At 41.8% G+C, this 72,089-nt stretch overlaps 3 protein-coding genes across 5 annotated transcripts in view; 1 reads left to right on the top strand and 2 right to left on the bottom strand.

Moving 5' to 3' along the window:
* Positions 1-8,687: 8,687 nt before the first annotated feature.
* Positions 8,688-37,231, top strand: LOC139746939 (roundabout homolog 1-like). 2 transcript variants are annotated; one of them, XM_071658627.1, is made up of 8 exons: positions 8,688-8,787; positions 19,861-19,905; positions 23,134-23,321; positions 31,857-31,933; positions 34,467-34,603; positions 35,620-35,791; positions 36,373-36,509; positions 36,973-37,231. In XM_071658627.1, exons 2-8 carry the CDS (start codon positions 19,866-19,868, stop codon positions 37,086-37,088), a joined length of 867 nt encoding a protein of 288 aa, XP_071514728.1. In that variant the 5' UTR covers positions 8,688-8,787; positions 19,861-19,865; the 3' UTR covers positions 37,089-37,231. The 2 variants fall into 2 exon arrangements, with proteins under 2 accessions (XP_071514728.1, XP_071514727.1); XM_071658626.1 differs by lacking the exon at positions 8,688-8,787 and adding an exon at positions 12,932-13,547.
* Positions 37,232-71,588: 34,357 nt separating this feature from the next.
* Positions 71,589-72,089, bottom strand: part of LOC139746820 (glycogen debranching enzyme) — a 73,296-nt gene continuing 72,795 nt past the window's right edge. For both annotated transcript variants that reach the window (XM_071658398.1, XM_071658397.1), the window contains one exon: positions 71,589-72,089. This exon is cut by the window's right edge and continues 1,627 nt beyond it. The gene's annotated coding sequence lies outside the window, so the exon portion shown is untranslated.
* Positions 71,589-72,089, bottom strand: part of LOC139746821 (uncharacterized) — a 2,122-nt gene continuing 1,621 nt past the window's right edge. Inside the window, exon 1 of the mRNA XM_071658399.1 lies at positions 71,589-72,089. This exon is cut by the window's right edge and continues 1,621 nt beyond it. The gene's annotated coding sequence lies outside the window, so the exon portion shown is untranslated.

Consider the following 72,089-nt stretch of genomic DNA (forward strand, 5'->3'; position numbering starts at 1 on the left):
GAGGCTAGGGCTGAGAATGGCCACCCAGCAAAACCCTAAGGCAATATTTTGACCGATCGTGTGATGGAGCAACTTTGTCTTGAAGTCTGATGTTCATCTTCTTGCAGTTATTCCATGTCTCATTTTCTTGAAATTACCCTGAATCCCATTTTCTTCTTCTTCTTCGTCTTCTGGCAGCCTTAACCTCTGACCTCCACTGGAGATCGTATGATTAACCCACCAAGTGTGTATATAGACCTAAGCCATTTTTCCATAAATTCTGATGCCGTGTATAACACACACACACACACACACACACACACACACACACACACACACTGCTACAGTCGTAACCCCTACAGCTCACGGTATTATTGCAGGATAATGTATTTGTAAATCTCTCGTGTTTGAATGAATGTGTAGGGCATTATAGCATTGACAAAAGCTCAGGTATCATGTTGTATAGGAACATAGTGATATGATTTTCTTCCAGTCAATAATCATTGTAAATTTTGTCAACATGTCTGTAAACATAATCTCGTTTACAACCATAAAATGTTGACATTCCAATATCCGCGAGGAGGAGGCATAATGCATGACCAACCAGAAGGGCGATGTTACACGTCTAAGGTCATGGGCTGACGTACTTAGGGTTAGAATTGGCTTGTGCTTGTCTGTCCTAGGTAAGTGATCTCTGACCACCAGCTGGGAGAGTTGGGAGAGGGAGTTTGGGGAGGGAGAGAGTGGGACGGTGGGGAAGGGAGAAGCAGGGAGGAATGTTCAAGAAGGAAGAATATGGAAGGACGGGAGTAGGAGCGAATGTGGAGAGGAGGAATAGACGAAGATAAGGGAGAAGGGTGTAGGGAGGGAAATGAGGTGAGAGGTGGGACGTGGGGAGAGCAGAATGAGAGCAGGTGGGAGGAAGTAGGGAGAGGGAAGAGGTCGTTGTGATATAGTGGTTTGGTCTATCATAATCCCGGGGTCAGGGGTCAATCCTCGCATGAAAAACATATTAATAATACATCATACATTGAATGATTTAGTTATATACAAACTCTTTGTCCGCCAGCCTTCCTGGTCCCTGTGGCATGATGTGGTTCGAGTGGGTGTCCCATCCAGCACTCCCTCAGTATCACGTCAAGAATGAGGTTCCCAACCTGCCCCTCCACCAGTGCCACAGTCGAGGTGTGTTGATTCCAGATGCTCAGTCATCGAGTCGTCTCCTCCTCGGCCGATAACACTTGGAATATCAAGGATCAGATACAGTGCAGCGTGTGCTCATGTGGGATGATAACTACATGGCAGCTTCTGTGTACATCCAGAACTGTTCATCAAGACGGGATGTTTGAACAAGTAGTTCTGCTTGAGAGTGTTTAAGATTGCTTCGCTTGAGATTATCGCCCAAGCACCAACTTGAGGAGGTCAGGTCATAACCCCAAGCCCCAGTTTGAGTCAGTCAGGTCCTAACCCAAGCACAAGTCTGAGTCAGACTCACCTCAGAATACCGTGTAAATATACTCAAGCATCTTATACCAACACTTCCTTACGAAAGACCACGAGTAATGGAGGCATAAACTTGCTGATGTAGCAACCACAGCGGAGAATAATTCAGGACGCGAAATCTCTTTTTGTCCTCTCTCTCTCTCTCTCTCTCTCTCTCTCTCTCTCTCTCTCTCTCTCTCTCTCTCTCTCTCTCTCTCTCTCTCTCTCTCTCTCTCTCGACGTCGAGGTACATCATCCACGCCTCATATATATATGTGTGATCTGACGCCGTGGCTGCTGGAACGGGTCTCGCCTCCCGATCGATTGTCTTTGCGACGGTGTCTTCTTTAGTTTTTCGTCCGTCGTCTATGTAATGCTGCACCTGAGGGTACTGTAACCTCGTCATGTATTCAGCAGATTCCATGAAAGCTCGCCTATAAGATGACAAATACATAACCATTTTTTTTTATATTTTCTTTGGTGTTATGATTATTGACAATGAGACGAGAAATTCTAGATGATTCAAAACACATCTTGTCCGTTTTTGAATCTTAAAGAGTCAGAGTAAACATATACACACACACGCACACACACACACACACACACACATATATATATATATATATATATATATATATATATATATATATATATATATATATATATATTCCTTTCACGTTTGCTGTAGGTATACAAAGCCGCGAATCTTGTTAAGGACGATTGAAAGCCTGGCGTCCATACCTGAGGCCTCATCCACTTTAAGTGAGGAGTGTTTACAGTGTTGGAGTTCCCTGCTGCTGCCCTGCAGGCTTGGAGGGAGGCAGATGTGTCAGCAGACTTCCTGTCGTGTTCACCGTGCTGAACCCCCATGCAGTCCCCTTCCAGTCATAGTGAACAAGATCTAGTAATGGTGGTTGTGATGATCTCGTGGATAATGAAACGACTTCGAACGCCGTCCCCCTGTGGTCCCCCTGTGGCCCCACTGTGGTTCCCCTGTGGTCCCCTTGTGGTCCCCCTGTGGTCCCCTTGTGGTCCCCTTAGAGGCTCTCACGGTGAACACCAACAAGACAAAGTAAACACAGGTTTGATGAAGCTGTTGTAGAATGGTGCCCAAGTGGCAGCTTCCACACACCTGGCATTTAGCTCAGTTATCTAGAACCGGCAGTGACTTTTGCGTTTCTCTTTGATGAAAAAAAAGAACCATAGACTGGATGAACACAATGAGAGAGAGAGAGAGAGAGAGAGAGAGAGAGAGAGAGAGAGAGAGAGAGAGAGAAGGTAGAGAGAGAACGAGAGATGTATATAAATCCAATACAGGGTTCATCCAGCCAGCGCATCCTGAATTACACCATCGCCTGTTGTAACGCCTGTAGTCACTGCCTCACTGTACCTTGCCTGCCTTACGTCACACGCGCCACCTCCTGACTGTAAGTTCCCCAGGTGGTTCATCACGGCACCCGAGGAACCACCTGGCTCTTCCTTCCTTTCTTGTCCTCACTCACAAGATGGATCACCACTCACGCCTTCCTTTACCCACAAAATACAATTTTCTCTAAATTTTTAGATAATGATGTAAACTAATTATAGTCTACAGGTAAGGAAGAGGACGTTGGTTTACCTTGAGAAGGTGTAGGTGGATGGAGGCGGCCAGACGAGCTGCCGTGGACTACACTCAGCCTGGCGGAGCGGTGAGGTCGGCCAGTATTACCACGGTTTACTTGCTCATAAAGACCTTGTGAAATACGAGGTCAGCCTTTTGGAGCAAGGTACAGCCGGGATTATCCAGATCCGGGGAGGGTCGGCACAAACAGCCACGAAGACGTGGCAGGGTGAGCCCGTCTCCAAGATAACCAAGAGGCGTAGCTGGGGTTCCTACGTGAGCTTTTATGGTTTAATGATAAAGTATGAAGCTGGAGGCTTCGGTCGGGCCGTGCTGGTGTGTTAGTTGTGAGGCAGCCAGGTAACTGCTGGTACAGTTATCATCTAAGGTTCGTTATGACATAACATCTGAGGAGTTGATTCTTCAACGATGCCTTCTCATGAGACGATGCTCGACGGAACGTGGACTTGAGGTCTCTATCATCGTGAGAGATTCGTTGAAGGCTCGTGACGTTGTAGTTCAAGGTGTGGCTCCCTGGTTGTTCTAGGCAGGTGTCGTGAGGGTTCATGAAGCAGAGCGAAGCAGGAACATGCCGACCGTGTGTAACTGTCGTTATCATGCCTTCACATTAACGAAAACGTGCGAGGGAAGATTATTGTTCTTATTGAAGAGCAATCCTTTAGACGAGGCTGAAGCTAACTGTTGACTGTTACACTCTGTCATGACTGTCACTCATGGTGCCAGGCGAGGTAAGTTGGGCACACAGTCATCACTTGGTACCATCATCCCCCCACCCACATACACCTTCTCCTCCTCTAACAACCTTCAGACATTTCGTCTTTAAGACTCTATCGTCACTCGAATCTGGAACTTAAAGTCTAACTCTTTACAGACGCAGCTTTTGACGCCTGTTCGAGGAGCTGAAAGGACTTAGGAAAAGCAGTTCTTCCGTTATGAATAATAAATGATTTACAACACTGACGCCTTTGTTCGCCATCATGTGCCGAGTCTATGACATATTCAGCAACACAACTACACAACACGAACAGTGTTGCTGTAGCTATGAAAGTATAACGTTGTCTTCAGTATTGTTTAATGTTTATCTTCGATGTTTGACGTTCACTGTTTGTACATATACTCATCCTTTTTTTCTCTTATCTAATATCTACTGTCATATAGATTTTTTTTTCATATCTGCAGACGACTGAGACTTCGAGATAAAATCCTTACTTGGCTCCTTCTTCTGATGCAACTTTTTGAAAGTGCTAATACAAGAGGAGAGGTTTATCAGCTCCCACCTCCAGCCCCCTGTGAGTCGTTCTCACAGAAATCACGTGGGTTGTCATCTTTCTCTCCACCTGACAGACATGTATTATTCATGAACCAAAATCGACTTTGGTCATGTCAGATTAGATAAGTCATCTACACATTTATGTATGAAACTCTGTAGTTTCATCTTGTGCGTATGTGTCTGTGTGTTTATGTCTGTGTGATGGTTAGAGAGGACGTGTCTCAGTGTTTGTAAGTGTGTATGTCTGTACACAAGCCTGGTCATGTATGTGTTTATGTTCTAATTTTTTTGTCTACATGTCTGCGTGTATTTGTTTGTGAGTTTATGAGTGTATCATTGTGTGTATATGTGTGTATGTTTTGTTATGTGTTCCTGCGTGTATATGTGAATCTGTACCTGTGTATCTGTATTTCCGACTGTCTCTGTTCCTGTCTGTCTGTCTGTCTGTCTGGTTCTCCTCGTGCAGACAGAGGCATGTGGTGATCTCACATGATCGCGTGAGGATATAAACATGACACTCGGAGTTACGTTGTCTGGCGGTAATCCTCTCGGTTCCCTTCCTTCATCACACGCCACACAGGAGCTACTATCGCCACAAACAATCGCTGTTGCTCCTCACTGGCTCGGCCTCGAGGCCACCACCGCTCATGTAAATGCTCATATGAAACCCTGCAGCGCTGGTGTGTGATTCCCTGTCTAGGAATAGCGGCTCAGAAGCTATCGCAAACTGCATGAATTTGGCTTTGCTTAAAAGCAATTTATTTCAAGGTCTCGAGGCTAACTACCGTAGCTTGCTGGCTCGAAGGTCTTGCTATTCGAAGGTCTTGCCATCAAAGGAATGTTTGGGTTATGGAGAGAGAGAGAGAGAGAGAGAGAGAGAGAGAGAGAGAGAGAGAGAGAGAGAGAGAGAGAGAGAGAGAGAGAGAGAGAGAGAGAGAATAGTAGTAGTAGTAGTAGTAGTAGTAGCAAGAAGGACAATGCCCATACGAAGCCAAAGGCATTTTTTCATCATCTTCATAACAAACTACAATCGAATCGTTCATAATAGACAAACTACATCACACACAACAAACGATAGACTGTAGCTTGGTCTTCACACAACATCCTAACTACTACATACCAAACAACATTGACATTACATGTGTAACTCATACTCCCACTATACAGAGACAGTCACGTATATACTCTGTATGCAAATCAAGTATACCATGAATAATGAGAATACTCATCTAATGCCTAATACAGAAGCATATCCTCTGCCCGGATCATACAGGGATCTACAGAGAGCCGGCAAGGCTGGGGTTAGTTCAACTGAGGATTGGAAGAGATAAGTCGCAACCTGTCCGTGAAGATGGTGTGGAGATGACGAGATAAGTAGAGAGACAAGAGGAGACATGAGGTGGTAATGTATGAGAGATGATTATCAGAGTGAGGCCAGGAATAATCAACTTCGTCTAGTGATTCGTAACGTTTCTGTTGATTGATTATCCAACCAATATTCTCCTCGACCTTAAGTAAGATAGAAATGTTTAGAATTATCTTTACGAATAAGATAATAGGAATATTTCTGGCGTGTGTTTTAAAGTAAGTCGGACCGGTCTTTTGCATGGTTCTTCAAGACAGAGTTACCATTTAACATGTTCAAATGTCACTTAGAGAACAGTCGTTCATCCTTCTGAACTTCGGTATTCCATAGTGAGTTTCGAACCCAGATACTCTTGTTATCTGTATACAATCAGTCTTGCTACAGACCTGGTGTATCTCTATCTGTTTCCCTCATTTTTTCCATTGTCCTTCATGGTAGATGTTCCCCAAAAAAGGTAAGCTGAAAACGCCTTTACGGTTTATACTATTTGTACACGGAAATGTGTCAAAATAATCACAAGTGAGACGTGAGCTTTAAAGAAGATGAAGAGCAAGAACAAGAAGAACAATCCAGCCCAGATGAACAATAAACAAAATTCACCTCACGAATCCAGACTCGTAAATAAGTCTTAAATGCTTACTCTGCTTGGCTGTGATCAGCTTGTATGACGCCAAACTTACCTTTAAATATTCACCCAAGAGAAAGTTTATTCTCCACTTCCTAACTCTGTTTTTCTAGTAACAGTTACAGAAGTTTGGGCCAAGTTACTTAGAGTTCGAGGGCAACAAGGTAACTTGTCTGTGTGAAAAGTTACTTTGTAAGACGTGTTTCTGTCTTCACTTGTTTATTAAACTGCCTTAACTCCAGCAGTCTCTTAAACTGCCTTAACGCCAGTAATCTGTCAAACCGACTTAGCCCTAGCAGAGCACTATACTGTCTTGGCTCCAGTGATATACTGAAGTGCTTCTGCCCCACCCATCCACCCAGGTACAGTATGAAAGCTCCCAACACCTTCCCCTACTCCTCTCATTACCCCTATTTCTTTACCCCACAACATTACCAACCCAAGAATATAAACACACGTCCACACATATGTATAAAGTAGAGTACTTTTTGGTCTTTACAGGATTATTATCGTATCTTCTGAAACCCCTTGGTAAACTCTCTGATTGATCCACACTATACGCTCCAAAAATCTCACCGCTGTGCTCCCACAAACCTACCACTGTACCTTTCAACACACACCGCTGTATCCCCGCAAATATCGAGGAATATAAGCTCAAAAATCCACCACTATATCCTCTAAGAATCCACGACTATACCCTGAAAAAATGATCATCATACGCACACAAAAAAACTCCATCATGCACATTAAGGCCCACTACTATCCCCTAAAAGACCCACCACTGTACCCAGCCCTCCCTCCAGAACCCACCACTGTACCTGGCCCTCCCGTCCTATCAGATGAGCCGTTGTGCCTGGGTAAAGAGCCAACACACTCAGTACAAGCAATAATGTAAATCAAGACAGAATTTGCCTGTTCCCGCGGGGCACAGTGGCCCTTCCCTAACAAGCTTATTGTCTCGATCCTGTAGCTAATATTTCCTGAAGAGTTCTTTACGCAATGGTAGAGCAACTCGACCAATACGACACCCCGAATAATCTCCATTTGATAAGTCTTCCATCGGTCGCCAATAAACCAATAATGTCTGAGGTATGGAAGAGAATTCTCATGTTTGTCTTTCCTATCTCAACTCCCTTCCTTTCTTCCCTTTCCCTTACCCTCTCCCTTCCTGGTAGTCTTACCCTCCCTTCCACATGATATGACTCACTTCTAGGGGAATCCCACACAGTAAAGGTCTTAAGCCTACACCATAGCGTCGAACCACGTCTCCATCTACTGATTAAATTGTACTGATCAACTACGTTGACACAGATGGTAGAGTATTCTACTTGTGTTGGTGTATTTCATATGCATATGTAGAGTAACAGACAAACATATACAAGAACACAGCGTGTGAGTGGAGTCCTACGAGTGTAAAACTCCTGTCGTATGAGGTACAAATAGGAACACACACACACACACACACACACACACACACGTACAAAGAAACAAATGATCGTACACATACTCTCATGCATGTGAAAATAAACATTCATATACCAAAATATCACTCAATTCCCAGGAATGGTTCAAGAAATGCGAAAACTTCATAACGAACTCACGAAGCAGACCAGCGAGGCAGACAATTGAACCCAAAACAAACCAGCGACTTTTCCCAATACGATTGCTGCAAAAATAAACAAACAAATAACTAAATCTTTCAATCAATGAACGGCAAGAATTGTGTGGAAAGTTTTCATAAGGAAATTATACCACGAATCTCTGAAGTAGTTTCTGTAATTATCACTAACAATTGCTTTCTTAATGTACACAAACTTCGAATTGCAGATGTGGTTCACTGGTTCGAGTTCCTGATTCCGCTCGGCTCATTCACATTCTCAACACTGCTTCTGAGTCTCCTCGTACCGTACTAATCCTGGAGATTCTATTCTCTTTCACTATCACAAACACCCTCTTTAGAACCCAGTGGTGCTCCGCTTCTTGAATTAATTTGTATTTTGTATTCATCTGATGAACGAATGATGAAAACCATCGAAAGAGTGAAGAAGAAAGATTCAGTCGCTCATTTCTGATGCTTCAAGGACTACAAAGTCACATTTATCGCTGACTATTGAACGTCAGTAAAGTGTTCTTACTGTCAGCTTCATGTCACTTCAGGAAACTTATATATATTTTTTCGTCCTGTAAAAAATATATTCGAAGTCGATTCAGCGAAATTGCTCTAACCTTTAGCGGTCGTACGAGACAAAACCCTCGCAGTTTTCTAGAATATACGACTGATGAGACTAGTTCGCTCAGAGATTCGAACGTGAGGATTGAAATGCTATGTCCACATATTGGATGACACAGTCTGGGTGTGTGTGTGTGTGTGTGTGTGTGTCCTGACGTATTATTTTGAAGTCTCGTCTTGCTGCAAGTCAGCGCCAGTGTTACCACTAGCTATGGTGAGTACTTGAACACTACCTGCTTTAAAATTGGTCGACGGGATCAGCACTCCTGCCATCTTTTCGAGTAATTCTATGCTGACTCACAGTTTCCACACCTCCATTCCTCTCTCTCTCTCTAACCCACTCCCTCTCTACCGTCTACCACCTAAAAAAAAAGAAATGTTTCATTGGAAGATTTCACAATTCTGCCGTAAGTTTCTGTTGCCATTAAGATAAAAGACTCGGTCCCTGGAGGACCCTCCGTCACCCTGGGCCCCCACTCGACACCCCCCCCCACCTCCACCTCCACCTCCAGCCCTCCGAATCATTTAGCGATATTGCTTTTGGGGCGTCGAAGTAAGTGTGCTTTATTGCACTAACATTGTGAAGCTAACGTTCCTTAAAGGTCCTGCAGCCACGAGTTAAGTGTTCTGTACTGCTGTTGGATTTTAGGATAGCTTCTGTACCGCTGGTGAGTTGCTGAAGTGACTTCCTTCAGATCTGCTTGAAACACTGAAGTTATAAGGAAGACCTAATGTCAGTTCATTCTTCTTATCTTGATGTTATCTTTCCACAGTTTATCTTTGCCACTTTTGTAGTCAGGAGGAGGATTAGTGAGTCATGCATATATGTGTTCAGGGTCATGCAGTATGTCGTGCATATATGTGTTCAGGGTCATGCAGTATGTCATGCATATATGTGTTCAGGGTCATGAAGTATGTCATGCATATATGTGTTCAGGGTCATGCAGTATGTCATACATATATGTGTTCAGGGTCATGCAGTATGTCATGCATATATGTGTTCAGGGTCATGCAGTATGTCGTGCATATGTGTTCAGGGTCATGCAGTATGTCGTGCATATATGTGTTCAGGGTCATGCAGTATGTCATGCATATATGTGTTCAGGGTCATGCAGTATGTCATACATATATGTGTTCAGGGTCATGCAGTATGTCATGCATATATGTGTTCAGGGTCATGCAGTATGTCATACATATATGTGTTCAGGGTCATGCAGTATGTCAAGCATATATGTGTTCAGGGTCATGCAGTATGTCATACATATATGTGTTCAGGGTCATGCAGTATGTCGTGCATATATGTGTTCAGGGTCATGCAGTATGTCATGCATATATGTGTTCAGGGTCATGCAGTATGTCGTACATATATGTGTTCAGGGTCATGCAGTATGTCGTGCATATATGTGTTCAGGGTCATGCAGTATGTCGTACATATTATCTCTTGGTTGACGAATTCAACACGTTGTTTACATTGTGGTTCAGACGACCTGCGCGTCGACGCTTCGTTCACTCCTGTGAATCGATGATTCGTTCACTCACTATTGTGGGTCGACCCTTCGTTCACTCACTCTTGTAGGTCAACGCTTCGTTCTCTCACTATTGTGGGTTGAAGCTCCGTTCGCTCACTCGTGAGGGTCGACGCTTCGTTCACTCACCCTCTGCCACACCTCTCGACGTTTCCAATTTTCTCCTCAAGTGTTATCCTCAAATTTTCTTCAGTAAGTTTCCTATACGACGACGTTTCTCAAGATAACAAAATTCTACATTGTGGGGGAATAATAAACTCCGATAAGGAGACCTGGTCACGCGAGACTTGCTAGCTTCGAACGGCCGAACTCGGCTCTTTCTTCACCCAAGCTCGATATCCCGTCAATAAGGGTAATTACACCTTTAATATCTTCACCGAAAGTGCCTAACAGTATGATTCTTCTCTTTTCAGTAATCATAACAGGATAATCCTTCTATACTTTTTTTTTTCACATTTCGCCACTGATATATGGCCTCCTCCTAACCTAGATTCTAAATGCTGTCTTAAACTTAGTCGCAGAATTATCTTTTAAAAGAATTGCGTCTTTAACGACTGAATATCCAGTTATGAACATCTGCAGGACGCAAGGGATATAAGATTAGATCTTTCGTAAACAAGCGGCAAGTTTACTTCCCTGTCACCACTACATTTTGGTATGAGTTGAGTCCATTAAAAACACGACCATGGGGAGGCTTGCTTTACCGTCCTCTCTGATGATATATATTGGTTAAGTCTTATCGTCTCGTGTTCAGAAACGTGTTTCCCATCCCGTCCATATATTATTCAAGCAAGTGCATAAAAGGTTGTGAAAATGATGGTACAATAAGATATACAACTTTAGGAAAATATTATATTAATGTTCAAGACTTCATCTTGTTCATAGACGTCAGATGCTGGAATATAAGCAGCAAAATTCAAACGGTTGTGGTTATAGCATCTTATGTATCCATCTATCAAAGTTAATGACTCTAATTTCTGTTGTATCCGTTCATCCACAAACATGACAATCTATCATTTCTTTACGTATTTCGTGATTGTCTTGAAGTTTTGGAAAGATACTTCGAAAAAGATTAGCTGTCTCCTGAACTACACATGACCACGTACGTACACATGACTACGTACGTACACATGACCACGTACTTACACATGACCACGTCATTACACATGACCACGTACATGTAGTTCACGTGATTCAATGTTGTTTGGAAAGAGTCGTACCGCACGACATCCGTCGACGTACGTCAGGGAACATCGTAGCTGGGATGTGCGTCAGGAAACACCCACACGACTTAACACCAAACTGTTGATTGATACCATTGCCAAGTTCTGTCATACCACATCCGATGACCATCATTTATATTAGGAAAAAAGTAATCATTTTGTGTTATATTCCCTGACGTGGCCAGCTTGCTGAGCGCTGCTGGAGAAGGAACTCCTAACACAGGAAGTAAGTAGAAAAGTAATAATTTGAGTCATATTTTCTGAGGGAAAGGAGTTGTCGAACAACAACTTAGATTAGACGGTATTTTCAAAGCGGAACGAGCTCTATGCAACCAAATCATGCCTTCATATTAGCCACACATCAAACACCCATCCTTAACCTAGCCTACTATTATCATAATCCAATTTTGTCGTCATTTAAGCATAATTAATCTTTAGTTCCATTTTACGTATGTCGCCCACAAGTTACCTTTATTGAAAAACTTTTCTCATCGGGCAAGACAGAAGCCAATGGCTTTCCCATTCCTTAGCTTCTTGATTATCTGAGTCTGACGGGAAAGTCTAAAGACTGATCATACATCTTTACTTCATGGTGGTTGAGGCTACGATGGGAATACACAAGAAATACAGAGGAATACAAATGAATACAAAGGAACTCCACTATCAACAGAAAGGACATTAAATGGCTTTGCTCTCGTATTTAATGTAATAAGATGCAAATACTTGGGTCATGTCAGTATGTCCCTGTGTGTGTGTGTGTGTGTGTGTGTGTGTGTGTGTGTGTGTGTGTGTGTACTGAAATACAAGGCAGCTTTTCTCTTTATGACGGCAACTTTAATGAGTTTCTGAAACTCTCAGGCCTCCACCTCCCAGGAATATCATAGCAAATGTGTTTCTTGTGCTTACATTAATTCATGAAGTTGAATGAGTAGCTTTAATTAGTATATCGTGAAGCAGAGGAAAAGAAAACGAAACGAAATTTAGTTGAATGATACACAGAACGAATATGACTTATGTTGTGTAGGTATTCGACACAAGCATAGTATGAAGGACCATAACTTCCCACTAGTATTTACACCCCTCAGGATACATCATCCCCTCCTCCACCATACCCAAGCAAACACCTGGGGGTGTAGCAAGTGTAGAAGTAACCCCTGTGGCACTGCACAAACACTTGGGGGTGTAGCAAGTGTAGAAGTAACCCCTGTGGCACTGCACAAACACTTGGGGGTATAGCAAGTGTAGAAGTAACCCCTGTGGCACTGCACAAACACTTGGGGGTATAGCAAGTGTAGAAGTAACCCCTGTGGCACTGCACAAACACTTGGGGGTATAGCAAGTGTAGAAGTAACCCCTGTGGCACTGCACAAACACTTGGGGGTGTAGCAGGTGTAGAAGTAACCCCTGTGGCACTGCACAAACACTTGGGGGTGTAGCAGGTGTAGGACCTTCCGTCTGTGGCGTTCCAGAAGCGTCTGGATGGTGTGCAAAGTACAGGAGAACAGGTGTAGTCATGATGGCTCGTGGTGACGGTGGTGCATTTTGCTCCAGACGAGAGGACGGGGGTGGGAGGGAGGGAGTGAGGGAGCAAGGGTGTGGGTAGAATAGTCCCTCGCCCGGCAGTGGGTCGCTGGCTCCGGTGCCGAGAACAGTTTTCCCCGCGCTCACACACACTTCCCCCTCTCCCTCCACTCACCTCCCACCCAGAGCCGAGACTCGGCCACGCGCTCACAGAACTCCTCACAGACAACAGAACCACGCACTGACAACTTCCTCAGTTGACTTTGATTGATTTGCTTGCCCTCTGGTTACGTACGAAGCTAACCTCAAGAATATTCTTTGTCAAGTGCTTGAAATAAAGGAAATCAGATATTATCGACTTTGAAAAGTGTCAAGCTGTCACTCCATTAATGCGTTGGAGGCATTTGTGGCTAAGCAAGGAATTGATCATACGAAGCGGAACAGCAGCCAGAAAGCACATAAAGAACAGTGTTGTTGAAATACCTTCAGTCCTGAGAGACAAACGAGCGAGTGAAGTGAACTGTGAATCTCTCTCTCTCTCTCTCCACCACCACCAGCGCCTTCTTCAGGAACACCTGAGGACGTTCCTGGACGTCGTGATGAGCATCTAGGTGACCCTGTATCACCATAACACAAGCAAACCACACCCACACCAGCGCGACACAGAAGACATTAGGTTAGCAACATCCAGCCTACCTTGGCTTGTAAGTACACTTCTGTTTATCTTTATCTTTTTATCTACGTATCTAACTATCTATCTGTCTATCTGGCTATGCATCTATCTATCTATCTATCTATCTTATCTATCTATCTATCTAACTACATATATATATATATATATATATATATATATATATATATATATATATATATATATATATATGTGTGTGTGTGTGTGTGTGTGTGTGTGTGTGTGTGTGTGTGTGTGTCTGTGTCTGTGTGTCTGTGTGTGTGTGTGTGCCTGTGTATCAGTGCTTCATCAAACAAAAGTTCCCACAAATCATGCAATGTATTCCGACACACTCCAGCAGACCTGTCAAGTTCCAGCCATGGCAGACGGGAAAAAATTGGTAAACGAATGTAAACACTGAACATGATTATGTTGGTCGAATCCCCCCGTAATTAGTGCTTGGCTTGTGGGATTATGTGTGTGTTCATTACAGACATGATTGGTAACACGTGGATACAGTTACTGTAACTGTAATGCCAAGTTGATGAATATGAATGCATGCTTATGTACGTTAATATTCATTAAGGGATAAAGCTTAGATAATGGGTTAGACGATTTTAACGGACATTGATTTATGATGCTTGAGTGTTTGTGAACCCGACTCGTGAAGGTGGAAAGGTTATAAGTGAAATGAAAAAAGAAAATGCCACATGCGTGCCGACCGAGGGATCATAACGACCAAGCCTTGTGTAGCTGATCCCCACACAGTAACTATGGGAAGAAGCAGCCACTCGTGAGCCGCGGGTCCGGGCGTTTTAAAGGCCTGCGACACAGGCAGACAGCTTAGAAAAACTGCTCGAGAGAATGTGGCATTTCGGCGAAGGGATGTGGGATGAGGAGAGGCGGTGGCAGGGAAGCTAACATTACTGACAGTGGCAACAATGGTAGTAACATTGTTACGAACACTACTCGAATAAGACTATAACTAATTAGTCTACTGAAGAGAAATGATTAGGAAAAGATTATGCTACAAAGGGATGGTTCAGCTGGTACTGACGTGCTTCACAGGTGATCTAATATGTGTTTAATTATCTATTTGTATAAAAAGAGGAGGAATTTCTACGCTCGTGGGGCCCTGTCTAGTGTGTGTGAGTATGTGTGTGTGTGTGTGTGTGTGTGTGTGTGTGTAGGCACACGTGACGGCAGGAAATTAATGACCGAGCGTACGTACCAGTGACTTGTGGTGTATAATAAGGTAGGATAAAGAACAGGCCTCCTGGGAGAGTGGGTCGTGTTCCCCGAAAGGGTGGACTAGCGCTTGGTCGAAGGTTCTGAGTATACAGTTGAGATACGAGTTCATTAAGTGTTCCACTTTCCTTCCCTGGTTTACCAGCCGTGTTGTGCATGTGTCTCTACGGCGTCACACTAGAGACAAACCTCACTCCAGCGAATTTCATGTGATTGTTTTGGTGACTTACATGTCTGCCTTCCTGCTCGCCAGCATCATCGGCTGGTGACAGACCTCCGAGACCGCAGACTAATGGCCTGTACTGCCACTAGATTCTCTTTCCCTGTCGAAGGAAAGGTCAGGGTGCAAGCACTTGCATGAACACGGCTTTGAGAGTCGAGGCTTTGGGAAGTACTGAAGAGGATATTCCAGTATGGAAAGGTTCAGTCTAGCTTCCTGACGCGTGTTGGATCCGACCCATAAGGGTTAGACGTGGAAGGTGATCCTTGAGGAATTATATTGCTCCTCCTAACATACTCTCTAACATTGGGAAGCTGTTAGGAGTCCTTCGTGACACATGTGGCCAAAGACACCGCCATTAACGTGGGCACTGGCGCCTCCTGACCTCTTTCAGTCATCCAGAACGAAATAGTTGAACGAATCAGATTGCCTGGTCACTCACCCTTCTCCACTTTCACTCATTTTCATTCGCGAGTGATTATCTATCGAAGAAAGTCATTTTTTTTGTAAAATCGTCTTAGATATACTGAGAGTGATAGATAGATACATGGGTATTAGATGAACAATTTACATACGTAGTTGTAGTATATCGTAGTGATTTAGTTAGCCTTAAGACCTACCACATCACTGAGCACAGACAGGGTTCGACGACTGGATCGGGAGGCCAGAGTGGTCGATAAACGAGACAACATGAGTTCACTACTCTGGCTTGGTAATAGACAAATGATAATCACACACACACACACACACACACACACACACACACACACACACACACGTAGCTACGTAATAAAACCTGAATCTCCAAGATTAAAACCGTGGAGAAACTCATTATGATGACTGATCATCACTTTGATATCATTCTGGGAATGAATTACGTTGCAAAATAGATAGAAAATGAGCTTGGCAGACGCAATGATCAGAACTGGTGTTGAAATTTAAACTCAGAATTTAATAATATATCTCATTTTCTCCCACTTAAACTGGGCTACCCACTTGAAGCCGGAACCGCCCGACCCCCCCACTAGTTAAGGTGGTGTGGGGGGGGGGTCTCCCGAGGGATAACTGGGGTCGGTTCTCAGGTCAAACAAGGTCAACATGTAATTGTCTCGTTGTATCGCTAGCATCGTCCATATCCTGGTCCTCTGTAGTGGTCCTGACGTTGCTGGATGGCTTTTTTTCGTGGGTCACACACACACACACACACACACACACACACACACACACACACACACACACACAGAGCTAAACCTTACATAACACGTCATTTCTGTCGGTGAACTTCTCCCCTGAGATGGGGGATCGCTCGCTCGCTCTTGGACTTGAAGTGATAAATTCACCTTCGCTTCCGTTATCATGATTCATGGACAGCACCTCCCGCTGGTGCCGCATGCGGCCTGAGCTGAGAGATGATCATAACCGATACAGTGAGCCACTTCCGACGGCATCATAAGATCACAACAGCTTATAGGAAGTTTGGTTATATTTCTCACAACTGTGTTTGTTGTACAAGATGAATGAAACCTCACAGCGGTACAGAGGCTGTACCACACCGGGCATACGTTACAGGATTTGCCAGAGCCGCTGTAACTTGCTGTAAGATATTCTGCCTCTCTAGCATCATGACTCCTTCTCTCCTCCTCGCTTTACCTAAAACAATTTTGTCTTTACAGAATCTTTACTGACCTTCAGCCTTTCCAAATTTCCATTCCCAAATGCCTCGCAAAGGTTACGTACTGATTAATGATTTCATTTCAGTTATTTGTAAGTTTTTTTTTATCTTTTACGAGAAGAATGGCTTTGATTCATTGTACATTCATCACATTTTTCTAAGACATTAGTGCGACGGTATAGTCCCGCGCTGAGCACCGCACACCATCTTCTGTAGGAAGGTAAATGGACGGTCACCCGTCAGGAGATGTTCGGAATAAACTGTGGCACATTTTTTTTCTGTGGTTGATACAATGTCTGGCTCTCTGTTGTCTGGTTAATGTGGATATTGTGGTCAGCGTTGATACCTATGAATCAGCGGACCCTCGCTCGAATCTGCGTTCTGCCTGTCGTTTACCGACCGAAACTTTTAGAGGAATTAGATGACTGTGTGGCGTAATGCCCTCTCTCTCTCTCTCTCTCTCTCTCTCTCTCTCTCTCTCTCTCTCTCTCTCTCTCTCTCTCTCTCTCTCTCTCTCTCTCTCAGACTACATAAGCGCCTGCATTCATGTATGTTAATGCGTACATGTGAATGCCAATTATTTTCAGTGTCATAATGATGTCAAGGGAAATTAAATAACGTTACATTAGCTGGTGTCGTGGGTCAGTGTGGGCTGGGTGTGCTGTAGTATGCAAATAATGCTGTGTCTCTCGCTAATTAGTATGCAAACCTCCTACACACAATGGCTTGCTGAATATGCCAGTTAAGAAAATGAACGTGAATGTCAACAGCTGGTGGAATTAGCTGCACATGCTAGAGAGAACAGAGTTGGTCATAAAAGGGAGGGGAATTTTGAGTCTAGGGCGCGTGCACACACAGACACACTCACACTCACACTCACACACACACTCACACTCACACACACACACACTCACACACACACACACTACAAACTCCCTTCCTCCAAGACCATCGCTCTAAACATCAACCCTTCAAACTACCACACATAAGTTATGACTAGATTATATGGTAATGTGATATTAGCAATTGTAATTATGATAATTAGTCAGTATAGGGAGGCCAATATAGGCCGCCATGTTACATCGTGCAGCCTTCTACACACAGTGGCAATAATATATATATACATATATATATATATATATATATATATATATATATATATATATATATATATATATATATATATATATATATATACACACCAAAGACTCGAACCGTTGTGCTCAAGAACCCTAGTCACGTATATCCACTCTCACTGAGAACAGGCTGTACAAAAGGGGAAAAGGGAGAGAGAGAGAGAGAGAGAGAGAGAGAGAGAGAGAGAGAGAGAGAGAGAGAGAGAGAGAGAGAGAGAGATCCACAGGAAATTTTTGAGTGAGAAAAAAAAATAAAAGAAGTTCTTTTTCAAACAATGCACAGGTCATACCTGTTTGGAAAATCATGTCATTCATAATGCGAGATTAGAAGGTAGTATATATAGAGAGACATGGATATAAGGAGCAGAGAATAAGGAGGAGACACATGATGATTATAGTACCAGAACGTAGCATTTAGATGCCAGAGTGTTGTGAGAAACATGTGTTGTACCCCAATTTCAATGCTGGTTTGATCGTTGAAGATGATTAGCTGACCGTATGCTGCTAATGAATAGTGTAAGGTATATTTCACTATATCGGTGTTGTAAGTAAAGGTTTTTCATACCGGATACTGACCAAAAATTTCTATGTAACGCCGACGGGTTTATATGACAACCATATACACAGCGGAAGTGTATGTGGTCTTCGTATTACCTCATCACCTGAGGAAGAAGAAAGTGTTAAGAGGTTTCTCTGTATGATGGATGATGTCGTCTGGAGGAAACCGACCTTAATGAACTCCCTGGTAGTTGATAAGCCTAAAGGTCAAACAACCAGCCAACGAGCCATCACGGGAGATAACATTGTTGGCGACACTGGTGTGTACAGGGGATATTATTTCTACCGTTAGTAATGCTGCTAACTCTCTCTCTCTCTCTCTCTCTCTCTCTCTCTCTCTCTCTCTCTCTCTCTCTCTCTCTCTCTCTCTCTCTCTCTCGGCTACGGGCCCTACAGTCCATCCAGCCTTAATGGGTGATTACATCTGCGCCACAAATTCCAAATTCATGTTGTCCGTAATTCCAAAGCACCTCTCCCCCCTCGCCCCAGCTCCACCATCAGCCACCACCCACACCAAATGTTCTCACTGCCTCACGTAAATATGTGGAAGCAAGATAATGTTAGTCTGTCACTCTGTATCTTACTGTTGTGGTTCTAGATAACGACTGTTCTTACATAACATTGTTCTTCAGTTAAGAACTGGAGTCATCAACATTGTAGTAGAGTGAGTTGATGAATTATACAAATTTGGCAATACATGTTCTATCAACCCGCCCCCCCCCCCCCCCCGGTGAACAACGAAATAGTCATATGCTTAAAGAACAAAGTCACAAAAATCAAATTCAAATTCAAACTCTCGTCCTAAATGGTGGATTAGATGCCTGATTTACCCAGCCCGGAGTTCTGTGTGTATGTGTGTGTGTGTGTGTGTGTGTGTGTGTGTGTGTGTGTGAAGGTCAGTGCAGGTAAATGTTAGGGTTGTGGTATGCAGGAGAGAGAGAGAGAGAGAGAGAGAGAGAGAGAGAGAGAGAGAGAGAGAGAGAGAGAGAGAGAGAGGAGCAGTGTTGCTGAATGGCCGATTATAAATCTCAGTGTTGGTAATGCTGGTGGCTAACTGCCCATTACCCCAAACGGAACAACCCTTACCTTGGTGGGGGGGCTGGCGTGGTCTGTGCGTATACCGCGCAATTAACCCAATTTCCTGACCTAAGTTCGACTCTCCGTGTGTAATAAGCTCGTTACAACACAAGTCACTGGAAGGTTTGTGATAATTAAACCACTAAAACTCGATCGCCAGTTTTTGATGTTATTGCACAACGGTCAGTATAACAAAGTTAGGGTTGGGTCCTCTTCCTCAGCCACACTGTGTGTGTGTGTGTGTGTGTGTGTGTGTGTGTGTGCTTATTTATTATTCTCATAAATTCATTAGATAACTTATGTCTCACATGACCACACGGACCACTGTATATTTCACATGACCTCACTAACCAGCATGTATTCTTACATGACCACACAGACCACTGTATATTTCACATGACCTCACTAACCAGCATGTATTCATTTTTCCTTGCAGCGACAATGGATTATGCAGGGAGGCTGTTGTGCATCACCGGCTTGGGTGAGTAATTTGAGGTCATTCATCTTAATGCACAGGTCACCACCCTACCAGGAAAGGTCAGGACGCTGCCTCACGTCAGGTGACTGTGTTGAATGAGACCAGATCAGGTTATGGTGATAGGTCATGTCTCACAACATATCAGGTCATGGTTTTAGGGTCAGGTCATGTATATGTCATAGAAGATCAGGTCATCTTGCTAGTTTCAGGTGACAGTGTCAGGGGTCATCAGTTCTACGTCAGTTCCCAGGGTCAGGTCAGAGGAGCACTACAAGGTTGTTGATATAAAGTTAACAATGCACCTGTGGTAAGGGCTGTTATTGTACAGGACCTGATAATACTCCACAAGTTTGAGTATTATACAAATCAGGTATACTCCTGAGTGGCACAATACAAGGGAAGTATACTCCAGGGTGGAACAGTACAAGGGAAGTATACTCCGGGATGGAACAGTACAAGGGAAGTATACTCCAGGGTGGAACAGTACAAGGGAAGTATACTCCGGGGTGGAACAGTACAAGGGAAGTATACTCCGGGGTGGAACAGTACAAGGGAAGTATACTCCGGGGTGCCACAGTACAAGGGAAGTATACTCCGGGGTGGCAGTATACACAGCAGGTATACGCCAGGTCTAAGACGGACCTGCAGGCTGAGTGCAATGCTAATTTATGAGTGGCAGAGCCTGTGTATTCCTGACGCTTCCGGACGAACACGACCAACGAGATTAGTCGTCTGCAAATGGAACCACAGAGGTGCTTGTAACGGTCGTAATGTTGTTACAAGAGGCAAAATGTTGCTTGTGATAGTTGTGAGGTTGTTAGTATAGCCACATTGCTGCCTGTAGTTGTGGTGGTGTCATAGTAGCCCATCCTTTCTATAAGAACCTTCAGAGAGGATCTAAACCTCTGTGTTCAGCAGTGAATTAGAGCAGAGGTTGAAGGAAAAGACTTTGATCCACTGTAAGTAGTGTTAGATCTCCTTCCATCGCATCAGGTATGATGTAAGCCAGATATTTCATTTGTAACTTCATACAATACTGACCTATAGCGCTCTCTTACTAGATTATTCTCAAAGACCTCGTCCAATTGCATCAGGTACAGTATAGTCCAGATATTTTCTTTCTAACTTTCCCAGATATATTGAGCCATAAAAGTTTTCTTACTAGATTATGCTCAGAGAGCTTTACCAAATGCTTCCAAAGTTACACAGCTTATGCAAAGACCAATGACGTCTGGTGGAAGCCTGCCAGATCTCTCCTTGCCTTACAGCACCTCTCGAAGGAGGTTATCTTCTTACTTTCTTCTATCATATGTTATTCTGATTACATTCTTCCACATTTTTGCTCTAAAGTTATGACGACGCTGAAACACAACCTCAGTCCCAGAACAGCCTCCTTAATCTCTCTCTCTCTCTCTCTCTCTCTCTCTCTCTCTCTCTCTCTCTCTCTCTCTCTCTCTCTCTCTCTCTCTCTCTCTCTCTCCCTTGTGGTTATGGTAGTACAGGGGGAGGAGCCCTTATGCTCAGGGCTGCTGTTACTGATGAATATAACATAACCCAGCCATCCCTATGATAACCTAGCCACCCTATGATAACCCAGCCACCCCTATGATAGCCCAGCCAACCATATGATATCTTTTTTAATAACATGTTGTATATTGGATTGTGTTTTTCGCCATATTGTAGAAGATATATGATGTTCAAGGGTTTAAATTCCCTCAGGTACAATATATGATCAGCGACCTAAGCTGCAACAAAGGACAAATTTGTAAACATGTTTTGCCCCCGGTGTCGATACATATCCCCGTAATGTGTCGCGATTTAATTATTTTCGACAAATTTGGGTAAATTCGTTAATTTAGACGAAAGTTATATCCCACGTGAGTTAATGACTTTGATAATGATCCTGGATATTGCTGTGTGTTGGGGGGGGGGGGAAGAGAGAGAGAGAGAGAGAGAGAGAGAGAGAGAGAGAGAGAGAGAGAGAGAGAGAGAGAGAGAGAGAGAGAGAGATCCGAATAAGTTTGTTTAGAACAAGAGAGAGAGAGAGAAACTCAAGGAATAACTTTCACGTTATGAACTCCTGTTATCATATATTAACACACACACACACACACACACACACACACACACACACACACACCTTCCATAAAACATGGCAGTGAAGAAATAAATGTCTTAGAAAAACTCACACAGAGACAGTCAGTCCTTCCCGTGTTTATTCCCACGGATGAGAATATTCTGAATATTTTACAAACATCAGAATATACGTCCCTCATGAGGCTAGCCCAGTCCATGAGTCAGAAGGTATTCCTTTATATGTAGGATTATACAAGAAGAAGCCAAGCCATCCCTCACATGCATTATAGACGAAAATCCTAAGATATCACGTGGTGACTGGGTATTCTGTCATGCCAATTAAATATTTTCGCTTGTCATGCTCTGATGAAGGACCCTTCGGTAATTACTTGATGTTAATGACTGTGTAAATCAAAGCTATGATTAACATCCCGTGTGTAAACGTACAAGGCTCAGATCTGACACTTGCAATTTACAGAGTGTAAATTTCGTGTGTCTTTTGACACGTAGAAATGCCTGTTATAATCCTCCACTTTAGATTTAGACGAGTAGATGATGAAGTGATTGAGATCATTGTAAACGCTTTTCTCATAAAGTGCGCTTTACTAATGTTCATTGTGAGGTAAGGCAGTGCAAGTCGTCAACACCCTCACAAGCGATGAGTTATGAGGGAGGAGGTCGAGTTAAGGTGACCTCACGGGCTAACGATAGTAGTTACGGACTGTACGTACGGTGTATCATAAGTGGATCTGCCATAAGGTAACGAGTTATCGCCTTTTGGTTGTTTACTACTGCTTGGTAAAAGGGATTCTGGCCCTTACAGCAGATGAAGCCATGATAGATGTGTTGAACGATAGCTAATAACACGATTTCTATCGTTTTCTATAAAGATATCAATCATAAGGTTATCTTTCATGTGGTTTTCAGATAGATACCGAGCCCCCAGGTCTCCCATCGTGGTTTTTAAAGATACCAGAGGTACTAGTCTCCAGGTTTTCTTGTGTGGTTTCTAAATATATTGATCATCAGGTTTTCTGTTGAGGTTTTTGAAGGTATCAGACATAGCAGCTCCTCAGATTGCTCGTTAGGGATTGTTTCTGTGTAACTGCTCGTTCCACGACCTCTCATTGTCAGTTTTCTCCTCCTGTCCTGCAGTGTGTGCGGCTGGGGGGTTCGCCCCCAGCATCGAGGGTCCTCCAGCCACGTCGGAGTCGCCTCCCATCACGACCGTCAACGCCGTGCTCCTCCCTACCTTCCTGGGTCGTCGCAACGCCACTGTGGTCGTCCACGCCGGCGACACAGCAGCCCTGGCCTGCCACGTGCTCAGGCTGGGCGATAAGACGGTAGGTGAACCACCACGACCACCACCACGACCACCACCACAGGACAACAACCTCACCACGACCACCACGACCACCACGACCACACGACCACCACGACCACCACGACCACCACACGACCACCACCACGACCACCACGACCACACGACCACCACCACGACCACCACGACCACACGACCACCACGACCACCACCACCACCACACGACCACCACCACGACCACCACACGACCAACCCCACCACGACCAGACAACAACCTCACCACGACCACACGACCACCACCACGACCACACGACCACCACCACGACCACCACCTACTCTACCACACCCAGAACGTCATGAACATAAACACCAGAGAGGCCAGTATTGCCACCACCCATGACAAATGTCATAGTCATGACACATATTGACACATGACAGTGTCATGGACTCGCTGTATCTTAATCATTTTTCTTAATTTCTTACAACAGAATCATTGAAGTTCGTGAATAGTATCGGAAAGGTCATGTTGATTCAGTTATTGAACTGTAGAATTGTATTTCTCTTGAATGAAAGTCTAGCTTATGCTCGCTATCAAGGTGTAATATACACATGAATGGGAACGTATCATCTGGTGTATACCAATGACAGCGAACGCGTTTCAGAGGTTATGAGAGAAAGTATTACAGTCAGCTGGTGGGATCGATAGCCACACTGTTTAATGGCTGTCAGTTTTGATTGTTGGCAATATATTGCCAGTGTATACAGCTAATAACAGCTCTTTACCCTAGTGATAAGAGGCCGTAAGGTTTTATGATAAAGGAACGAGAGTATCCCTCAAAATGAGGTCATTTGATAGTTGTGTTGTTAGATCAAACTAAAGGCCATAGAGTCTACAGATATGAACTTCTAGTTACATACTCAGTGTCTGAATGAAGTGTGCATATAACTGTGGAAATATACGTAAATTTGTATATTATAGTGTGTGTGTGTGTGTGTGTGTGTGTGTGTGTGTGTGTGTGTGTGTGTGTGTACGGTGTACCATATCTTCCAAAAAAAAAAAACTGCATCAAGAACACATCGTCCAACATATCCCCACACTTGTTCCCAAGTAATTTCAAACAACTCTTAGCTCCACTTTCAACATATTCTTCAATGTTTCTTCACAAAACACAACATTCACTGCAACAATATAAAGTTACATTTCTTCTTTGGCAACAGTTTTTTTTTTTTTTCTGTCTGGATTCACATGTTTCCCTCTGTCCTCAAAGTCGTTCCAACATTTTTTTTTCCTACGTCATAAACCACCATGTTTCCTTAGAATTATTCCTCTTGTCTTTTCTCCCAAAACAGACACGTTTCCTCAGATTTATTCCGCTGATTTTTTTTTCTCCTTCGTTAGCCACAATATTTCCTCATATTTCTTCTATTTCTCCTTGGGTTTCCATCATCTCGAGCTGTCATATTCTTCAGAAACCATAATAAAAGAAATTCCCTCGCCAACTTGTACGAAAAAAGGGTAATGGAGAATTTACATAAGATTGATAAATGGCTGGCCAAAAGGAAACAAATATTCGTTATTTTCTTATAAGTTATGAAACTGGATACATTATTGCTCTGGTCACGACCAACCCACCCCCACTCACCCCAGGGTGGAGATATGAGCAAGAGGCTGTGTTTTGAACCAAACAAACACTGAACCATGAACCAGACACTGAACCATGAACCAGACACTGAGTCATGAACCAGACACTGAACCATGAACCAGACACTGAACCATGAACCAGACACTGAGTCATGAACCAGACATGGAGACATCACCAAGACACTCATGAATTCTTTTGATGCTTTTCTTTTTCTTTTACAAAAAGTGTCTCAGAGAAAACAATTGTTTTGTTAATTTGCATATCAGCCTCCAACATCACTGCCACCAAGTGAAGCTTCTCTTCACAGTCTATTCTCCTAAACTTTAACATCTATTATCATCAAGTTTCCTCAGAGAGATAAGATGAATGCTATTCTAAATATTCATGAATAATATATTGAATGTAATATATTCATGAATATTGTATCTGATGTAATGATTCAGAATGTAAGACCGAAATTAGTGATTTTAGTGAGGTTATCTGTATGTTTCTATGCGTCGATGGGGCCACAAATGTTTTAAGACACTCAGTTGTCATAATCCTGTAATTCAATCGACGAAAAACTGTTGAAATTTTATTTTTGGTCGGGAAGGATGAAAAAAAAGGGGGGGGGGAGACGATAGTCTTTAGTCTGGTGTGGGGTGGGGTCGGGTGGGTCCATAGTGTCTGGAGAAAGAACAGGTGTGGGTCTTTGTGGGGAGGGAGTCAGAAGGTCTATATGGTCGGATGAAAAAGTTGAGGACGAGAGTCCACCACATACACCACAGGACTCATCACGGACCCCAGGGTCCACCACGAACACCACACGACTCACCACGGACCCCAGAGTCCATCACGGACACCACAAGACTCACCACGAACCCCAGAGTCCACCACGAACACCACACCACTCATCACGAACCCCAGAGTCCACCACGAACACCACACGACTCATCACGAACCCCAGAGTCCATCACGGACACCACACCACTCATCACGAACCCCAGAGTCCATCATGGATACCACACCACTCACCACGGACCCCAGAGTCCATCATGGATACCACACCACTCACCACGGACCCCAGAGTCCATCATGGATACCACACCACTCACCACGGACCCGAGAACAGTTCAGGTCAAGTCTGACCAATACCACAGGCGGACGAAATTGCTACCGTGTGACCTAAATAAATCAGAATGTATCCTCACAATCGGAGGATTTATGTCAACGCAGGACAACAACAAAAATCTTCGCGTGTAGCGACATTGTGAACACCGTAATTACCCAAAGAATGTACAGTGAACAGGTGGATGTTGTACACTTCTGGGTCATGTTGACACGTGATTTAAATCCGTGAGACATATATTGCCTGGTTTTATCATTCTGGCGCTTCTTAATGGTCTACTGCTTGCTTAAAGTTAGCAATTCTTCTGTGGTAGAAAATCTTGAGTGTTGTCACGCCTGCTTGTTAAGGGACTTGTGAAAATACAACTGTCTCTGCTCGCTTGAACTTTTCCTCACTGTGTCTGATATCTTTCTCACCTTCATTACCATCCAGAAACCCAAAAAGTAGGTCTAACTATATCTAACAGTTGCAGGTGACATTTCTGTACAGCACAGCACTACACACTGTATGGTCTAACCCAGTCTATGGGGTAGACAAGTTAGCAAAACTGCTAGCAATACACACAGAGGAATACAGACAACAACAGACCACTGGGTGCTTTCGAGACTGTTACTGACACATAGTGGAAGACTTCAGACACTCAGAGATTAGTGTGGCACGAGTAGAAAATAAGCACCCGACTTTAGGAGAAATACTTGTAAATGTTCATATAGAAACCGATGATCTTTATATGTAAACTATGGACATTATGTTTAGGTTAATGACTCTATAAGTATACCCTACGTAGACTGTCAGGGACTGTCTGTATTCTGTCCCTCAGATGCCAAAGTTGATAGAGACAGAGAGATAGGGTCTGGGCGAAGGGAGAGGCAGGTGTACATCAATCGTGATGAATTAAGTAAAAGACCAACCAATATTGGTGACTCTGCTTCCCTCCTCCTCCTGTGTAATAACTGTGTCCAGCGAATATACGATACGTTCCCTTTTTTACCGTGCAAGATGAAGTGGTGTTATTACCGTACCTAGTGTCACAGCTGGTGTTGACTGGCTCAGTGCCACCCCATAAGAGAAACTCCTGGTACCAGGCAGAGGATGAGGGGAGGGAAGAGGGAGAGGGTGGAAGCCGAGGGAGAGTATGATAGAAGGGAGTAAAGAAGGATATTCAGAAATTTAAGTGGGAGAAAAGGGTAGCAGTGAGGACCCGGGTTGCTGTGGGGGAAATGGGTTCATTCTTCGCTTTCCCATGTATTGCCTGCTGAGGCCATGACCCGAGCAGTTGTTGATGACCTGGTTTATGGTGGTGGTGTTGTCCTAGCCTCCCCAACTACCTTCCGTTGATGACCTGGGTTATGGTGGCGCTGGTGCCGAGCCTCAACTAGTGCCTCCCGTCCAATGATGAACTTCTGGTTATTACAACTCTCTCTCTCTCTCTCTCTCTCTCTCTCTCTCTCTCTCTCTCTCTCTCTCTCTCTCTCTCTCTCTCTCTCTCTCTCTCTCTCTCTCTCTCTCCCCACAACACTGGACCATCGTCCTCCCCGCGGGTACCACAGGAACAGTCTGGGTTGTTCGTAACAAGATTACAGTGACGTATATCTGAATGACGTCAGAGACGTAATATATACAACGCTGTCGACAAACCTCCCCTACGAAATTTTACTGCAGACACTTCGGATTGAAAAAAAAGGACGTAAAAAACGTCGACTGACGAAAAAGAACGAAGAGACGAAATTCCGCACACCAGAAAAAGGAAGAAACTGGAGAAAGTACAGTTGAAAGTCACAATGAGAGATAGTGCGTGGTAAAGACAGACAGACACGCTATCCTTATCGATGATAGATATGTTATCAAAGGCGAATCTACTACATTAACGTTGCATATTATAGTGCTAAACACCTACCCCTCCCTCATCCCCCTGCACACACACACACACACACACACACACACACACACACGCGTCAGCTTGCTCCGGGTTAACTAATTACAGATCGTTCAGAGCCAAGTGGTGATTTAAAGGCGATGATTTGAGACAGTTACCTCACATTAAGCATACTTACTACCCAGTCTCCACCATGCCGTGTGGACCAGCGTCTGATCGGAGGTCCCCCTGTGTCATGCCAATGATCCACAACCCAGCCTTACACTGAGATGTACACAGGGTTAGAACATTTCTCCACGTGAATGGGTTCCAAACCTTTTTACACTGAAGGTCTACAGAAAACAAATCAGTAAGTTAAAGAAATACGCCCGAGTAAATAGTGTTGAAGTGAAGTGAGATAAATGTATACGAAATTCTATAAACGAATTCAAGATCTTCTCACAATATATTGATAAAAGGCAGACCAAAATGTTGTATATGTCTGAGGTTGTGTCAGATTAATGTACAACACATACAGAGGCATGATTGGCTTAGTCCGAGGCCACAGGACATGCATAAGTTGTACGAGTTATTACTCGCCAATTTGGTTATCTGCTTCATGTGCAGATTCAATTTTTGTCCCTGTTCAATATGCAAGGCCAAATTTAGTGAACACCCAAGGTAACCAAAAAGGAATTTTCCAACACTTGTTTTGATTTTGGTTACATGTGCCTCTGGTTGTGGCTATCCCGTTTGGTTATACCTTTTTGCTACCAGGTTATAGGTTGTTATATTTGGTTAGTGCTCTTATGATTGGTTATAGAAATGATATTGTTATATTAATCATATTTGATGACAACTGTTGTGTATAATAGTCACGTTACAGAACTTACTTAAAGCGGAAAAGTTCAAACCAGACGTCAGGACTTGACCTTTAACCTGTCCCTTTCCAGACCTTTCACCTGTCCCTTTCCTGACCTTTAACCTGTCCCTTTCCTGACCTTTCACCTGCTCTGTCCTCATGGTCGTATCTCAGCCAGACTGCTACACTTGGGGAGTGCCAGAAACCTCCTTAAGCTGCACGAAGCAACATTAGATGCAAACTTCTCGTTCAGTAATTCCTTGGAAACTTTTAGGATCAAGTTTTGGCCTTTATGTGAACATTTTCCTCCCAGAATGAGGAAGGCAAAGATCCTATAAATAAGCTGGCAGTAATATGACTATGTGCTCTGGAGGCTTTTACCTTCTGACACATGGTCAATTGCGGTGATGTTTAATAGGAATAAAAATAATACTGTAAGAGATTTAACTTCACGTGACGTATAAACTATAGATTTAAAATATAGATTAACTTAATATGGTTATTGAAGACTATGAGTATAGAATATGATTAGAACACAAGGAATGTTTTGATAACCTGTTATTATATATTTCTCCTCTTTGTGGTCAGTTGCTTAAAATTTATAGAAATTACATTATTTGTAGTAATATTAGTGATAAACGAATTTCAGTAACGAAAAATATTATCTCTGTTTGAAACACAATTACATATCCCTTTTTGATGACATGACCTCATTTGTAGCTAACTGAAACACCATAAATAATTAGCAATTAATATCTCTAATGTATGTTGTCATACATTCCCTCCAAACTATCATTATTTACATCTGGATAAATGACAATAATGGAGATGATTTTCCACCATGAATTTACCCGTGCAGGCAATTTTGTGTAACACTGAACTAATTACGTTGAGAGTAATTTTCAAGGAGAAATATTACATTTTGTTTTGAAAGATACATGACAGTATGTCGACGGAAAGTACTCCAACCATCTACTTTAACCCCCTTGAGCACGACGGTACGACCCTTGAGCACGACGGTACGACCCTTGAGCACGACGGTACGACCCTTGAGCACGACATTACGATCCTTGAGCACGACGGTACGACCCTTGAGCACGACGGTACGATGCTTGAACACGACGTAACACGATGGTACTACCCTTGAGCACGACGGTACGACCCTTGAGTACTAAGGCACGACCTTGAGTATGATGTCTTCACCTTTGACCTTATGATCTTTAAGGTCAAATTTCACTGTATATGGTATTACATTTCACATAGCCACATCATCAGAAAATTATCAAGGCAGCACCACAAAGAACCAGTGTTTCTCTGACGTACAGAAAAAATAGATTGTTGGAATATAGTAACGAGTACAGCTGTGGTATCCACTGGCGGTAATAAAAGGAAAATTACAGAAGAAAAGGATGAAGATTGAATTATATTTCATAGGTTTAATGTTCGACTACCTGATTAATTTATTCCTTCCATTATCTGCATAACTAAGATAACTGTCGACATCAAGATAACCTGATGTTTATATTTATCACACCAGTGAACATTACGAAACACACTAATACTTTATTCTTTTACTTTATACTTTATACTTTATTCCTTCGTGCCCTGGAATGTGTTCATCTAAGCCTCTTGTCAATAATCCTCTTTTTCACCGTAAAACTGTATGAAACATTATACATCATCCGGGTTCACAATTTTCCACGTGATACTTAATGCAACTAATGAAGTCAAGCGTGTCTACACCCTCACCAGTGTGTGGAAGAGCAAGGTTGTAGACTGGCTCTGTGCAGCACTCAACACTTGCACATCTTGCACCAGGAGCTGGAGTGTTGCTCGTCCAAAGTGCAACAAGAACAGGAGTAAAGATGGCCATGTATACGGCACCTACTTCATTCAGCAGTAAAAAGAGTGAAGGATATTTTCCGTGCAGCAGATGTAGCAGCTCATACAGCAGTTACATGCAGCAGAAACAACAGTGAAGGACACCGTCTGTGTAGCAGCAGAAGCAGCAGCACTTAGCAGACGGAGGGATGTCCCCCCAGTACATGTGGCACCAGAGCAGTTTTACCAGCACTTAGCTTAAGTGTTTATCCTCTGCCTCCCGCGAGTGTCTTTCAGTGTAATGTGAGGGTTTCAGGCCAGCCTGCCTGCCCCCCTGAGTGTGGTGTCCAGCCTGCCTCCCTCCCTCAGTGTGGTGTCCCAAGGTCATGAGGGATTGTGGTTGGTTTCCTCCGTCACTCATGACTTGCTGGGACGTTCCTCCTTGACAACCAGATAGCCAGCCATGTACGCATGGCTCCCCAACAGCCATCCAACAACTATGTATTTTCTTACTTGTTTTATGAGGCCAGGAGGTTAAGTACAGCATAACTTCGGGTCATCGTCTTAACTGGCAAAGTCCTGGTGGTTTAAGAACAACAGATTTTAGCATATGAATCAAATCAAAACATTTAGAAAAGTGAACTTTATGAACGAAGGTAAAAGTTATTTTCAAAACTGCTTAAGAACATAACTTGTTAACCATTCTATTTTTCTTTTAAGGAAGAAACCCTGCTTCAATATTATCTTTGCTCTGAAGGATAATCAAGATTGTTAATTTAGTGGTGGACCTAACCACTGAGGTAGTTAACTTGCTCGTTGGTTGGACAATTACTATGTGAATTCTGAGTCTTGTGTTTGCACATGTTTCCCTTGTGTACACAGGTGAAATATATTTGTGTATGTGGAAGCTTCCCGAGGGATACATTACAACACAGAGGATGTTCAAGTGGGAATGCTGCCTCCCGCTACTCCCTATGCACGACGGTACGACCTTTGAACTCGACGGTACGACCATTCAACTCGACGGAGCGACCTTTGAACTCGACGGTACGACCCTTGAACTCGACGGTACGACCCTTTTGGCCGGCCCTCACATCCAAGGATCGTACTGTTGTATCTACGGCTTGTACAGCCGTGCTCAAGGGTCGCACCCTTGTGCTCTAGGGTCGTACCGTCACGCTCAAGGGTCGTATCGTCGTGCTCAAGGGGTCGTCAGATTAACGACTATTCATGTTATGTATTTTCATTATTCACTTTCATCTCAACAGGTTTCGTGGGCGAGGCGTCGAGAAAGAGACTTCCATATTATCACCATAGGCTTCCACACCTACCATAATGACGAGAGGTGAGTGACGCAGGCTTCCACACCTACCATAATGACGAGAGGTGAGTGACGCAGGCTTCCACACCTACCATAATGACGAGAGGTGAGTGACGCAGACTTCCACACCTACCATAATGACGAGAGGTGAGTGACGCAGGCTTCCACACCTACCATAATGACGAGAGGTGAGTGACGCAGGCTTCCACACCTACCATGATGACGAGAGGTGAGTGACGCAGGCTTCTTAACGCACCGTGGTGATGACAGGTGAGTGACGGGGCTTCCAGGCCTGAGATGCTAACATCAGGTGTGTGAGGGGTGGTTTCCAGACCAGTCTTAGTGATGTGTGGGTAATGGTAAACACCACAGTGACTGATACACACCACAGCTGAACTCTTTACTCGAATTTGAAACCATTCTCACCTCATGAGAGGTTTCAATGTAGAACACGAGCTGCGGGGTTTTCTATTTTAGTGGCCTATAAGGAGTATCATTTCTAGAAATCGACCTCTCGTTTTCTTTAGCTTTATGTCCGTTTATCATTTGAATCTCACCTTAAGTATCACAACACACAATGAAATGAGTGGGAAGGATATGCTGGCTTATACATGCATATGATAAAATGAACAGGAATTTTTAACAATAGTAACAAATTGAATAAAGAAATTGATCTTGGAGCATTCAAACTTTCCATATTAAACATCTTTATTATACAACGTTATTTCTCAGTGGTCTGGCCTTTGTATATATCGCTAGGTCTTAAAGGCCTGGCCTCCGTATATCGCCAGCTGCAATATGTCTGCCTTTCTTCTCTACCTCGCCAACACCCAACCGTCTGGCTTCAGTCGTATCGCCAACTCTTAAAGTTCAGACAAGTTCCCACAAGTCTGGGTTCAATACATCGACAGCTTCCGATACTGGAAAGCTGGCTATAATTTTCCCCTGACCCGAGTTAATCAATGATTACGATTTCCAGACGATATTACAGTTTAGGTACAGCATCGCTACACAGCATCTGATGGTATGGAAATAATACTGTAATATGTAATGTAATTTTCAGTAGACGGGTAATAAGGTCTGTAACGTAAGACAGTAAAGTGTACTTGGTATGAAGTTATTAGATACTAATGATTAATCATTAGAAATATTAGATTGTGAAGTGCTAATTAACCACTGGGAAATTGAACTTTCAGTTGTAGAACTTTCAAATGCTATGTCGTAAGATTTAACCACTGGAGCGCGACAGGACGAACCTTAGGCATTAAATTACGACCCTTGAGTATGACAATGGCCAGTTCATTGTACCGGAGTCGTATATCCATGCTCAGTGGTTGTACCGTTGTGATCAAGGGTCGTACCTTCATGCTGAATGGTTATACTGTTGTGATCAAGGGTCGTACCTTCATGGCTTATTGGTTGTACCATCCTGATCGAAGGTCGTACCGCCGTGCTCCACCAGGGTTTACTTGCAGACAGGAGCACCAAAACGTCTTACCATCACGTAAATATGTGATGCATCATACAAGGGAGATCATCTTCACAAACTCGTACATGTCTGTGGGGATAACAGCTTTAAGAACCTCGGAAGCCAAGAAGACATGTTCTCACTGACGTTGGAATCCTAGACTGTCGCCTCCACTTGGCTCCATAACAGAGTATAAGTTACGTGAGTCATAAATGAACCAACCATGTTGGAGCTCAGGTCAAAAGCGCTTACTAACTTCTATTAAATTTTCTTAATCCACGTCATTGTTGTGGAAGCTATATATATATATATACAAGAACTTTATGTTCCTGCAGCTCTTGTGTTGAGAATTAGCCTCGCGTGTGTTACAGGCATTTAAGATTGCATCAATATCTAAAGCTAGTGTTGCTGTATATATGTGTATGTGTTCTCAGTGTTCAGAAACACAAGTAATGCTGGAACATTTTTCTCACTGCAGCACGGAAAGCCACTTTAGCAGCACACGAATTTGTATGCATTCCAGATTCTTGCATTGCAGTATAATTGTACGTGATATGAGCTTTGGCGTGCCAGTATATCAGATGAAGGCCATAATTCCTTTTACAAGCCAGTGTTTTTAAAACCTCATGTGGCTGACTTTTCTCACATTTGTCCTATGAAGTTGATTCGCCACGTACAGACGATGCTTTTGTGTAAGAATGCTCTCACTGTACGTAGAAATTCGTGTTTAAATGAAACTTTGTGGTAACGCCTCGCTGCCCTCTGGTCATGACCCTGGTGCCTGTCAAGGGACGTGGCTCTTGCTGTCTGAAGATACTGCGAGTGACAGGAGGCGACACAGAGGAGGGAGGAGGGTCACTGGTGGTGGAGACTTCGTAAACTGGCGTATAGGTTGTTGTTTATATCTTGGCATTGAAATAGAGAAGTATTTACTTTGATAAAGATAGAGATGTCAGATGTCATATATATATATATATATATATATATATATATATATATATATATATATATATATATATATATATATATATATATTGACCGTGTACCCTACCTGTCTGTACATAGATAACCGTTGTCTCGTCCTCACAGGTACTCGCTGAGCTACGAGTACCCTAACAACTGGAAGCTACAGATCCAGTACGCCCAGAAGAGGGATGAAGGCCTGTATGAGTGTCAGATATCCACACACCCGCCCCGGATCCTGCGCACCTTCCTAACAGTCTCTGGTAAGGATATATATATATATATATATATATATATATATATATATATATATATATATATATATATATATATATATATATATATATATATATGTGTGTGTGTGTGTGTGTGTGTGTGTGTTTGTGTAGCAATGAGCCAGAATGTTGTTCATATATATATATATATATATTCATAGTTTGTTTACATCCATTTGTTCATATACTCGATAGTGATTACAACCTAACCTCGCTCATTCTCAACATTACCAGGATTTTAATTTTTGTTTCACGAGTTATGACCTTTGACCTTGCTGCCTTTTGACCCTAGTTCTTGTTACCTTTAGCTCACTGAGAAGCCTGACCTTTAACCTTAATCCAGGAAGACCATCGAAGCCATGACTGCCTTTGCCCCAGCTGACGACCTGCTGTGTTTAAACATGTGATGTTTGACAAGACTCCTCCTCCTCCTCTGACCGTTGACCTTTTTACCAAGTCTCTGTGATCTCTGATTACAGTGGTATATGCCCTGGTCGTCACTACCCTTGTAAATCTCGACTTAGTGAATTCTAGTCATTAAGGTCACCTTATTTCAGCCTTCCTCTCTTTATTCTACGTTGATATAATCGTTCCTGTTCACGATGAACTTGAACAAGTTCTTACAACCATTGAAGGTGTGCTTTAAACCCTTTGAACACTAGCTTCGTGATGTAGAACTGTCTTAACAAAACATATGATAACGTCTTCCACGCGAGGGTTTGGCTATAACCTGTGTTGTTTACGTGTTGCGTTATAGTGTTAATGATGGCCACTAAGGATGCCCTAGAATGTTTACGTTATTCATCTTTGCAGTGAACACCAGGGAACATCGAAGAATTTACTGCGTGAAATCTGTTGACGGATCCATTCCAGCTACGTGCCTAGGCTGTGTCAAAGCTAGATTTCAGAATAGGCAATTGTGCCATGAAGACGACATTTACAGATGAATTTCCTTCCTCCCAGTAACTCCTAAGCTGTCCTAAAGTAGCTCTCTCCTCCCACAGTGCCGGACATAGAAATCCGGGACCCGCGAGGGGCGCCGATCACGGAGGCCTATTACCGTGTGGACTCGACAGTGGGGCTGCAGTGTGTGGTGATGCCCGTGCCACAAAATCGCCCGGTTCGCTGGTCCAAGGACGGTTCCCCGGTCACCACCCAGCCCGAGAGGGGCGTCAGGTACGTGAGAGTCGGAGGGAGGGAGTTGAATACAGTAAGCAGACCAAGAGGGGATCGTCCAGTTACAACTAAGTCCAAAAATGGAATCAAATTGTTGGGGGCGACTGGCGGAGCGTCACGCCTGGCACCGGGGTTACATGAGTCAGGAGGGGAGATTGTCACATTAATGGTAGTAAACTTGAGGTAGAGGGAGGGAGGCAGCAGGAGTCAGGGTCAGCAGAATGTGGTTTAACCGAGCTAAGAATAATACTGTGACTCAGGCTCGAACTGAGTAAGGCGAATCCCGATGAAGTGTACCCACCTTCCTCCTGTCTGAAATGTTTCGATGATTTATTTTTGACAGTCAGATAACACCAAGCTCCTCCCTGTCGTCTCTCGTAGCACTGCTGGAGGCCGGTTCGTAACACTTCCTACAACCAGCTCTGGTGGCAAATCCGTTTCTGCTCCTTCCAGCTCATGTCCCTCACCACTCACGACAGCATTTACTGATCCCTCACCTTCTCCTGCCTCGGGAAAACAATGCTCCCTCACCCTCTCCTCCCTCAGACTGGACACTAACCCTCCTCCCTGCCTCCCTGCAGGGTGGACACCTCCCTGATGGGGGCGGGGCTCAGCTCCTGGCTACACATCGCGCGAGCGGCCGTTAGCGACACCGGCAACTACACCTGCACGGCAGGGGACACCGTCAACGCCTCCGTCAGGGTCCACATCCTCGACGGTCAGTTTTTGCTCTCTCTCTCTCTCTCTCTCTCTCTCTCTCTCTCTCTCTCTCTCTCTCTCTCTCTCTCTCTCTCTCTCTCTCTCTCTATTCTCGCCTGTTTTGCTTCATGATCTATTCATATCTCGTCCTACTTACGACCAGGCATTCCCCTTTTTAGTTGTCTTTATTCCTTGTTCTTTTATATTCTAGTTTCCTGATCCTCCTCAGGCTGCAGTTCAGATAGTCCAAGAATAGAGTATAAATTTATTGGTGTTTCGTTCACTGGTAAAGCGTTGCTTCCCCTACAGCAGAGACCTGGGCATAATACAGTGCTGTTCCCCCTACAGGAAAGACTAGGGACAGAGCCTAAGCCATAGCACAGAGACCCTTCCCGACAGGAGAACTTAAGCTATTGCATGCCAAGTGTTTTCCTCCACAAGAACAGGATCTTGGACATAATTGCAACGTGTTTCCCCGACAGGAGAGAGTTCGGCAGCCATGCAGCACTCCACTACTGACGGAGGGACACCCATCGCCTCCTGCACCTCGCCCGTCCTGGCTCTCCTCATTACCTACATCGTCCTCGCCTTCAGTTAGTAGCCTGACGGCGGACTTGCCTCCTGAGGATGGTACTGCCTTCTGTGTGTGTGTGTGTGGCGAAGATCGCCTCCTGAAGGTGATCTTGGCTCGAGTGAGGGTGGGTCGTCATTCTTAGGTTCCTGTAGCACTTCACACATCCCCACCCCCGTCTCTGAACCTTTTATATATGTACTTTTCTTAAATAATGTTGATGTATCAGAGTGTGTGGGTTTTATTATTCCTTTTCTAACCGTTGCTGGAGATGAGAGAGACAGCAGGTATAGAGTTCCATTGGTCTGAGACTGAGAACTCGATCCATATAGCTATACCGTCTATACCACAGTACCGAGGGTTAGTATATGAGGTAAACTGTATAAGTAAATTGATCTAAATTCATGAATTGTGGAGAGAAAGAATGAAGTAATACTTCACAAGAACAAAAGACTTAACACGAAGTTTATCATTAGAATATTCGAGGAATACAATAGATTAAGACGTTGACAATTCACTTTAGATGAATATGACCACAACATCAGCTTTATTCATAATACATTATCAAAAATATATTAGAGTAAGATTGATACAAAATTACACACAACTTTTTCCTTTTTTCTTTATCTTTTCAACCTCAACAACTGACCCTTAACTTTCATTTGCCAACACAAACGAAAGCTTTCCTATATCATTATGTGTAGGAAAATACTCACAGTCACCTGGCTGGCATTGTCCATGAAGAACTAGGAAAGCCTAGCCTTTCCAAGGCCGAAGATCAATTATTCCAGAGATTTCACCCACTGACATTAATGCTGAGATAAACATTATATCTAATTCCGACATGTAGATTTCCTCACCTCTACTTATATAAGTAAATTGTGCTCTGCAAGGGTGCTGTATTCCATTCGTCGTATCAAAAACTATCTTAAGTAATTGGTTCGAACACACAAGACAGACAATAAGGGAGAGTGACTCGTCGTCGGAGCAAGAACGTTGGTGCTGTTGTCTTATTGCGCTAGATCTCCTTCCACAGATTTATCTGACGCTTTGTTCATTACGTAATGGAGAGAGGGGAGGGGTCTGGGGCATGGGGAAGGGGTGAAGGGGAGGCTTACTGGGGAAAGTTAAGGATTTGCAGCAAAGAATTGGTAGGAAGGCGAGAGATGAGAGGTTTAATGGATTGGGGGTCGAATAGGAAGAAAGGGTGGATAGCAAGAGTAAGGAATAGGAGCCAGAGGGAGATGCGTGAAGAAAAAGGAGTAAGAGAGGAGGTAGAGGAATAGAAAATGAGGGAGAAGGCGTAGGGAACCATGTGAAGGAAGGTTACAGGAAGAATAGAGAAAAAAGAGATGAGTGAGGGACAAGACCACCTTAAAATGAACTTGGGCTGCATTCCAGGATCTGGAAAACTAGAAGTGGTTCAAAATATCTGAAATCCCTTGTGAAATGTGGGATGGTAATTATAGACTTCAAGGTTTTGAAATGTGAGTTGGTCATTCTGCAGAACTGTTTCAAAATTCGGCTTTTAAGTCCATAAGAGCGTATGAGGTGTTTGGTAGACCTGAAGTTATTTATCCTCTTGGTGAAATTGGTTAATAAGTCTCTAAACTTATCATGAACCGTAAATATTACATCTGTAAATCTCTTTGAAAATTGTAGGTCGACAGCTTAAATGTTTTAATGAAATATGGTTGGCAATTCTGTTGACATTTTCTAAGGTGTTGCTCATATCTCTATATATCTTTTTCTCTCCGTAAAATGTAGTTTATTAAGCCCATAGACAATTCTCTTCAAGATCTCAGGAAGATTCAATTTATATAAGTCACCGCAAAACATTTTCTATGTTCAATCACGATAAACACCGCTAACCAAAGGAAACTGTAGCATTAAAAAGGAAAAGTGAAATAACATTGAAATAACATCGTCTGTATTAGAAACAGCAGTTGTTTTTAACATATAAGTGATACCGTCTGGTAAGTAATACTAGTACCCCAAAATCATTATTCTTTACCAGCAAATAATAAGATTTATTCTGTCCATGTCTATTGCAAACTATATTTGTCACTGCATAGACTTTCGTAAGAGCTTAGGTACATGCTAGCAAAACTCCTAAGATTTTTATACAGTGAAACTACCCCATGCAATCGATAAAATAATTTGTAGTACTTATGATAATAGACCTAATTATATAATGTAAGATTACTTGAATATTGGAGGCAAATGAGGATGGAATTCTATTAAAAAGTGGAAGATGCTGGCGACCTTTGATACTTTATCAAACTCAAGAAAAATATACTAAGAAAGCCCAATATTTGTAAACTTTCTGTGACGTTAAAGCGATATCTGGCAACCGTTGTTCACTCGAACGGCTATTGGCAACACCACTATGCAGGGATTTCGATTTGTTTAGTGTCTGGCGTGCTATCTGTTCGAAGAGATACTCGTGGATGATTTTATTGGAAACTGAGGAAAAACTGTGATCATCGGAAATCTCATTAGTCCCCAAAAGGCGCATTCCGGTAGGTTAAATCTTGCATACCTTTTGATTCACGTCAGACGCATTTTTATGGATAGATGACAGTTCGGGTGTTAGTAGAAGACATTCATTCATGTAATATTACGTTTAGCAAAGGAATGGTAGATCTATATGCATCTTAAATACAACCTTATGTACTGCATGTCCTGCCTATGCACATAGATCATTGCATCTTGAGACAAGAATGTGTGTGTCTCCATACGCGTCCGTCTTTTCCTTATCAGTTGTTTACATCAAGTGATATTAGGTAAAGCAGCTTACTATTTTGTGCATAGAAATGTATACACCAGCAATATCAGTTACAAAAATTTGTCTTTAAATTTCTGTATTTAAAAAAGATGTGCATGTGGTAAATACAAGGGCCGTTTCTTAGATAATTACTATTCATATAAATATTAATATTTCTACTTTTCCATTTCTTCAAGGCATTTTGTTCTATCATAAATGTTGAGAAATCAATAATTTAGATGTTAAAAGAGAAATGTGAGAATAACGAGGAATATAAAATATGGAAGGTTGAAAACAAACTCGCAACACGCGTAGATTTTCTGTAATAGATTCAGCGTATGTATGTGTAAATCAACCAAACATAACGTAAATATGATGAATTATTATGAGTAATCTGCATACGCCATGCGAGTAAACTATAGGTGAAGCTTCAGCTTAGTTCAGTGGCGTATCTATGGTTAGGCAGGTAGGGCAGGTGCCCTGGGCGCCACTTTAATGGGAACGCCACTCAACAGGTTTGGTTTTTGACGAATGCTTCCCGGTTGACATTCTTGACGGTTTGGCTCTGTGAGATAAAAAAGAAACTCGCCTACTTTTCAACTATAGTAATATTTTGCTACCATCAGTTGCATGCCGCTTCTACATTGCAATTTTGATCAAATAAGTCTTCAACTTTGTCTTAAAGAGCTTTATAAGAAGAATTTTCATGCAGAATATAAATCTGATGTCAAAATATCATTTACTCGTCAATATGACATTCAGTTAAGCTGTTAATTGAGGTCAATTTCAAAGTACTTTATACTAATTTCCATCTTATTTCTGGGTATGTATCGATAACTGAGAGCTTTTCAATTTTAAAACAAAAAGTATTTTGAGCTAAAAAAAAAAAAAAAAATACCCTGAACTATTACCTTCAATTTTTGGTTTTTTCCTTAGAAAAATAGATTTCCTTTAAAAACTCATTATGAGAAGTATTATTCAAGCTGAATACAAATTTGGTGTTAAAACATCGTTTAGTTTAAGACGTTTTCTGTCTTTTGCATCGTATTTACTGGGTATGTATCGATAACTGAGAGCATTATCAATTATCTTCCATGATTATTTCACGTATAGAAGCGTTTCAATATCTATTCTTTCAATGTCAGATATTCCATCTCATGTTTATATGACGCTTGAATGGCTAACTTCTTCCCATGGACTTGTCATTGTGTAGTCAGTGTAGGTATCAAGACCTAAAAAAAAGGGAAAAGAAGTCACAATTTTTACGTATTTTGAAGCTGCCCCTAATAATGTGACCTGGGCACCGAAAAGGTTTGTTTATAATCATTTTAGTTGGGTCGCACACTCATAGATGGCTCTCAAGATCACAGTAAAATTAAGGGAAAAGTGCGAGAGTTTCGCTTCCAATTTACAGCATGTCGAGCATGTTTGTTGACGTTTGAACGAAGATTTATATGTGTATTTTTATCGTCTAATGAAATGGATTTTGAACGTCGTCTGTCCTCGTACTCGAGGATATATTACCATTAATAGGTTAGTCTACATCGTACACTTGTGTTGTTATAATGGTGACCCACAGGCTTCCATATTACCCTTGTTTGGTATAGCATCAGTCAGGGCCAGATTTACCCTCTCAAGTCACCTTACTCATACCCAAATGTTTCTATGTTTTAAACTGGACTGATCGAATGTTTAGTTTTGATCCTATGGTGAGTTATGCAGCTTTAACGTACAATTTTTTCCCATATACACTTATTGGTAAAGTATGTAGTTGTAAAATATAACCTCACCTTGCGTTGCTCTCTAGAATATGGTCTTGGCCCACTGGGAACTCCGGCCCTGCCAGAAGTACTTAGAACATTTATTTTCCGCTGACTACTCAGGCTTATTGCTAACAGCAAACATATTTGGTTAAGGTAATTCTTAAGTGGTGCGAAGATTTTCAGTACAGCTGTACTACACCTGCAGCGATCACTCTAAAGAATCTAAGGTGATTGGGATTTTGGGTTGGTGTAGTTTCTTTTTATATCATTATGTCATATTTATCTTGATTCCTGCCCCTCACCCTCTTTCCCCTGGCTCAGACATGTTACGAGTGCTCTTCTGAATTCTTTCATTTCTCATGGTTTCCTGGCCACTGAGCCCCTTCTGGCTACTTGACTAATTTAAAGATAGTCTGTACCTTTTCAAGAAACCTCACCCAACCTAACATTTTTTAAAGTGAACTTTGTAGATGGGATAAAGTTTTGCTATATGAATCATTTGATGGATTTTCTTCCCTAAAGTTGACCCTCTCATATGAATGTGACCATATTGGATCTAAGAGTATGTTGTATATTGGTAAGTCAGTTTTATTAGCTGTGGTTTAGGAAATGGCTATTTATGTTTTAGGTGTTCCCATTAGTTTGTGGTTACAGAAATACATTTAGAAGACTGATTTATCTTATCTCGTGTACTGAACAATAGATAAGGTGTTAGAAGTATATGAAGGAAAATTTAGGTTTGATTAATGTGAAAGCAAGTAAAACATTAAAAAAAAAATCAGCAGAACCTTTGAAAACCTAACCTCCTTATTAGTCATGACTTTTCTTAATCTCTAGTATTCTAATTGAAATATACCAGTCAAACCTATGAAAATGTAATATGTAAACAGTGCTGAATGTCAGTGCACATGACACAGCAAGCAGACATGCCATCCCCATCAGCTTACATATTTAATACTGAATTCTGCTCTTGTTTCCTTGACTAGTTGAAGTTTTTGTTAGTTCTGTTGATTTTTCCATGACATAATCCTCATAACAGTTACTGCAGTTATCATTCAATGAAATATAATGTTCATATTTATGCTTTTTAGTTGTTCTTGTATTTTGTGAATATTATACTAACATTGCAGAACAAAATTACTTAATATCCAAAGTCACTGATGATGTGGTGCTAAATTAGACCTTTACCAAGTTTTTCATTTTTAAGGAGCATACATCTAGGCATCTGATAATGCATGCAAACAAAATGAACCAGGTTTTATGTTTTTCAAGGTTCATCCACATTGAACTGTAATGTTTATCAACAGCTTTGCATAATTAGTAACATATTACTATAGTATCATGTAATGAGACCTGTCTCATTCTCAAAGAAGTTGTATAATGTTAGCTTACGTTTCATGAATGATACAGCACCTTCAATTTGGTTTTATGTAGTTACCGCACTTTAAAGTTAGAAAGCTTTTAATGCCCCAAATCTGATTCAGCTTTGAAAACAATATAATGTAAAAAAAGGAAAAATCAGAAATCTGTGCCAACTAAAATAAATAGATGAAGAAAGAAAACTATATAAAGTACTCAGTGTAACCTAAACTGCATCATTTTTTTCAGGAATGAAGCTGGTCCTACAATTGTTCCAGTAAACTGCTAGTGAAGAGGTGTATTCTTAACAGCATCTTTGCCAGTACAGTAGAGCTAAAGAGTTGCATTACCTGAGAATCTGTCACCTTACCCTGGAAGTTAGGTAAGGTTTTGCTCATTTTGTTAGTTTAATTTCACATTTACCACATTTTCCTCATCAATTCTTTGGCCTTGCAGTTTTTGATTTTTACATGATTGAAAAATCTTGTACCATTCACAAAGTGCATACTTAACAAATATTTAAAGTGAGCAAAGTAGTTTGTACTTTTATCCTATTGTACAATTATATATAACTTTTAAACGAGAGGGCAATAGAGGTGCAGAAAATTGTCAGATTAGATAATGTAAACCATTGAAAATCATTTACTTTATCAAATTCCACAGAACTTTTGTTGATATCACCTTTCTCTTCTAGGATGTGACGGTTAATGTATTTTTTATTTCATTTTAGAAATATGTTATTCATGAAGGTAGTTGTCGGTAAGCACCCACCAGTCAGGGAGATATATTACTGGTTCTACCCATGTTTGTTGTCAAGTTGCACTCCTTTGACCCACGTAGCTCTCTTTTCTTTCTGCCTCACCTTCACATGGACTGCTGGCATTCTGTCCACAAATATACAATCCCTCCTTGTCACACCTAACACGTGACAACACTCAATGTACGCTGCTCATTTTTCACAGCTCTAGGTTTTCCTGCGATGAGCACTTTGTACTAGCCTTGACTTTTAGCAAAATGGTAAGAGCATTAGGTAAAAATAGTTTGTAGGAATGTTAGAAAGTAGAAGGTAGGAGCATTAGCTGGGAGCATGGTAGAAGTAGTAGCTTGGAACGTTAGTTTGCAAAATTGGGTAGAAACATTGGGTAGAAGTATTTGGCTGGAACATTTGGTAGGAGCCTCAAAAGACACTGCGCTAGAGTTGCCCCTCTGCCAGTGGCCTGTTAAGGATGAGGTACTAAAGGCTAAGAGGCAGAACTGGAAGTCAGTTATGGAGACTTTTGCCATGGCCACCCCTTTGAGAGAGTTCCTGTAGGGTATGAACATCAAAGATAGACATACATAGAAAGCTAGACATATATTTTAGAAAAGCCAGTTTAGCTGCACCTTGAAGTTGAGCTACAGGTAAAAGTTTAGTTTAGTGCTGCATCAATTTAACTTGGGATATTGAGTGTTTTTATCATTTACTGTTTGTGTGGTGGTTAGAACGGGTTCTCAACTTGGGGAACACAAAAGGTTGCTGGGGAGGACGTGAATCCTTGAGAGAATGTGGATATTTTTTCATGTTCACATCAAATAATTTGGGGGAAGGGGTCATGATGTTCCAGTACTTTGAGAGAGGGGTCATGAGCAGAAAATGGTTGTCTTACTGGTGTAGGTGATTCTGTAACAAATGCAGTGCTAGATTTGGGGCATTGTATTTCATTTAACTATTTTAGATAATGCTGTAATAGTTTTTTTTTTTTTTTTTTTTTTTTTTATACTTTGTCGCTGTCTCCCGCGTCTGCGAGGTAGCGCAAGGAAACAGACGAAAGAAATGCCCACCCCCCCCCCCATACACATGTACATACACATGTCCACACACGTGTATACATACCTACACAGCTTTCCATGGTCCACCCCAGACGCCTCACATGCCTTGATTCACTCCACTGACAGCACGTCAACCCCTGTATACCACATCGCTCCAATTCACTCTATTCCTTGCCCTCCTTACACCCTCCTGCATGTTCAGGCCCCGATCACACAAAATCTTTTTCACTCCATCTTTCCACCTCCAATTTGGTCTCCCTCTTATCCTCGTTCCCTCCACCTCCGACACATATATCCTCTTGGTCAATCTTTCCTCACTCATTCTCTCCATGTGCCCAAACCATTTCAAAACACCCTCTTCTGCTCTCTCAACCACGCTCTTTTTATTTCCACACATCTCTCTTACCCTTACGTTACTTACTCGATCAAACCACCTCACACCACACATTGTCCTCAAACATCTCATTTCCAGCACATCCATCCTCCTGCGCACAACTCTATCCATAGCCCACGCCTCGCAACCATACAACATTGTTGGAACCACTATTCCTTCAAACATACCCATTTTTGCTTTCCGAGATAATGTTCTCGACTTCCACACATTTTTCAAGGCTCCCAAAATTTTCGCCCCCTCCCCCACCCTATGATCCACTTCCGCTTCCATGGTTCCATCCACTGACAGATCCACTCCCAGATATCTAAAACACTTCACTTCCTCCAGTTTTTCTCCATTCAAACTTACCTCCCAATTGACTTGACCCTCAACCCTACTGTACCTAATAACCTTGCTCTTATTCACATTTACTCTTAACTTTCTTCTTCCACACACTTTACCAAACTCAGTCACCAGCTTCTGCAGTTTCTCACATGAATCAGCCACCAGCGCTGTATCATCAGCGAAGAACAACTGACTCACTTCCCAGGCTCTCTCATCCCCAACAGACTTCATAATAGTAATAGTAAGGATTGTATATATCAGAGAAATATGAGATTAATAAGTGTCAAAGTAGGTTGAACATTTACGAAAAAAATAACAGAATCATCAGAAACCAGAATGTTTTGTAGAAATATACATTAATATAGTCTGCTGCAGGGGGTTGCATAGCTACTTAGTCTATTTTGACGTTAGGTGGCATTTCTATGATGTTAGACTATGGGGGTGATGGTGTATTTAATGTTTTACAAGTGTGTTACCTATACTGTACCTACTTGTAGTACATAAAAATACCCCATCCCTTCCCTGATATACATTACCCTTGCTACTGTTGCCTCATCTAATATCATTCAGTGAAATATATTGCTCAGATTCCTGATCCACATGTTACTATATTCTCTGAAGTACTACGGTAACATTGCAGAACAAAATCACTCTTTATCAAAGCTGATGGCAATGGAAAGCTAAATTAGATTTTTACCAACTTTTGAATGTCACTAATTTCTTTTTTGGAATAAATGTGCTGTGTGGAAATTATATAAAGATTTACAGATTTTGATTTCAAAGTTTATATTTACTTCAGTAGTCATCAGTAGTGGCAAGGGCCATGAAGATTAGGGGAAATATTGAGTTTATTAATGTAAAAGCAGGTTAAACACTTCAAGAAATCAATAGGCCCTTTGAAAACCAGTTAACATTTGCCATATTTTTTGTTGTATCAAAAGTATGTGATTGCTTGTGTCTCGTGTTTAGATGCAAATGCAGGGGGATTTGTACAGTGTAGTATCTTAAATCAAATGTTAACAAATCAGTTCAAATGCTTAGTCTTACCATGTAATGGAAGGCTGCAGAAAACATCTAAAACTGAAAATTAAAGTAGTCTACTTGGGTAAGTTAGATAAGGTTTGTGTAGATTCTGTTGATTTGTAGAAGTGTTTTACTTACTTAACCTCATTTACCCCTTCTTTCATAGGCCTTATCATCATTTTTATTTGATGAAGAATAAAAACCAGTGATCCAAATCATGTTCCAATTGCCTTGGTATTTCATACGTACAGTAAAGAACTCTAGCCACTGCAAAATATATTCAGGGATATTCCAAAGTTAGTTATGCGGTGCCCTTAAACTGATATTTTACTCATCATATGGTCTTTGACTTTCAAACACATGGTATGATAATGTTTTCAAATGAGTGTACATGAACATATTTGTTTAGATTGATTTTGTTTAAAATTGTTTTGAAAATTATGTTAAAAGATATTATGATAATTTTCCAATTTAGCTTGATATTGCTATCAGCTCTGAATATTAAGGGATTTTGTTTTGCAATGCTAGTGTAGTGTTTAGAGAATACAATAACCGTTGCAGAGTATGATTTGTAGAATTGTGTTTTATTGGATAAGATGATACTAAGAGGTGTTATTCCAGTAAAATATCAACAAAATCTTTCATATCCTCTCCTAGTTGCCAAATTGAGAGTAGAACTATACCTGATACTAAATCTGTCAGCTGCTGGGAAACACATGGGCACTTATGTCTTCTGTTTGTTGACATCTTATGCCAAGTTAAGCATTACTCAATCAGGTGAAAGACTGGCAGATTTGACTAGAATATGGGTTGTAGGATAAATCTTAAGTGTTAGGGAGATTAGATGAGTTTAAGTTTTCTTGACTTTTTACAAGTATATTACCTACTTTTTACATTAATTGACCCTACATTTTCCTTTTTGTTTGTATATTCCAGTTGCCTTATTTCATATAATTTATTAATATAAATAAAAATTGATACTAATTATTGATATGAATTGATACAGCGCTAGTGGCTGATTCGGTGTGAAAGTGCAGAAGCTGGTGACCGAGTTTGGTGAAGTGTGTGAAAGAAGAAAACTGAAAGTAGAGGTGAATAAGAGCAAGGTTATTAGGTACAGTAGGGTTGAGGGACAAGTAAATTGGGAGGTAAGTTTGAATGGAGAAAAACTGGAGAAAGTGAAGTGTTTTAGATATCTGGGAGTGGATTTGGCAGTGGATGGAACCATGGAAGTGGAAGTGAATCACAGGGTGGGGGAGAGGCCGAAGGTTCTGGGAGCTTTGAAGAATGTGTGGAAGGCGAGAACGTTATCTTGGTAAGCAAAAATGGGTATGTTTGAAGGAATAGTGGTTCCAACAATGTTATATGGTTGTGAGGCATGGGCAATAGATAGGGTTGTGCGGAGGAGGGTGGATGTGTTGGAAATGAGATGTTTGAGGACAATATGTGGTGTGAGGTGGTTTGATCGAGTAAGTAATGAAAGGGTAAGGGAGATGTGTGGTAATAAAAAGAGTGTGGTTGAGAGAGCAGAAGAGGGTGTATTGACATGGTTTGGTCACATGGAGAGAATGAGCGAGGAAAAATTGACAAAGAGGATATATGTGTCAGAGGTGGAGGGAACGAGGAGAAGTAGGAGACCAAATTGGAGGTGGAAGAATGGAGTGAAAAAGATTTTGGGTGATCGGGGCCTAAACATACAGGAGGGTGAAAGGAGTGCAAGGAATAGAGTGAATTGGAACGATGTGGTATACCGGGGTTTATGTGCTGTGAATGGATTGAACCAGGGCATGTGAAGCATTTGGGGTAAACCATGGAAGGTTTTGTGGGGCCTGGATGTGGAAAAGGAGCTGTGGTTTTGGTGCATTAGACATGACTGCTAGAGTCTGAGTGTGGACGAATGTAGCCTTTGTTGTCCTTTCCTAGCGCTACCTCACGCGTACGCGGTGGGAGGGGGGTGTCATTTCATGTTTTACGGGGTGGCGGCGGGAATGGATGAAGGCAGGATATATGAGTATGTTCATGTGTATATATGTATATGTCTCTGTATGTATATGTTGAAATGCATAGGTATGTATTTGTGCGTGTGTGGGCATTTATGTATATACATGTGTATGTGGGTGGGTTGAGCCATTCTTTCATCTGTTTCCTTGCGCTACCTCGCTAACGCAGGAGACATCGACAGAGTATAATAGGAATATATTAAAAATAAATTGATACAATTCATTCTTTGTATTTTATCTTTAAACACTTTTCTGGCACTTAAGAAAAAACACTTAGTATCCAAAGCTGATAACAGTACAAAGCTAAGCTAGACTTCACCAATTGTTTTCTTGAAGTGTCAGAAGATAACAATCAAAACATTCTTAGTTCTAACACAAATATAAAAGCACACGATCAAACCATGTGTAATATTGAAAATAAGGTAAGTGTAACCCTCTGGGGAATGTTAATTCAGGTTTTTATTGGCTTCTGTGATTTTTTATGAACATTAGGTAAGAGCCTCTGAAGTGACCGCACTAGAGTTGTCCTGTGCCAGTGGCCTGTTAAAGGTGAGGCACTAAAGATTAAGAAGCGGCACTGAAGTTCTCAGAGGGAGTGGGCATCAGAGAATAGATAGATATAAAGCTATTCCTTTGTCATTAATTCACATTAATTGACCCCAGATTTTGGGCGAGGGGGCCAAGGTTCTGGAGCACTAAAGAATGTGTGAAAGGAGAGATCGTTGTCTAAGTGGGCAAACATGGGATGTTGGAAGGTATAGTAGTTCCAGTAATATTACATGAATGTTAGGTATGGGCTCTAGATGAGGATGTGTGGAAACAGATGGAAGTGTTGGAAATGAAATGTTTAAGAACAGTATGTGATGTGAAGTGGTTTGATTGAGTAAGTAATAAAAGAATAAGTTACAGGTGTGATAATAAAAGGAGTATGGTTGAGAGAGCTGAAAAGGGTGTACTGAAATTATTTGGACATGGAGAGAATGAGTGAGGAGGGGTTAACCAAGAGAGTTTGATATGTGTCAGAAGTGGAGGGAACAAGAAGGGGTTGACAGAATTTGCAATGGAAGGTTAGAGTGAAAAAGATTTTAAGTGATTGGGGTCTGAACGTGCAAGAGGATGAAAGTCATGCATGGATAGAGTGAATTGGAAGTGTTATATAAAGGGGTGACATGCCATCAGTGGTCTGAACCAGGGCATGTAAAGCAGTCGGGGTAAATCATGGAAAGGTCCATGGGACCTGTTTGTGGATAATAGAGCTGTAACTTTGGTGCATTGCATGTGACTAGAGAATGAATGCGAGCAAGTGCGGCCTTTCTTCGTTTGTTCATGGCACTACCTAGCTAATGCAGGAAATGGTGATCATGAAAAATAATTATTTTGCAATTATTCTGAGAATAATTCTTCTCTTTCCTGATTTGGAAAACTCATGAAATGTTTAGACTTACAAGTTGAGAAAGTTGAGGCTCAGGACATAGATTTGTCCTGAAACCCATTTTTTTTCATAAATGACTATGAAAATTAGATAAGAGAATCCCTGGGGACAGGGGAGAAAGAAACTTCCCAAGCATTCCCCGCATGTCGTAGAAGGCAACTAAAGAGGACGGAAGCAGGGGGCTAGAAACCCTCCCCTCCTTGTCTTTCAACTTTCTGAAAGGGGAAACAAAAGAAGGAGTCATGCGGGGAGTGCTCATCCTCCTCAAAGGCTCAGATTGGGGTGTCTAATTGTGTGTGGATGTAACCAAGATGAGAAAAAAGGAGAGTTAGGTAGTATGTTTGAGGAAATGAACCTGGATGTTTTGGCTCTGAGTGAAACAAAGCTTAAGGGTAAAGGGGAAGAGTGGTTTGGGAATGTCTTGGGAGTAAATTCAGAGGTTGGTGAGAGGACAAGAGCAAAGGAAGAAGAAGCACTACTTCTGAAGCAGGGGTTGTGGGAGTACGTGATAGAGTGTAAGAAGTAAACTCTAGATTGATATGGGTAAAACTGAAAGTGGATGGAGAGAGAGGGGTGATTATTGGTGCCTATGCACCTGGTCATGAGAAGAAAGATCATGTGAGGCAAGTGATTTGGGAGCAGCTGAGTGAGTGTGATAGCTGCTTTGATGCACGAGACCAGATTATAGTGATGGGTGATTTGAATGCAAAGGTGAGTAATGAGGCAGTTGAGAGTTTATTTGGTGTACATGGGGTGTTCAGTGTTTTAAATGGAATTGGTGAAGAGCTTGTAGATTTGTGTGTAGAAAAATGACTGGTAATTGGGAATACCTGGTTTAAAGAGAGATATATATGTAAGTATACGTATGTAAGTAGGAGAGATGTTCAGAGAGCATTATGGGATTATGTGTTAATTGATAGGCGCGTGAAAGAGCGACTTTTGGATGTTTGCTGAGAGGGGCAACTGGAGGGATGTCTGATCATTATCTTGTGGAGGCAAAGGTGAAAATTTGTAGAGGTTTTCGGAAAAGAAGAGAGAATGTTGGGGTGAAGAGAGTGGTGAGAGTAAGTGCGATTGGAAAGGAGACATGTGTGGGGAAGTACCAGGAGAGATTGAGTGCAGGATGGAAAAAGGTGAGAGCAAAGGACATAAGGGGAGAGGGGGAGGAATGGGATGTATTTAGGGAAGCAATGATGGCTTGCACAAAAGATGCCTGTGGCATGAGAAAGGTGGGAGGTGGGCAGATTAGAAAGGGTAGTGAGTGGCGGGATGATGACATAAGATTGTTAGTGAAAGAGAAGAGAGAGGCATTTGGAAGATTTTTGCTGGGAAGTAGTGCGAATGACTGGGAGATGTATAAAAGAAAGAGGCAGGAGGTCAAGAGAAAGGTGCAAGAGGTGAAAAAGAGGGCAAATGAGAGTTGGGGTGAGAGAGTATCATTAGATTTTAGGGAGAATAAAAGGCCATTTTGGAAGGAGGTAAATAAAGCTCGTAAGACAAGAGAGCAAATGGGAACATCGGTGAAGGGTGCTAATGGGGAGGTAATAACAGGTAGTGGTGAAGTGAGGAGATGGAGTGAGTATTTTAAAGGTTTGTTGAATGTGTTTGATGATAGAGTGGCAGATATAGGGTGTTTTGGTTGAGATGGTGTGCAAAGTGAGAAGGTCAGGGAGAATGATTTGGTAAGCAAAGAAGAGGTAGTGAAAGCTTTGCGGAAGATGAAAGCCAGTAAGGTGGCGGGTTTGGATGGTGTTGAAGTGGAATTTATTAAAAAAGGGTGGTGACTGTGTTGTTGACTGGTTGGTAAGGACATTCAACGTATGTATGGTTCATGATGAAGTGCCTAAGGATTGGCGGAATGCATGCATAGGGCCATTGTACAAAGGCAGAGGGGATAAAGGCAAGTGTTTAAATGTTTAAATTACAGAGGTATAAGTTTGTTGAGTTTTCCTGGGAAATTATATGGGAGGGTATTGATTGAGAGGGTAAAGGCATGTACAGAGCATCAATTGGGGAAGAGCAGTGTGGTTTCAGTAGTGATAGAGGATGTGTGGATCAGGTGTTTGTTTTGAAGAATGTATGTGCGAGATATTTAGAAAAACAGATGGATTTGTATGTAGCATTTATGGATCTGGAGAAGGCATATGATGGAGTTGATCGAGATGCTCTGTGGAACGTATTGAGTATATGTGTGGGAGGTACGTTGCTTGAAGCAGTGAAAAGTTTTTATCAAGGATGTAAGGCATGTGTATGAGTAGGAAGAGAGGAAAGTGATTGGTTCCTAGTGAATATTGGTTTGTGGCGGGGGTGCATGATGTCTCCATGGTTATTTAATTTGTTTATGGATGGGGTTGCTAGGGAGGTGAATGCAAGAGTTTTGGAGAGATTGGCAAGTATGCAGTCTGTTGTGGATGAGAGGGCTTGGGAAGTGAGTCAGTTGTTGTTTGCTGATGATACACCGCTGGTGACTGAATCGGGTGAGAAACTGCAGAAGTTGGTGACTTAGTTTGGCAAAGTGTGTGAAAGAAGAAAGCTGAGAGTAAATGTGAATAAGAGCAAGGTTATTAGGTTCAGTATGGTTGAGGGACAAGTAAATTGGGTGGTTAGTTTGAATGGAGAAAAACTGGAGGAAGTGAAGTGTTTTAGATATCTGGGAGTGGATTAAGGAGCAGATGGAACCATGGAAGTGGAAGTGAGTCACAGGGTGGAGGAGGGGGCGAAGGTTGTGGGAGCATTGAAGAATGCGTGGAAGGTGAGAACACTATCTCGGAGAGCAAAAATGGGTATGTTTGAAGGAATAGTGGTTCCAACAATGTTATATGGTTGCAAGACATGGGTTGTAGATGGGGTTGTGCGGAGGAGGGTGGATGTGTTGGAAATGAAATGTTTGAGGACAGTATGTGGTGTGAAGTGGTTTGATTAAGTAATGAAATGGTAAGAGAGATGTGTGGTAATAAAAAGTGTGTGGTTGAGAGAGCAGAAGAGTAGATGTATTGAAATGGTTTGGTCACATGGAGAGAATGAGTGAGGAAAGATTGACAAAAGTGGGAGACCAAATTAGAGGTGGAAGGATGGAGTGAAAAAGATTTTGAGCAATTGGGGCCTGAACATACAGGGGGAGTGAAAGGCATGCAAGAAATAGAGTATTGGAACGATGTGGTATACTGGAGTGCTGTCAATTGATTGAACCAGGGCATGTGAAGCGTCTGGGGTAAACCATGGAAAGTTTTATGGCGCCTGGATGTAGAAAGGGAGCTGTGGTTTCGGTGCATTACATGACAGATAGAGACTGAGTGTGAACGAATGTGGCCTTTGTTGTCTTTTCCTAGCGCTGCCTCGCGCGTGCGCAGAGGGAGGGGGTGCCATTTTGTGTGGCGGGGTGGAGATGGGAATGGATGAAGGCAGCAAGTATGAATATGTGCATGTGTATATATGTATATGTCTGTGTATGTATATGTTGAAATGTATAGGTATGTATATGTACATGTGTTGGCATTTATGTATATACATGTGTATGTGGGTGGGTTGGGCCATTCTTTCGTCTGTTTCCTTGTGCTACCTTGTTAACACGGGAGACAGTGACTAAGTATAGTAAATATATAATAAATAAGTAAATAAGAGAACATTTGGTTGGTCATTAAGGATCTTAATTTAAACTTTTATCATCCAAAAATAACTGTCAGGTACAAATGTTGATATAATACCCCTTTAACAGCTAAGGTAGTCTTAACTAGAATCCTTAATGTAAGGCTTCTTCTTTTGACTTTCAGTAAAAATCTCTCATTGTCGAGTTTCTTTAAGAAAGATTTTTGCTTTAGGCAACACATTTGTTTAATAATACCTATACCCTGACCTGATTGACCTCTTTATGTAGATTTGGATTCATTAGGGTACATTCCATAATATAGGCTTAAGTTGTTGCTTAGTATAAGGTTATTGTTTTGGCAGTTCTTTTCCATAGGTTTTTTCAGAAAGGCTCACCTTGTGGATATCCTCTAAGATACTTGTATGACCTTATTTGTTGCTGGGATAAGTAGGTTTTGAAGAACAAAAAGAAAAATGTATATTAGGAAGATCCCTTCAAGCTTCTCTTCCTTCTCATCTTTCCCTTTCAGGAAATTACTTCTTGAGTCCTGACAGATAATAGGCCTGAGGCTGACTGAATTAGTTAGCAAGTGATGAGACTGGCAAACACCCTTTTGCCACCTTTCCATAACATTACAACTATGTGTATCTTGTGGCTTCGTTGTTGGCTCTCTATGGACGAGCATAAGTAGCATCATGTTCTGTTGGTTGAAGAGAATGAATTCTCATTATTATACCCCCATTTTAGGGGTTGAAGCTATGGTTTAATATCCCACCAAGCAAGTGCTTTTTCTGATACGCTTTGGTTGGTCAAGTTGATAAAGTCCAATTCTGGAGGTATAGTGGCCATTTAGGAGAGTAGCAGCTCAGGAAATTCATCAGTATTTTACATAACTACTTTTGAAGTAGAACATTAGGTAAGAGGAAAAGAAAGCTCAGGATGATGGTTATGAATAGTGAGTTGATACATAAAACCCAGTTTGTAGGCTGGAGTCAACTGGAAACTTATCATAGTAATGTGGAAGTTATGAATTACAAATTGTTTTTTCTTAATATTCTTACTAAAAACTGAGAATCACCCAAATACTATCAAATGCTAAATTAGCTTTCGAAGCTATATCTTTTTTATATGATCTGTACAACACATTGTGTAAAGCTTGGCTGTATCCTTTTAATGGTTGCTGCAACCTTCTGCACTGCTTTTGTTGATCACTTTTTATGATATTGCTACTGTTTACTTAGAAAGATTAAGGCATTGGGAATGATTATATGATTAAGAACAGTGATGTCTTTGGTGACTAGCACTACAACTGTGTGTCCAGGTTATTGTGTGTCAGTGAAATATAGGTCAAAAGTACCAACAAGGACCTATGACAAGATTTAGTCTTAATATAGGGGCTACCACAGTGCACCTACAGCACATCTTGCTAAGTGAATACGACCATTCCTCAGCATCACATAATTATCTGGTTACAGTTCATCTGATACATATTTCAGCCACATCAATTATTATTTGTATTTTAACTTTCTAAAAGGGGAAACAGAAGAAGGAGTCATGTGGGGAGTGCTCATCCTCCTCAGAGGCTCAGATTGGGGTGTCTTAATGTGTGTGGATGTAACCAAGATGAGAAAAAAGGAGAGATAGGTAGTATGTTTGAGGAAAGGAACCTGGATGTTTTGGGTCTGAGTGAAACGAAGCTCAAGGGTAAAGGGGAAGAGTGGTTTGGGAATGTTTTGGAAGTAAAGTTAGAGGTTGGTGAAAGGACAAGAGCAAAGGAAGGAGTAGCACTACTCCCCAAACAGTTGTGGGAGTATGTGATAGAGTGTAGGAAAGTAAACACTAGATTGATATGGGTAAAACTGAAAGTGGATGGAGAGAGATGTGTGATTATTAGTGCCTATGCACCTGGGCATGAGAAGAAAGATCAAGAGAGGCAAGTGTTTTGGGAGCAGCTGAGTGAGTGTGTCAGCAGTTTTGATGCATGAGACTGGGGTATAGTGATAGATTTAAATGCAAAGGTGAGTAAATGTGGCAGTTGAGGGAATAATTGGTGTACATGGGGTGTTCAGTGTTGTAAATGGAGATGGTGAAGAGCTTGTAGATTTGTGTGCTGAAAAAGGACTGGTGATTGGGAATGCCTTGTTTAAAAAGAGATATACATAAAGATACGTATGTAAGAAGGAGAGATGGCGAGAGAGCGTTATTGGATTACGTGTTAATTGATAAGTGCGTGAAAGAGAGACTTTTGGATGTTAATGTGCTGAGAGGTGCAACTGGATCATTATCTTGTGGAGGCGAAGGTGAAGATTTGTAGAGGTTTTCAGAAAAGAAGAGAGAATGTTGGGGTGAAGAGAGTGGTGAGAGTAAGTGCGATTGGAAAGGAGACGTGTGTGAGGAAGTACCAGGAGAGACTGAGTGCAGAATGGAAAAAGGTGAGAGCAAGGGATGTAAGGGGAGTGGGGGATGAAATGGGATGTATTTAGGGAAGCTGTGATGGCTTACACAAAAGATGCCTGTGGCATGAGAAGTGTGAGAGGTTAGAAAGGGTAGTGAGTGGTGGGATGAAGAAGTAAGATTATTAGTGAAAGAGAAGAGAGAGGCATTTGGACGATTTTTGCAAGGAAATAGTGCAAATGACAGGGAGATGTATGAAAGAAAGAGGCAGGAGGTCAAGAGAAAGGTGCAAGAAGTGAAAAAGAGGGCAAGTGAGAGTTGGGATGAGAAAGTATCATTAAATCTTAGGGAGGATAAAAAGATGTTTTGGAAGGAGGTAAATAAAGTGCGTAAGACAAGAGAACAAATGGGAACATTGGTGAAGGGGGCTAATGGGGAGGTAATAACAAGTAGTGGTGATGTGAGAAGGAGTTGGAGTGACTATTTTGAAGGTTTGTTGAATGTGTTAGATGACAGAGTGGCAGATATAGGGTGTTTTGGTCGAGGTGGTGTGCGAAGTGAGAGGGTCAGGGGGAATGGTTTGATAAACAGAGAAGACGAAGTGAAAGCTTTGCGGAAGATGAAAGCCAGCAAGGCAGCAGGTTTGGAATGTATTGCAGTGGAATTTATTAAAAAAGGGGGTGGCTGTGTTGTTGACTGGTTGGTAAGGATATTTAATGTATGTATGGCTCATGGTGAAGTGCCTGAGGATTAGCGGAATGCATGCATAGTGTCATTGTGCAAAGGCAAAGGGGATAAAGGTGAGTTTTCAAATTACAGAGGTATAAATTTGTTGAGTATTCCTGGGAAATTATATGAGAGGGTATTGATTGAGAGGGTGAAGGCATGTACAGAGCATCAGATTGGGGAAGAGCAGTGTGGTTTCAGAAGTGATAGAGGATGTGTTGATCAGGTGTTTGCTTTGAAGAATGTATGTGAGAAATACTTAGAAAAGCAAATGGATTTGTATGTAGCATTTATGGATCTGGAGAAGGCATATGACAGAGTTGATAGAGATGCTCTGTGGAAGGTATTAAGAGTATATAGTGTGGGAGGCAAGTTGCTAGAAGCAGTGAAAAGTTTTTATCAAGGATGTAAGTCACATGTATGAGTAGGAAGAGAGGAAAGTGATTGGTTCCCAGTGAATGTCGGTTTGTGGCAGGAGTGTGTGATGTCTCCATGGTTATTCAATTTGTTTATGGATAGGTTGTTAGGGAGGTGAATGCAAGAGTTTTTGAGAGAGGTGGCAAGTATGTAGTCTATTGTGGATGAGAGGGCTTGGGAAGTGAGTTAGTTGTTGTTCGCTGATGATACAGCGCTGGTGGCTGATTCAGGTGAGAAACTCCAAAAGCTGGTGACTGAGTTTGGTAAAGTGTGTGAAAGAAGAAAGCTGAGAGTAAGTGTGAATAAGAGCAAGGTTATTAGGTACAGTAGGGTTGAGGGACAAGTCAATTGGGAGGTAAGTTTGAATGGCGTAAGTGAGGTGTCTTATATATCAGGGAATGGATTTGGCATTGGATGGAACCATGAAAGCGGAAGTGAGTCACAGGGTGGGGGAGGGGGCGAAGGTTGTGGGAGTGTTGAAGAATGTGTGGAAGGCAAGAACATTATCTCTTAAAATAAAAATGGGTATGTTTGAAGGAATAGTGGTTCCAACAATGTTATATGATTGCGAGGTGTGGGCTATAGATAGGGTTGTGTGGAGGAGGGTGGATGTGTTGGAAATGAGATGTTTGAGGACAATATGTAGTGTGAGGTGGTTTGATCGAGTAGGTAATGAAAGGGTAAGAGAGATGTGTGGTAATAAAAAGAGTGTGGTTGAGAGAGCAGAAGAGGGTGTATTGACATGGCTTGGTCACATGGAGAGAATGAGTGAGGAAAGATTGACAAAGAGGATATATGTGTCAAAGGTGGAGGGAACGAGGAAAAGTGGGAGACCTGATTGGAGATGGAAGGATGGAGTGAAAATGATGTTGAGCGATTGGGGCCTGAACGTGCAGGAGGGTGAGAGGTGTGCAAGGAATAGAGTGAATTGGAACGATGTGGTATACCGGGATGGACGTGTTGTCAATGGATTGAACCAGGGCACGTGGAGCATCTAGGGTAAACCATGGAAAGTTTTGTGGGGCCTGGATGTGGAATGGGAGCTGTGGTTTTGGTGCATTATACATGACAGCTAGAGACTGAGTGTGAACGAATTTTGCCTTTGTTGTCTTTTCCTAGCGCTACCTCGCACGCGTGTGGGGGAGGGGTGTGTCACTTAATGTGTGGTGGGGTGGCGACAGGAATGAATAAAGGCAGCAAGTATGAATTATGTATATGTGTATATATGTCTATGTCTGTGTATGTATATATATGTATACATTGAAATGTATAGGTATGTATATGTGCATGTGTGGACGTCTATGTATATACATGTGTATGTGGGTGGGTTGAGCCATTCTTCCATCTGTTTACTTGCGCTATCTCACTAATGCGGGAGACAGCGACAAAGTATAATAAATAAATAAATGAATAATATCAGATATTACTGTAAAAGTTTCAGTAGCTATTCCATGCATGATTCTTATTTCTCTTGGTAGTTCATTGAATGGTTCTAGCTTCCTGGTTGGGCTGTAGTTTATTTTTTTCTGATTTATATCCGGTATGTCTGTGATATTATTGAAGATGTAACAACTGTATCTTTCTTGTAGTAGAGTTATAGCTTTAACACATTATCTTTTAATCCTTTGGTTTATTGCTATTCATGGATTATCACATAACTTTCTTCTCATCTTATGAAGCTATATAGCTGCAGTTCTTTCAACCATTCACACTTGTCAGTTGTTATTGTTGCTTTATTCAAAGTAAAATGTGCTAAGGATGTATGTTGCAATTATAGGGGAATAAGTCTATTGTGGCAGATATAGGGTGTTTTGGTTGAGGTGGTGTGCAAAGTGAGAGGGTTATGGAGAATGACTTGGTAAACAGAGAGGAGGTAGTGAAAGCTTTGCGGAAGCTGAAAGCCAGCAAGGTGGCAGGTTTGGATGGTATTGCAGTGGAATTTATTGAAAAAGGGGATGACTATGTTGTTGATTGGTTGGTAAGGATATTTAATGCATGTATGGCTCATGGTAAAGTGCCTGAGGATTGGCGGAATGCATGCATAGTGCCATTGTACAAAGGCAGAGGGGATAAAGGTGAGTGTTCAAATTACAGAGGTATAAGTTTGTTGAGTATTCCTGGTAAATTATATGGGAGGGTATTGATTGAAAGGGTGAAGGCATGTACAGAGCATCAGATTAGGGAAGAGCAGTGTGGTTTCAGAAGTGGTAGAGTATGTGTTGATCAGGTGTTTGCTTTGAAGAATGTATGTGAGAAATACTTAGAAAAGCAAATGGATTTGTATGTAGCATTTATGGATCTGGAGAAGGCATATGACAAGAGTTGATAGAGATGCTCTGTGGAAGGTATTAAGAGTATATGGTATGGGGGGGCAAGTTGCTAGAAGCAGTGAAAAGTTTTTATCGAGGATATAAGGCATGTGTACGAGTAGGAAAAGAGGAATGTCGGTTTGCGGCAGGAGTGTGTGATGTCTCCATTGTTGTTTAATTTGTTTATGGATGGGTTGTTAGGGAGGTGAATGCAAGAGTTTTTGAAAGAGGGGCAAGTATGCAGTATGTTGTGGATGAGAGGGCTTAGGAAGTGAGTCAGTTGTTCGATGATGATACAGCGCTGGTGGCTGATTCAGGTGAGAAACTCCAAAATCTGGTGACTGAGTTTGGTTAAGTGCGTTAAAGAAGAAAGCTGAGAGTAAGTGTGAATAAGAGCAAGGTTATTAGGTACAGTAGGGTTGAGGGACAAGTCAAGGTAAGTTTGAATGGAGGAAGTGAAGTGTCTTAGATATCTGGGAGTGGATTTGGCAGTGGATGGAACCATGGAAGTGGAAATGAGTCACAGGGTGGGGGAGGGGGCGAATGTTCTGGAAGCATTGAAGAATGTGTGGAAGGCGAGAACATTATCTCGGAAAACAAAAATGGGTATGTTTGAAGGAATAGTGGTTCCAACAATGTTATATGGTTGCCAGGCGTGGGTGAAAGATAGGGTTGTGTGGAGGAGGGTGGATGTGTTGGAAATGAAATGTTTGAGGACAATATGTGGTGTGAGGTGGTTTGATCAAGTAAGTAATGAAAGGGTAAGAGAGATATGTGGTAATAAACAAATGTGGTTAAGAGAGCAGAAGAGGGTGTATTGACATGGTTTGGTCACATGGAGAGAATGAGTGAGGAAAGATTGACAAAGAGGATATATGTGTCAAAGGTGGAGGGAACGAGAAGTGGGAAACCTAATTGGAGGTGGAAGGATGGAGTGAAAATGATTTTGAGCGATCGGGGCCTGGACGTGCAGGAGGGTGAAAGGTGTGTAAGGAATAGAGTGAAGTGGAACGATGTCGTGTACCGGGATGGACGTGCTGTCAGTGGATTGAACCAGGGCATGTGAAGCATCTGGGGTAAACCATGGAAAATTTTGTGGGCCTGGATGTGGAAAGGGAGCTGTGGTTTTGGTGCATTATACATGACAGCTAGAGACTGAGTGTGAGCGAATGTGGCCTTTGTTGTCTTTTCCTAGCGCTACCTCACACATGTGTGATGGAAGGGGGGGGGGGGGGTCATTTCATGTGTGGTGGGGTGGCGACAGGAATGAATAAAGGCAGCAAGTATGAATTATGTACATGTGTATATATGTCTATGTCTGTGTATGTATATATATGTATACATTGAAATATATAGGTATGCGTATGTGCATGTGTAGATGTGTATGTATATACTTGTGTATGTGAGTGGGTTGGGCCATTCTTCCGTCTGTGTACTTGCGCTACCTCACTAATGCGGGAGACAGAGACAAAGTATAATAAATAAATAAATAATATCAAATATTACTGTAAAAGTTTCAGTAGCTGTTCCATGCATGATTCTTATATCTCCTGGCAGTTTATTGAATGGTTCTAGCTTCCTGGTTGGGCTGTAGTTTATTTTTTTTTCTGATTTATATCCGGTATGTTCTGTGATATTATCGAAGATGTAACGATTGTATCTTTCTTGTAGTAGACTTGTAGGTTTAACATATTATCTTTTAATCCTTTGGTTTATTGCTGTTCATGGATTATCACATAACTTTCTCATCTTATGAAGCTATATAGCTGCAGTTCTTGCAGTTCTTTCAACCATTCATAGTTGTCAGTTGTTATTGTTGCTTTATTCAAAGGAAAATGTGCTAAGGATGTATGTTGCAATTATAGGGGAATAAGTCTGTTAAGTGGCAGATATAGGGTGTTTTGGTCAAGGTGATGTGCGAAGTGAGAGGGTTATGGAGAATGATTTGGTAAACAGAAAAAAGGTAGTGAAGGCTTTGCGGAAGCTGAAAGCCGGCAAGATGGCAGGTTTGGATGGTAAGGTAAGGATATTTAATGTATGTATGGCTCATGGTGAAGTGCCTGAGGATTAGCGGAATGCATGCATAGTGTCATTGTGCAAAGGCAAAGGGGATAAAGGTGAGTTTTCAAATTACAGAGGTATAAATTTGTTGAGTATTCCTGGGAAATTATATGAGAGGGTATTGATTGAGAGGGTGAAGGCATGTACAGAGCATCAGATTGGGGAAGAGCAGTGTGGTTTCAGAAGTGATAGAGGATGTGTTGATCAGGTGTTTGCTTTGAAGAATGTATGTGAGAAATACTTAGAAAAGCAAATGGATTTGTATGTAGCATTTATGGATCTGGAGAAGGCATATGACAGAGTTGATAGAGATGCTCTGTGGAAGGTATTAAGAGTATATAGTGTGGGAGGCAAGTTGCTAGAAGCAGTGAAAAGTTTTTATCAAGGATGTAAGTCACATGTATGAGTAGGAAGAGAGGAAAGTGATTGGTTCCCAGTGAATGTCGGTTTGTGGCAGGAGTGTGTGATGTCTCCATGGTTATTCAATTTGTTTATGGATAGGTTGTTAGGGAGGTGAATGCAAGAGTTTTTGAGAGAGGTGGCAAGTATGTAGTCTATTGTGGATGAGAGGGCTTGGGAAGTGAGTTAGTTGTTGTTCGCTGATGATACAGCGCTGGTGGCTGATTCAGGTGAGAAACTCCAAAAGCTGGTGACTGAGTTTGGTAAAGTGTGTGAAAGAAGAAAGCTGAGAGTAAGTGTGAATAAGAGCAAGGTTATTAGGTACAGTAGGGTTGAGGGACAAGTCAATTGGGAGGTAAGTTTGAATGGCGTAAGTGAGGTGTCTTATATATCAGGGAATGGATTTGGCATTGGATGGAACCATGAAAGCGGAAGTGAGTCACAGGGTGGGGGAGGGGGCGAAGGTTGTGGGAGTGTTGAAGAATGTGTGGAAGGCAAGAACATTATCTCTTAAAATAAAAATGGGTATGTTTGAAGGAATAGTGGTTCCAACAATGTTATATGATTGCGAGGTGTGGGCTATAGATAGGGTTGTGTGGAGGAGGGTGGATGTGTTGGAAATGAGATGTTTGAGGACAATATGTAGTGTGAGGTGGTTTGATCGAGTAGGTAATGAAAGGGTAAGAGAGATGTGTGGTAATAAAAAGAGTGTGGTTGAGAGAGCAGAAGAGGGTGTATTGACATGGCTTGGTCACATGGAGAGAATGAGTGAGGAAAGATTGACAAAGAGGATATATGTGTCAAAGGTGGAGGGAACGAGGAAAAGTGGGAGACCTGATTGGAGATGGAAGGATGGAGTGAAAATGATGTTGAGCGATTGGGGCCTGAACGTGCAGGAGGGTGAGAGGTGTGCAAGGAATAGAGTGAATTGGAACGATGTGGTATACCGGGATGGACGTGTTGTCAATGGATTGAACCAGGGCACGTGGAGCATCTAGGGTAAACCATGGAAAGTTTTGTGGGGCCTGGATGTGGAATGGGAGCTGTGGTTTTGGTGCATTATACATGACAGCTAGAGACTGAGTGTGAACGAATTTTGCCTTTGTTGTCTTTTCCTAGCGCTACCTCGCACGCGTGTGGGGGAGGGGTGTGTCACTTAATGTGTGGTGGGGTGGCGACAGGAATGAATAAAGGCAGCAAGTATGAATTATGTATATGTGTATATATGTCTATGTCTGTGTATGTATATATATGTATACATTGAAATGTATAGGTATGTATATGTGCATGTGTGGACGTCTATGTATATACATGTGTATGTGGGTGGGTTGAGCCATTCTTCCATCTGTTTACTTGCGCTATCTCACTAATGCGGGAGACAGCGACAAAGTATAATAAATAAATAAATGAATAATATCAGATATTACTGTAAAAGTTTCAGTAGCTATTCCATGCATGATTCTTATTTCTCTTGGTAGTTCATTGAATGGTTCTAGCTTCCTGGTTGGGCTGTAGTTTATTTTTTTCTGATTTATATCCGGTATGTCTGTGATATTATTGAAGATGTAACAACTGTATCTTTCTTGTAGTAGAGTTATAGCTTTAACACATTATCTTTTAATCCTTTGGTTTATTGCTATTCATGGATTATCACATAACTTTCTTCTCATCTTATGAAGCTATATAGCTGCAGTTCTTTCAACCATTCACACTTGTCAGTTGTTATTGTTGCTTTATTCAAAGTAAAATGTGCTAAGGATGTATGTTGCAATTATAGGGGAATAAGTCTATTGTGGCAGATATAGGGTGTTTTGGTTGAGGTGGTGTGCAAAGTGAGAGGGTTATGGAGAATGACTTGGTAAACAGAGAGGAGGTAGTGAAAGCTTTGCGGAAGCTGAAAGCCAGCAAGGTGGCAGGTTTGGATGGTATTGCAGTGGAATTTATTGAAAAAGGGGATGACTATGTTGTTGATTGGTTGGTAAGGATATTTAATGCATGTATGGCTCATGGTAAAGTGCCTGAGGATTGGCGGAATGCATGCATAGTGCCATTGTACAAAGGCAGAGGGGATAAAGGTGAGTGTTCAAATTACAGAGGTATAAGTTTGTTGAGTATTCCTGGTAAATTATATGGGAGGGTATTGATTGAAAGGGTGAAGGCATGTACAGAGCATCAGATTAGGGAAGAGCAGTGTGGTTTCAGAAGTGGTAGAGTATGTGTTGATCAGGTGTTTGCTTTGAAGAATGTATGTGAGAAATACTTAGAAAAGCAAATGGATTTGTATGTAGCATTTATGGATCTGGAGAAGGCATATGACAAGAGTTGATAGAGATGCTCTGTGGAAGGTATTAAGAGTATATGGTATGGGGGGGCAAGTTGCTAGAAGCAGTGAAAAGTTTTTATCGAGGATATAAGGCATGTGTACGAGTAGGAAAAGAGGAATGTCGGTTTGCGGCAGGAGTGTGTGATGTCTCCATTGTTGTTTAATTTGTTTATGGATGGGTTGTTAGGGAGGTGAATGCAAGAGTTTTTGAAAGAGGGGCAAGTATGCAGTATGTTGTGGATGAGAGGGCTTAGGAAGTGAGTCAGTTGTTCGATGATGATACAGCGCTGGTGGCTGATTCAGGTGAGAAACTCCAAAATCTGGTGACTGAGTTTGGTTAAGTGCGTTAAAGAAGAAAGCTGAGAGTAAGTGTGAATAAGAGCAAGGTTATTAGGTACAGTAGGGTTGAGGGACAAGTCAAGGTAAGTTTGAATGGAGGAAGTGAAGTGTCTTAGATATCTGGGAGTGGATTTGGCAGTGGATGGAACCATGGAAGTGGAAATGAGTCACAGGGTGGGGGAGGGGGCGAATGTTCTGGAAGCATTGAAGAATGTGTGGAAGGCGAGAACATTATCTCGGAAAACAAAAATGGGTATGTTTGAAGGAATAGTGGTTCCAACAATGTTATATGGTTGCCAGGCGTGGGTGAAAGATAGGGTTGTGTGGAGGAGGGTGGATGTGTTGGAAATGAAATGTTTGAGGACAATATGTGGTGTGAGGTGGTTTGATCAAGTAAGTAATGAAAGGGTAAGAGAGATATGTGGTAATAAACAAATGTGGTTAAGAGAGCAGAAGAGGGTGTATTGACATGGTTTGGTCACATGGAGAGAATGAGTGAGGAAAGATTGACAAAGAGGATATATGTGTCAAAGGTGGAGGGAACGAGAAGTGGGAAACCTAATTGGAGGTGGAAGGATGGAGTGAAAATGATTTTGAGCGATCGGGGCCTGGACGTGCAGGAGGGTGAAAGGTGTGTAAGGAATAGAGTGAAGTGGAACGATGTCGTGTACCGGGATGGACGTGCTGTCAGTGGATTGAACCAGGGCATGTGAAGCATCTGGGGTAAACCATGGAAAATTTTGTGGGCCTGGATGTGGAAAGGGAGCTGTGGTTTTGGTGCATTATACATGACAGCTAGAGACTGAGTGTGAGCGAATGTGGCCTTTGTTGTCTTTTCCTAGCGCTACCTCACACATGTGTGATGGAAGGGGGGGGGGGGGTCATTTCATGTGTGGTGGGGTGGCGACAGGAATGAATAAAGGCAGCAAGTATGAATTATGTACATGTGTATATATGTCTATGTCTGTGTATGTATATATATGTATACATTGAAATATATAGGTATGCGTATGTGCATGTGTAGATGTGTATGTATATACTTGTGTATGTGAGTGGGTTGGGCCATTCTTCCGTCTGTGTACTTGCGCTACCTCACTAATGCGGGAGACAGAGACAAAGTATAATAAATAAATAAATAATATCAAATATTACTGTAAAAGTTTCAGTAGCTGTTCCATGCATGATTCTTATATCTCCTGGCAGTTTATTGAATGGTTCTAGCTTCCTGGTTGGGCTGTAGTTTATTTTTTTTTCTGATTTATATCCGGTATGTTCTGTGATATTATCGAAGATGTAACGATTGTATCTTTCTTGTAGTAGACTTGTAGGTTTAACATATTATCTTTTAATCCTTTGGTTTATTGCTGTTCATGGATTATCACATAACTTTCTCATCTTATGAAGCTATATAGCTGCAGTTCTTGCAGTTCTTTCAACCATTCATAGTTGTCAGTTGTTATTGTTGCTTTATTCAAAGGAAAATGTGCTAAGGATGTATGTTGCAATTATAGGGGAATAAGTCTGTTAAGTGGCAGATATAGGGTGTTTTGGTCAAGGTGATGTGCGAAGTGAGAGGGTTATGGAGAATGATTTGGTAAACAGAAAAAAGGTAGTGAAGGCTTTGCGGAAGCTGAAAGCCGGCAAGATGGCAGGTTTGGATGGTAAGGTAAGGATATTTAATGTATGTATGGCTCATGGTGAAGTGCCTGAGGATTGGCGGAATGCATGTGTAGTGCCATTGTACAAAGGCAGAGGGGATAAAGGTGTGTTCAAATTACAGAGGTATAAGTTTGTTGAGTATTCCTGGGAAATTATATGGGAGGGTATTGATAGAGAGGGTGAAGGCATGTACAGAGCATCAGATTGGGGAAGAGCAGTGTGGTTTCAGAAGTGGTAGAGGATATGTTGATCAGGTGTTTGCTCTGAAGAATGTATGTGAGAAATACTTAGAAAAACAAATGGATTTGTATGTAGCATTTATGGATCTGGAGAAGGCATATGACAGAGTTGATAGAGATGCTCTGTGGAAGGTATTAAGAATATATGGTGTGGGAGGCAAGTTGCTGGAAGCAGTGAAAAGTTTTTATCGAGGATGTAAGGCATGTGTACGAGTAGGAAGAGAGGAAAGTGATTGGTTCCCAGTGAATGTCAGTTTGTGGCAGGAGTCTGTGATGTGTCCATGGTTGTTTAATTTGTTTATGGATGGGTTGTTCGGGAGGTGAATGCAAGAGTTCTTGAGAGAGGGGCAAGTATGCAGTCTGTTGTGGATAAGAGGGCTTGATAAGTGAGTCAATTGTTGTTCGCTGATGATACAGCACTGGTGGCTGATTCAGGTGAGAAACTCTAAAATCTGGTGACTGAGTTTGGTTAAGTGTGTGAAAGAAGAAAGCTGAGAGTAAATGTGAATTAGAGCAAGGTTATTTGGTACAGTAGAGTTGAGGGACAAGTCAAGGTAAGTTTGAATGGAGGAAGTGAAGTGTCTTAGATATCTGGGAGTGGATTTGGCAGTGGGTGGAACCATGGAAGCAGAAGTTAGTCACAGGGTGGGGGAGGGGGCGAAGGTTGTGGGAGCGTTGAAGAATGTGTGGAAGGCAAGAACATTATCTCGGAAAACAATAATGGGAATGTTTGAAGGAATAGTGGTTCCAACAATTTTATATAGTTGCCAGGTGTGGGCTATAGATAGGGTTGTGTGGAGAAGGGTGGATGTCTTGGAAATGAGATGTTTGAGGACAGTATGTGGTGTGAGGTGGCTTGATCGAGTAAGTAATGAAAGGGTGAGAGAGATGTGTGGTAATAAAAAGAGTGTGGTTGAGAGAGCAGAAGAGGGTGTATTAAAATGGTTTGGTCACATGGAGAGAATGAGTGAGGAAAGATTGACAGAGGATATTTGTGCCAAAGGTGGAGGTAACAAGGGGAAGTGGGATACCTAATTGGAGGTGGAAGGATGGAGTGAAAACGATTTTGAGCGATTGGGGCCTGAACGTGCAGGAGGGTGAAAGGTGTGCAAGGAATAGATTGAATTGGAACGATGTGGTATACCGGAGTGGACATGCTGTCAGTGGATTGAACCAGGGCATGTGAAGCATCTGAGGTAAACCATGGAAAGTTTTGTGAGGCCTGGATGTGGAAAGGGAGCTGTGGTTTTTGTGCATTATACATGACAACTAGAGACTGAGTGTGAACGAATTTGGCCTTTGTTGTCTTTTCCTAGCGCTACCTCGCACGCGTGTGGGGGATGGGGGTGTCATTTCATGTATGGCAGGGTGGTGACAGGAATGAATAAAGGCAGCAAGTATGAATTATGTACATGTGTATATATGTATATATCTGTGTATGTGTATATATGTATACATTGAAATGTTTATGTGTGGACGTGTTATATATACATGTGTATGTAGGTGGGTTGGGCCATTCTTCCATCTGTTTACTTGCGCTACCTCACTAATGTGAGAGACAGAGACAAAGTATGATAAATGAATAAATAATATCAAATATTACTGTAAAAGTTTCAGTAGCTGTTCCATTCATGATTCTTATTTCTCCTGGCAGTTTATTGAATGGTTCTAGCTTCCTGGTTGGGCTGTGATATTATTGAAGATGTAACAACTGTATCTTTCTTGTTGTAGACTTGTAGGTTTAACACATTACCTTTTAATCCTGTGGTTTATTGCTATTTATGGATTATCACATAACTTTCTCCTTATCTTATGAAGCTATATAGCTGCAGTTCTTTCAACCATTCACAGTTGTCAGTTGTTATTGTTGCTTTATTCAAAGGAAAATGTGCTAAGGATATTTGTTGCAATTATAAGGAAATGAGTCTTTTAAGTGGCAGATGTAGGGTGTTTTGGTTGAGGTGGTGTGGGAAGTGAGAGGGTTATGGAGAATGATTTGGTAAACAGAGAGGAAGTAGTGAAAGCTTTGCGGAAGCTGAAAGCCAGCAAGGTGGCAGGTTTAGATGATCTTGCAGTGGAATTTATTGAAAAAGGGGATGACTGTGTTGTTGACTGGTTGGTAAGGATACTTAATGTATGTGTGGCTCATGGTGAAGTGCCTGAGGATTGGCGGAATGCATGCATAGTGCCATTGTACAAACGCAGAGGGGATAAAGGTGAGTGTTCAAATTACATTAGTATTTGTTGAGTATTCCTAGGAAATTTTATGGGAGAGTATTGATTGAGAGGCTGAAGGCATGTATAGGGCATCAGACTTGGGAAGAGCAGTATGGTTTCAGAAGTGGTAGAGGATGTGTTGATCAGGTGTTTGCTTTGAAGAATGTATGTGAGAAATACTTAGAAAAACAAATGGATTTGTATGCCCCATTTATGGATTTGGTGAAGGTATATGATAGAATTGACAAAGATGCTCTGTGGAAGGTATTAAAAATTTATGGTGTGGGAGGCAAGTTGCTAGAAGCAGTGAAAAGTTTTTATCAAGGATGTAAGGCATGCGTATGAGTAGGAAGAGAGGAAAGTGATTGGTTCTCAGTGAATGTCGGTTTGCGGCAGGGGTGCATGATGTCTCCATGGTTGTTCAATTTGTTTATGGATGGGGTGGTCAGGGAGGTGAATGCAAGAGCTTTTGAGAGAGCGGCAAGTATGCAGTCTGTTGTGGATGAGAGGGCTTGTGAAGTGAGTCAGTTGTTGTTCGCTGATGATACAGTGCTGAGTTTGGTAAAGTGTGTGAAAGAAGAAAGCTGAGAGTAAATGTGAATAAGAGAGCAAGGTTTTTTGGTACAGTAGGGTTGAGGGACAAGTCAGTTGGGAGATAAGTTTGAATGGGGAAAAACTTGAGGAAGCGAAGTGTTTTAGATATCTGGAAGTGGATTTGGCAGTGGATGGAACCATGCAAGTGGAAGTGAGTCACAGGGTGGGGGAGGGGGGTGAAAGTTCTGGGGGCGTTGAAAAATGTGTGGAAGTTGAGAATATTTATCTCGGAAAGCAAAAATGGGTATGTTTGAAGGAATAGTGGTTCCAACAATGTTAAATGGTTGCGAGGCATGGGCTATAGATAGGGTTGTGCGAAGGAGGGTGGATGTGTTGGAAATGAAATGTTTGAGGTCAGTATGTGGTGTGAGGCGGTTTGATCGAGTAAGTAATGAAAGGGGAAGAACAATGTGTGGTAATATAGAGTGTGGTTGAGAGAGCAGAAGAGGGTGCTTTGAAATGGTTTGGTCACAATGAGAGAATGAGTGAGGAAAGATTATCAAAAGTGGATATATGTGTCAGAGGTGGAGGGAACAAGAAGTAGGAGACCAAATTTGAGGTGGGGGGGATGTCATTTCATGTGTGGCCGGGTGGCGATGGGAATGGATAAAGGTAGGAAGTATGAATTATGTACATGTGTATATATGTATATGTCTGTTTTTTTTTTTTTTTTTTTTTTTTTTAATACTTTGTCGCTGTCTCCCGCGTTTGCGAGGTAGCGCAAGGAAACAGACGAAAGAAATGGCCCAACCCCCCCCCCCCATACACATGTATATACATACGTCCACACACGCAAATATACATACCTACACAACTTTCCATGGTTTACCCCAGACGCTTCACATGCCTTGATTCAATCCACTGACAGCACGTCAACCCCGGTATACCACATCGCTCCAATTCACTCTATTCCTTGCCCTCCTTTCACCCTCCTGCATGTTCAGGCCCCGATCACACAAAATCTTTTTCACTCCATCTTTCCACCTCCAATTTGGTCTCCCTCTTCTCCTCGTTCCCTCCACCTCCGACACATATATCCTCTTGGTCAATCTTTCCTCACTCATTCTCTCCATGTGCCCAAACCACCTCAAAACACCCTCTTCTGCTCTCTCAACCACGCTCTTTTTATTTCCACACATCTCTCTTACCCTTACGTTACTTACTCGATCAAACCACCTCACACCACACATTGTCCTCAAACATCTCATTTCCAGCACATCCATCCTCCTGCGCACAACTCTATCCATAGCCCACGCCTCGCAACCATACAACATTGTTGTAACCACTATTCCTTCAAACATACCCAATTTTGCTTTCCGAGATGATGTTCTCAACTTCCACACATTCTTCAAGGCCCCCAGAATTTTCGCCCCCTCCCCCACCCTATGATCCACTTCCGCTTCCATGGTTCCATCCACTGTGTGTGTATATATATGTATACATTGAAATGTTTAGGTATTTATATGTGCGTGTGTGGACATGTCTGTTTCCTTGCACTACCTCGCTAACGCGGGAGACAGCAACAAAGTATAATAGAAAAAAATAATAAATCTGTTAAGTATATTTGGAAAAGTGTATGCAAGAGGTAGTTGATAGAATGATGGAAGTGATTGAATGCAAAGCAAGTTATAAGCAAGGGGGTTTTAGGTGAGGTAGAGGATAGGTGAATCAGATTTTTGCAATGAGAATGACTGTGAAAAAGAATCAGGGGAAAGGAATGTTTTATGGGAGGTGTTAAGGATATATGTGGTAAGGGGACAACTGCTGGATGGTGTGAAAGCCTTCTATAGAGGAGCAAATGCATGTGTAAGTTTGGAAGTAAAGTTGGACAAAGTTTCAATATACATTTGAGTGTGACGTCACCTTGGCTTTATAACATGTATATGGATGGAGTGATAAGAGATGAAAGCAAAACTAGAGAAAAGGGGAGTAGAGATGAAGTGTGGTGGGGAGGTATGGTGACCAGTGACAAGCTTCTTTGCGGATGATACTGTGTTTTTTGATGAGTGAAGAGGCATTTGCAAAAGGATATGCATCTTCAGACTTAATGTATGTTGAGGCTAAAATATTTTTCTGCTGTATATGAAAACATAAAAGTGTATTTTACTTTTAATTAGGAAAGTTGCTGCTAATATTGATGTCCTTTTTTGATTCAGCTGATAATTTGTCATTAGTTGGTTATTTTAAAATTTTTCGGTCAATGAAAAGCACTCTGATTTCACATAGAGCACACGGCTGTGCTAAAAATCGTATAAATTTCCAGTTGGGTCAGATACGAACATTATTGAGAAGCACAAGGTTTTCAGTACATTTTCAATAAACTTTTTTGAAAAGATGAAAGATAACGTAAAAATTCTATTTCAGTAATCCCATCAAGAGAAAATAAAAAAAAATTCCAGCAATAAATTTATTGATCCAAGCATCAAGAAAATATATAAACATTAAACAATGCATATGACCTATAAATATCAAAACACCATCCTTATGCGTAAAGCAACACTCTATATATATGATTTAATAATTATGTATTCAGAAATCTACAATAGGCAACACACGGGTAATATAATTATTACTAGTACTGAGTAGAATACAACTTGCGATATCATATCTGAACTTGTATGAGCAAGCAGTGGACACTTATAATACGTACAATTGGCTAATGCTCAGCTATCTAATCAGATTTACAATTTGAAGTACAAAAGTTTCTGGGGTATGAAAACAAAATGATTATGCATATCTACTGACCAGATATTTCATGTCACTTTTGTTCTCATTCCACCGAAACTGACATTTAGAACGTCATGTAAGCTACAACATTAAGTCTACAAAAGCTCCATCAGATCAGCTTAGAAAATTATCTAAATACAACGTATAAAGCATAAACAGAGCTACAA

The sequence above is a fragment of the Panulirus ornatus genome, chromosome 66 (assembly GCF_036320965.1).
Source record: "Panulirus ornatus isolate Po-2019 chromosome 66, ASM3632096v1, whole genome shotgun sequence".
Classification (NCBI taxonomy): Eukaryota; Metazoa; Arthropoda; class Malacostraca; order Decapoda; family Palinuridae; genus Panulirus; species Panulirus ornatus.

Excerpts from the sequence above, each read along its gene's own strand:
- LOC139746939 (XM_071658627.1), top strand. The coding sequence starts at position 19,866 with ATGGATTATGCAGGGAGGCTGTTGTGCATCACCGGCTTGG. Across the intron at positions 19,906-23,133 it reads GTTGTGCATCACCGGCTTGG|TGTGTGCGGCTGGGGGGTTC; the intron begins GTGAGTAATTTG and ends CCTGTCCTGCAG. Across the intron at positions 35,792-36,372 it reads CAGCCCGAGAGGGGCGTCAG|GGTGGACACCTCCCTGATGG; the intron begins GTACGTGAGAGT and ends GCCTCCCTGCAG.